Raw genomic sequence first — 72,089 nt, forward strand, 5'->3', positions numbered from 1 at the left:
TAAATTGCGAAATGGAGCTACAAAACCTCACGACACACACTGCAGCACACCCTGCTTGACTGAAGCTTAATGTCAAGTGTGGTTTAATGCATGAAAAGATAAGACACATTTTCCTTCACAGAACAAACCATAACAGGAAACGTTTACTGGACATGCTCGAAGGCTTCCTGCTACCACAGATTGAAGAGCTGCAACCGTTCTTCATCTTCCAACAGGAGGTGAACCTCCCCCCCCCCCCCCTCCCCACACACACACACATTACAGTTTAAGTTTGTAGGATGTGGTGAATGACACATTTCGTGAGAGGTGAATGACCTGTGATGGTCCCATCGCAAGGCTACCATGCTCTCCCGATATTGCGCCATTAGACTTCTTTCTGTGTGGTTACATCAAAGATCATGTGTACATAAGACTGGTCAATGACATTGCTATTCTTTGTGCACGAATCAAAAAAGCAATCAGAACTGTTGATGCTGAAATGCTGACTAGTACATGGGCAAACCTCGAATATCACCCTGATGTTCTACATGTTGCCAATGGGGACTGACACTGAAGACAGAACAGCAAAATCTTTGAGAACTGCTACACTTTTTACAACAACGATGTTCTATCTCTAATAGCTTCCAATTTACGACTTTTTGAAATGATAGCGGTACTTTCTGGACATCCTCTATTGTGCAAGCTCACTTTACATGCATGTACCAACAGATTCTTTGATGTTAGGAACTTTCGCCAGTCTGACAATAACTTAGTGTTATCAAGCATGTAAGTCAAATCGCAGCAAATGGTATACTGTTGTCGAGGTACATGGGTCTGCCTGACATAAATTCATATATTAACGTCAGAATGGATATGTCTGACATATATGCCTAACTGACAAACTCATGAGGGAATGGTCCAATATGACATGTCTAAATCCACCCTGAAAATTTTTATGCAGGAAGAATATAACAAAAGAAATGCACTGTCAAAATCTTAGCTCCTAGGGCGCACTGAAAGAACTTTTGAAAAATTGTTGAAGTTCCTCGTTTTTGTTGCACATATCAGCGCTTATGACAGTGGACACCCCATCGTGCCAAATGAACAATCGGCCATTTCAAGAGTGCATAGCACAATGTATCGAAGTGACACAAGCACCTAAACCGTACAAAAAATGTCACCTATAATTAATGTTTTGAATAAGAGGCAGTTTACATCGACAGCTAAATTATTGCATATGTAATTCTTACAACGGTGAGTGGAAGAAAAATAAATCAAGGCTGTGTTCTACGTTAGAGTGTGTGCAGAATTATGGGCTGGTAGATGCTCAGTCAGTGGGGCAAATGTGGGGAGAGTAGAACTGGTGGGTGTTATGGGCAAATGGTCAGAATGCTGCACAGGAAATATCGAGTGCTGGAGGGGAAGTGTCAGTCAACAATGAAACCTATGCTCACATTATTTGTAAATATTAAGTGGAATCCCTCTACACTCACATTTGCATGCCATCCAAAAAGATCTCTGTCACCTATGCTTTGGTTAGTTGTTGTTGTTGTTGTTGTGGTCTTCAGTCCTGAGACTGGTTTGATGCAGCTCTCCATGCTACTCTATCCTGTGCAAGCTTCTTCACCTCCCAGTACCTACTGCAACCTACATCCTTCTGAATCTGTGTAGTGTATTCATCTCTTGGTCTCCCTCTACGATATCTACCCTCCACGCTGCCCTCCAATACTAAATTGGTGATCCCTCGATGTCTCAGAACATGTCCTACCAACCGATTCCTTCTTCTAGTCAAGTTGCACCACAAACTCCTCTTCTCTCCAATTCTATTCAATACCTCCTCATTAGTTATGTGATCTACCCATCTAATCTTCAGCATTCTTCTGTAGCATCACATTCGGAAAACTTCTATTCTCTTCTCTGGAATAACACGGTAGATAATGAAGTTTTGCATGACAACCATATGACAAAATACTCTTTGCTTGTTATAATTTGCCAGAATTTCATTTAGATATCTCAAACTGTTTATAAAATATAGGGGAAAGGTAAGGATATTTAATTCTGGCTTTATCGCTAGCGCGCACGATCGTCCATTAGTGTACTATATGTGATCAAGTTTCTCAGTATTCATGACAGATAAAGACTATTTATCGTCCATGTTTCACTTGCGTACATGGCTACACTCCATACAAATACTTTCAGAAACGACATCCTGACACTTAAACCTATACTCGATGTTAACAAATTTCTCTTCTTCAGAAACGCTTTCCTTGCCATTGCCAGTCTACATTTTATATCCTCTCTACTTCGACCATCATCAGTTATTTTGCTCCCCTTTACTTAAGTGTCTCATTTCCTAATCTAATTACCTCAGCATCACCCGACTTAATTCGACTACATTCCATTATCCTTGTTTTGCTTTTGTTGATGTTCATCTTATATCCTCCTTTCAAGACACTATCCATACCGTTCAACTGCTCTTCCAAGTCCTTTGCTGTCTCTGACAGACTTTGGTTAGTATCTAAAAATAATTCTGCTGAAAATACACAAAAAACAGCGATTTATTTTCGTCTGACTTTTCAACCATTTGTAACTTTCAGAGAAGTGTCATAAGTGGCAAATTTTGAGTAAAACCTACATTTATCTTGCTGTCGTGTTAAAATTTGCTTCTTTTGCCAAATGACAGTGGAGTTTATACAATTTGACCTCACAAACATGTTGTGCAGGCACAACTGCGAGAGAATTCTAAAACAGTGGCTTATTAATTTTACTAAGTAAGATTAATGGCTTATGAAAATGCATATCCTTGGCACAAAAATAAACGTGTAATGTCTTCACCTACATTGTTCTAAAACTCACAGCATTTCTCACTTCACCGGCTATCAATGGCCCTTAAAAATTACATTCTTCCATCGAAACGTCAGTAGTTAGTGGAATAACACGGTAGATAATGAAGTTTTGCATGACAACCATATGACAAAATACTCTTCTTTGCTTGTTATAATTTGCCAGAATTTCATTTAGATATCTCAAACTGTTTATAAAATATAGGGGAAAGGTAAGGATATTTAATTCTGGCTTTATCGCTAGCGCGCACGATCGTCCATTAGTGTACTACATGTGATCAAGTTTCTCAGTATTCATGACAGATAAAGACCCCAAAGAGATCTAAAGAAAAATTCAATATGTTCGCTAAATTTCATACACAGCAACATTTGTAATACGCACCAAACTCAGAATAATAGCGATTCCTATTTTTCATTGAAAATTTTTCGAATTTCGCGCTGTGTCTTACTTAAATCCAAACATCACAATAACTATGACCATTAGCGAAATGATATGTAATGCAAACATGATTTTTTTTTTACTGAACACTTTCTGTAAAATCGTTTGAGAAGGGTTTCAGATCGTGCGCCTCGATTCGGTCATTGTAGTGCACACCAATCGGCCAAAAGCATGTAGCAATATCGGCCTCCAGCACTTTGGACGGAATTTGGTCACTGCACACTGACCACTGTTATCCCCACCATATCCTGTGTGGACTCGGCATTACAGATCACTTCCATCAATCGTGAGTTAACTCAATGAAGTGAAATATTTCTTACATATTCATCATTTTATAACAATTCCTTGCGATAACTTTGAATAAGAAGTATTTTAGTTAGCAATGAAACAATTCCTTGTTTGTTCATCTTTATGTTTTCATGGTGCAATGACTACTTCATTGCATTTTGAGTGTGCAGTCGCATAAATTCCACTTCTTCTCCTGATATTTCGGCTGTGTGTCGTTCTGCCATCTTCCCAGTGAGCCAAGTTATTCAACTCACCTGAATATGGCTGAACGATACACAGCCAAAATATTAGGAGAAGAATTTATATGGCTGCACACCCGAAATTTAACGCAGCAGCTTCTTGTTTATTTCCTGAAGTCGTCACAATAAAGTGAAGTGTCATATGAATGATGAGAACAAATATTTTCCTTATCCTAGGTATACCTGAGGAAAGAAAAATTAATGCCATCAGGCACATCACAGTAATTACTAGTTTTATTTAAAGAATAATCGTGCTGGCCATACCCCTGGTTACTGTGCTGCATACTTAAAACGATTAATAGAACATGCCGATGCAAACTGATAACAAACAAATAACTGAAATTTAAGAATACAGAGCTATCAGAAATTGTACTGGCTGTCAATTTCCTTAAAAATGATTTCCACAGTCGAAAAAATTCTTTATTGAATGTCACACTGCTTGTTCCAGATGGAATCTGAATAGTTTCAGTAGTCTTTTCGTCATTTTCCTGAAAGAGAGAAGTCTCGTTATGTTCAGGCCAAGAGTCCAGTAAAATAATGAATTAATTTGCGCTGCTGGTTAGGGACTGTTTCGAATGAAATGTTAAAAATTATTCTTTCGTATTTCTCACGATTTTCATAGGTCGATTGCAAGATTTTTCTCACTAAACAGTCTTTTTTAAATTTTTGGTCCTAATATGCTTTGAGGTCCCTGCAGACAGATATAAAGCTGTGGACGCAGTAATCCACACATACTTATCACTGTCATTGCTGTGTGTAAATGTATCATAGCATTAATCGATTGCAGACTCTGTCTTTTTCGTCTAGAACTGATAAAATACGGTTTGCTCGCAGTCCTTTCACGAAATATGACTGATCAGCGTCAGATATAGCAGATACGGGGATAACGCCATCTCCTCTACAGTTTTACTTGAAATAAGCTTCGTTATTTTGCGACTTCGTACAGTGTATGATTTCTTCAATCTGCTTAACTAGGTGAAAAAACACTTGAAATCTGCAGCTTTCATCTCAGGTTTGATTCAGAGAGCCCAGTGACATAGATACACATCAATAATGGTGCACTGTCTCTCCTGAGCAGCTTCACATCTCAAGAAGACTCTTCTAAAGAACTGTTGCTCGTATTATTCATTCAAGTTTAGGTGTTTATGTTGGTTATTAATGTGGGGTAATGGAACTTTATGGTCTTCCCGTACAATAAATCTTTCGGATAGTTTTCTTTCATGTTTTTGCTAGTTTCATTTTGGCGCGTATTTATTACTTTGTGTAAGTCTTTTCTGCCAGTTATACAGTTGAGGGTGAGACTTTACGAAGCAAAACCGTGTTTGCAGACAGCTTAACACTAAGTGTTAAGCACAATGAATATTAATTCAGTTTCATCTATATTGTTAACACTTGTGTTACCACAAAAGTAACAGGTAATACTATGGATATTAAATGAATTGCAAATTTTAGTGAAGAGCAACTGCAGACAATTGTTCAGAGAAACTATCAATGAAAACTGAAACTGGCTTTACAAATTACGATTATTCCAATCCGTGTTGCCAGTTTACCCATGTGCCATCAAACAATGATACGTGCCTACCATGTTGAGCATGCACAGTCCGCTATAGTTCTGGTAGCCACCCGGCGAACTACGAACTGGGCAATTTTCAACATTAAAAAAAAGTACTTGCAGTGTGTCTTAGCACCTAAAATTTTGACATGGTCTTTCTTTCAGTGTATTCTTCCTGAATAAAAAATTTCAGTTCGCGTTTAGACCTGCTGAATTGGACCATTCCCCAGTCAGTTTATCTTGACGTTTGATTTGTGTTTTATCTCGACTTGTGACTTGTGTTACATGTTTGATAACACTGTTTGTTTGTCAAGCAGGTGTATGTATTTCGACATGGATGTAAGAGTTTATGTCAGACAGGCGAAAATTTCTCGACTTCAAAATAACTGTTGTGAACTGACGTAGCACTCAGAGTTAGCTAGAAATGCATAGGTGTCTCGACATTATACCTGATGGTAATGTCTCCTTTACGCACATGCACGTAAAGTGAACTTGGGTAGTTTATTCTTCTGTGTGGATGCTATTTAATTTGTTGACTGCATTGCGCAGTCAATTTCTTGGGCAGTTTCATAGAGGTCTTAAGATGTAATTACTCGATTCAATCAAAAAGAAACGAGCTGGAGGCTGTAAAACGATAATCCCAGAAGAGATCACAATGCTCTTTCCTACGGAAGACGGTGTGGTCGCTATAATAGCGCTGAGGCAGTAAAGTCACTGCTGGAGGAACACGGAGGCACACACACATTATGACAGAGTGAGCTCGAGTGCATGTGTTGATTGTCCAATGCCATCACAAATGCTGAAAGCAGAGAAATGAAGACTTCAAAAGAAGAGCGAAGGATACAGTGCCTTTCCTGACAGCAGAAGGTGTGTGAGGAATGGAAATCCAGCAAAGAATGGTACATATGTATGGAGAGCAGTGAATATCAGTTGCTACACCGACGCTCAATCTGACCACTCGGACAATGACTGCCACCATAGCTCTCCGGTCTTCAATAAAGAAGCATCGACCTCGTGGATAATGTTATTGGAAATGCGGTGTGGCGTTCCAGGCCGTGCATATCGGCCTATGACATCCGTCCTTCCTTGAATCACTTGTGCCATGTCTTGACCGTTGCAATGGACTTGCCATGTTCTCTGCACACGTCTACCATTCTTTGATCAATTTCCATTCCGCACACTCCTTCCTCCGTCAGGAAATGCGCTACACCCCTTTACTCTTTTTTTTAAACCATCACTCCTGTTTTTTCAGCACGAATCAGGACAGTGCATGGAGAACGCATGCACGTGCTCACTCTATCGTCACGTGGGTTTGCGCTTAGATCTCTCGAGCGACGAGTTTGGGACCTCAGCCCTCTTACAGGAACCAGTTACAGCCTGTGGCTGTTTTCTACCTTCTTAATTCTTTGGATGAAATAAAATATAACTCTGAAATCAATTATCACACACATTAACATAAAAAATAAAGTAGTCTGACTGTAACATTTTAAAGATGTATTATTCATGTAATATTCAAGCCAGGGACTGAAAAAAGTCTCAGAGTACATAAAGGGAGTGAATATAAGAAAAGAAATACCGCCGTCATTTAACAGTGAAGGTGTCAGTTGCATCAAAAGTGAGAGGTTAGTTGTAGCGTGAAGTACAAGTGACAGATGTGATAAATGTATTCATGAATGAAATATGATTAATGTAGCCTGTTCCTGGTATTCTGAGATAAGGATTTAATGGTCGGAAATGAATCTACATCCGTGTTTGTACTCTGTTAGCCATCTTACAGATTTTAGCTGTTGATGCTACTAGTACACTGTCATTTGTCCCCTTCAATTTTACATACAAGAATGGTTCGTCAAAAGAACGACTTTTGGTATGCTTCCTTGTGAACTTTCTCAGAATTATCTCGTGGCGTCCATTTTGTGAGACTTACACTACTGGTCATTAAAATTGCTACACCAAGAAGAAATGTAGGTGATAAACGGGTATTCATTGGACAAACATACACTACTGGCCATTAATAATGCTAAAACCACGCAGATGACGTGCTACAGACGCGAAATTTTACCGACAGGGAGAAGATGCTGTGATATGCAAACGATTAGCTTTTCAGAGCATTCACACAAAGTTGGCGCCGGTGGCCACACCTACAACGTGCTGACATGAGGAAAGTTTCCAACCGATTTCTCATACACAAACGGCAGTTGACCGGCGTTGCCTGGTGAAACGTTGTTGTGATGCCTCGTGTAAGGAGGAGAAATGCGTACCATCACGTTTCTGACTTTGATAAAGATCGAATTGTAGCCTATCGCGATTGCGGTTTATCGTATCGCGACATTGCTGCTCGCGTTGGTCGAGGTCCAATGACTGTTAGCAGAATATGGAATCGGTGGTTTAAGGAGGGTAATACAGTACGCGTGCTGGATCCCAACGGCCTCGTATCACTAGCAGTCGAGATGACAGGCATCTTATCTGCATGGCTGTAACGGATCGTGCAGCCACGTCTCGATCCCTGAGTCAACGGATGAGAACGTTTGCAGACCACAACCATCTGGGCGAACAGTTCGACGACGTTTGCAGCAGCATGGACTATCAGCTCTGAGACCATGTCTGCGGTTACCCTTGACGCTGCATCACAGACAGGAGTGCCTGCGATGGTGTACTCAACGACGAACCTGGGTGCACGAACGGCAAAACGTCATTTTTTCGGATGAATCCAGGTTCTGTTTACAGCATCATAATGGTCGCATCCATGTTTGGCGACATCACGGTGAACGCACATTGGAAGCGTGTATTCGTCATCGCCATACTGGCGTATCACCCAGCGTGATGGTACGGGGTGCCATTGGTTACACGTCTCGGTCACCTCTTGTCCGCACTGACGGCACTTTGAACAGTGGTCGTTACATTTCAGATGTGTTACGACCTGTGGCTCTACCCTTCATTCGATCCCTGCGAAACCCTACATTTCAGCAGGATAATGCACGACCGCATGTTGCAGGTCCTGTACGGGCCTTTCTGGATGCAGAAAATGTTCGACTGCTGCCCTGGCCAGCACATTCTCTAGATCTCTCACCAATTGAAAACGTCTGGTCAATGGTTGCCGAGCAACTGGCTCGTCACAATTCGCCAGTCACTAGTCTTGATGAACTATGGTATGGTGTTGAAGCTGCATGGGCAGTTGTACCTGTACACGCCATCCAAGCTCTGTTTGACTCGATGCCCAGGCGTATCAAGGCCGTTACTACGGCCAGAGGTGGTTGTTCTGGGTACTGATTTCTCAGGATCTATGCACCCAAATTGCATGAAAATGTAATCACATGTCGGTTCTAGTATAATACACTACTGGCCATTAAAACTGCTACACCAAGAAGAAATGCAGATGATAAACGCGTATTCAATGGACAAAGATATTATACTAGAACTCCTGTATGTAAACAATAGTGGTCAATCACATTGCCTTGGGGTACTCCTGAAATTACCATTATATCTCTAGATTTAGTTCCGTTGAGTTCTACCTGCAACAAAGTCCTAAATCAAGTCACAAATCTAGCCCAGTTTTCGTCAGGGTCGTATTTGGTTCACCAAACGACAGTTCAGAACGGGATCGACTACCGACGGAAGTCAAGGAAATCAATATCACCCTGGCGCCAATAACAGATGCACTCCTCCTCTCACGGATGGACAGTGCGAGCTGTGCGCCGCAAGAGAATGTTTAAGGCAGAACGAGATCTAGAATGAGAAATGTGTGTGAGGTAGTTGATTGTAATCTGCTTATATTTAGCAACAGATAACTTTCTGCCACATGAATGGTGGTGAACTGCCTTGAAAAGCAATACACTGTTGTCTGTGAGGTATGCACAGTGTTGTTTACCATTGTTTATAGATCATGACTGGTTGTCTAGAACGGAGTATTACACATCATACGAACTTGTAAGAAATGCATGTATTGCACGGTGCAGCTCGAGGTAGTAGCTGGGAAGCCGAACGAATCTATAGGGAGAAAACTCGAAGCAGGCCTGGTGGTAGAGCGTTATAAGAAACAGGGTCGTTCAGTTCCTTATCTCAAATTACTCAGTTTAAAATCCTCTACTATCTGTATAATTTTGGTCCTACAGGTTTGGGACACTGTCCATAAGACAGTACTTAAAACCTGTTGCGAGTCCAGGTTTCATGAACTTTGCCATCTCGTACAACACCTGTAAGGATACTTATAAAAAAAGCAGGGGGGAGTGTTTCATCTAGGAACTCTTGTTTAGGCTTTCGACCTGCAACAGGACTTTAATAGATTTTCTTATTCAGTTTTGAAACGATATGTGTGCTGCAAACTTTTCTGAAATTACATAAATTACCCCAGAAAACTAAGGTACTTCCAAAGGTGCAAAACAGTTCCAAAGAACCATTTGATCACGTGCCTAGGAACAAATATTGTATTGAAATTTTGAAATGTTGCAATCAAGAAAATCAGTATTGTATTTAATAGTTTCTGTCACATTCTTAACCTACTGCTCACCAGTAATCAGTTAGTGAAATCAAATTAATAAGAAGTATTGTCAAAAACTAGTTACAGGTTAAAATGATCGGCAACTAACTCAAATTTCCGTTTTGAAGACAGGGAAAATTACTAAGACATCAAAGGAACTAAGTTCATTTGCAAATATCACACGTTCCATGGCAGAAGACGTGCAAATAGCTTTGATATATTATACAGCACTTAAGTAGGTAGAACTCGTAACATTTACAAACGCTACGCAAAACACATCATCACGTCCCACAACATCAAAAACACTACAAAATACCAGAAAATGTTTATGGCAGTTTCTTTTGTGCACTCCTTCAAGTGCTTTTAAAACCAGTCACTAGACTGAAATACCAACAAGGAAATATGTGTTCCTAGGTACGCTATCACCCAGGTACATCCTCTCCTATATGTAAGATACGTAGACTACGAGACAGATATGTGATTATGGTGGTTCAATACACGTTAAGAGATAGATTAAAGCTATTCACGCTAAAATAATAAATGTAGCGTAGTTTAATGGCAACAGATGAAGCAAATAAAAATGAAGGAACGTTCTCACTCAGTGCAGACATTAACTGAGATTCATTATGACACCTGCATTGGCAACTGACGCATAAGAATCCTAGTGCGCATAGGTTTTAAATGTAGCGTTTCATTTTTATTTTTCTGTTCCCATAAATAGATATTTTCGTTTAATATTATTCATCATTAATTCTGACTTCTGTGTTGATATTTTTTACTATTACTGTTTAGCAATGAAGCAGAAGAATTGCCAACTTTGTTATAGCAGCTGTAACATAATATGCAGCAAGCATAAAATTATGTATACTCAGTGTAAAGCTTTATTACACGTGCTGCTTCAGACGCACGCGACAGCACGTTTACCGGCAGAATATAAACAACTGAAAGTCCCCAGCAAGACGAACACTGCAGTTGAGAGTTAGCACCACACACCAACAAATATCCGATAAATTCGCCTTTCTTTCATATAATGGTTTCATCTTGTTTCATTGGCATATGGACTGCGGGAAGATTGACTTTAAATGCCTTAGTGCGCGTTGTCGTCACAGTCTCTACGTGAACGATAATGGGTATAGTTAATTCCTATATTCTTCAATTACTGGTTCCTGAAACTGCGTAAATAACCTGTCACAAGATAATTGGCGACTATCTTCAAGTGTCAGTCTATTCGGATTATTCAGCATTTCTTTGACGCTCTGCCATGAGTCAAACAAACCTGTGACCTTTTGTGCTGACATTCTTCGCATATGTTCAACTCTGTTAGCCCTATTTGGCATGGGTCCATAAACGTGAGGAATATACTAAGAGTGGACACACAATTGTTTTTTAGTCGGCCTCCATAATGTATAAACTTAATTTTCCCAGTATGCCACCAAGAAATATATGTAAAGGAGAGGGAAGGAACTAGTGATATCAGACGCAACGGTATGTTATGCGGAATCAATGGCAAATCGGAGTCAACAGGATGGCAGCACACTCAAAAGCACGCCATTAATGAAATGGGATTATCACATATTATACACTACTGGCCATTTAAATTGTACACCAAGAAGAAATGCAGACGATAAACGGGTATTCATTCGACAAATATTTTATACTAGAACTGACATGTGATTACATTTTCACGCAATTTGGGTGCTTAGATCCTGAGAAATCAGTACCCAGAACAACCATCTCTGGCCGTCATAACGGCCTTGATACGCCTGGGCATGGAGTCAAACAGAGCTTGGATGGCGTGTACAGGTACAGCTGCCCATGCAGCTTCAACACGATACCACAGTACATCAAGAGTAGTAACTGGCGTATTGTGACGAGCCCGTTGCTCGGCCACCATTGACCAGACGTTTTCAATTGGTGTGAGATCTGGAGAATGTGCTGGCCAGGGCAGCAATCGAACAGTTTCTGAAATATAACGTCCACTGTTCAAAGTGTCGTCAATGCGAACAAGAGGTGACGTAGATGTGTAACCAATGGCACCCCATACCATCATGCCGGGTGATACGCAAGTATGGCTATGACCAATACACGCTTCCAATGTGCGTTCACCGCGATGTCGTCAAACACGGATGCGACCATCATGATGCTGTAACCAGAACCTGGATTCATCTGAAAAAAATGACGTTATGCCATTCGTACACCCAGGTTGGTCGTTGAGTACACCATCGCAGGCGCTCCTGTCTGTGATGCAGCGTCAAGGGTAACCGCAGCCAGGGTCTCCGAGCTGATAGTCCATGCTGGTGCAAACGCTGTCGAACTGTTCGTGCAGATGGTTGTTGTCTTGCATACGTCCCCATCTGTTGACTCAGGGATCGAGATGCCTGTCATTTCGACTGCTAGTGATACGAGGCCATTGGGACGTTCCGTATTACCCTCCTGAACCCACCGATTCCATATTCTGCTAACAGTCATTGGATCTCGACCAACGCGAGCAGCAATGTCGCGATACGATGAACCGCAATCGCGATAGGCTACAATCCGACCTTTATCAAAGTTGGAAGCGTGATGGTACGCATTTCTCCTCCTTACACGAGGCATCACAACAACGTTTCACCAGGCACCGCCGGTCAACTGCTGTTTGTGTATGAGAAATCGGTTGGAAACGTTCCTCATGTCAGCACGTTGTAGGTGTCGCCGGCGGCAACCTTGTGTGAATGCTCTGAAAAGCTAATCATTTGCATATCACAGCATCTTCTTCCTGTCGGTTAAATTTCGCGTCTGTAGCACGTCATCTTCGTGGTGTAGCAATTTTAATGGCCAGTAGCGTAATTCCACCAGTGTTGTCAATCCGGTCCATTATAACGTTGGAAATTTCCTTTGTATTGTCAGTGAGGACTGGTTTGTTCTGAGCAACGTATTGAAGTAGTTTGTTGATATTGTAGCTTTTTTCCTTTGCATTTTTTAAGCTTAGCACACTGGTAGTATCTTTTCCTGGTTCTTGCATCCCACGTTGTACTAAGGTCTGGTTGTTTATTGCTAAACATTTATCTTCTAAGTAAATGAGTGTTTCATTGACGATGTCGTCGTTAAGTACGATGATAAGTTCAGGATGAGCTTGTCGGCTTTGGTACAGTATGTCATCACTCATACTCTCTTTGAAGGAATCCGATAGGTGTTTTGGACTCGATGGGTTACATGTTGCTAGAATTAGGGCGAATAAGTCTCTCCTTTGTTCAGCTGAGACTGTGAGTGAGGCTTCTTGTAGTGTTAATTGCCAGTGGTTGTCGTTTTCCAGTAGTCGTAAGCGTTGGCATGTTTCTCTGTACATCTGGCATAGATATTCGTTAACATTCTTGAGATTTGTGAAACTTGTTGGTCCCCATATTTCGTATAGTAACTTCCGGAGACAGAAACATTTGGCGTTGTCCGGATGTACGGTGTAACTCGGCCTAGTGCGCCAGTTTTCATGTTTCCTGGATTAACTGCTACTGGAGTTCCATGTATTCGTCGTTGAAAGCTTTTCCTGTTGTGTTAAAATAGGAAGGGACGTCGACATATAGTAATGTTTTCGCGAATGGATCCGTTTGGTACAGTTGGAGAAAAGCTGTTAATATAGTGTTTGAGGTGGTTCGCTTGCAATTTTTCTGACAATGTCCTTTCTGAAGCAAACTCTCTGTCCATTCTTCAATTGTACTTCTAGCTGTTGTATACAGGGTGTTACAAAAAGGTACGGCCAAACTTTCAGGAAACATTCTTCACACACAAATAAAGAAAAGATGTTACGTGGACATGTGTCCGGAAACGCTTAATTTACATGTTAGAGCTCATTTTAGTTTCGTCAGCATGTATTGTACTTCCTCGATTCACCGCCATGATTTCATACGGGATACTCTACCTGTGTTGCTAGAACATGTGCCTTTACAAGTACGACACAACATCTGGTTCATGCACGATGGAGCCCCTGCACATTTCAGTCGAAGTGTTCGTACGCTTCTCAACAACAGATTCGGAGACCGATGGATTGGTAGAGGCGGACCAATTCCATGGCCTCCACGCTCTCCTGATCTCAACCCCCTTGACTTTCATTTATGGGGGCATTTGAAAGCTCTTGTCTACGCAACCCCGGTACCAAATGTAGAATCTCTTCGTGCTCGTATTGTGGACGGCTGTGATGCAATACGCCATTCTCCAGGGCTGCCATCAGCGCATCAGGGATTCCATGCGACGGAGGGTGGATGCATGTATCCTCGCTAACGGAGGGCATTTTGAACATTTCCTGTAACAAAGTGTTTGAAATCACGCTGGTACGTTCTGTTGCTGTGTGTTTCCATTCCATGTTTAATGTGATTTGAAGAGAAGTAATAAAATGAGCTCTAACATGGAAAGTAAGCGTTTCCGGACACATGTCCACATAACATATTTTCTTCTTTGTGTGTAAGGAATGTTTCCTGAAAGTTTGGCCGTACCTTTTTGTAAAACCCTGTAGATGGTTCGCGTTCGTGTGTAGAAAAACAAAAAATCCACCACGCTGCTTCGTTATTGTTGATTTATCTTCCCATTTGGTACACCATGTGATCAAAAGTATCCGGACACCTCAAAAACATATATTTTTCACATTAGATGCATTGTGCTGACACCTACTGCCAGGTACTCCATATCAGCTACCTCAGTAGTCGTGTGAGAGCAGAATGGGGCGCTCTGCGTAACTCACGGACTTCGAACGTGGTCAGGTGACTGGGTGTCACTTGTGTCATACGTCTGCACGCATGATTTCCACACTCCTAAACATACCTAAGTCCACTGTTTCCGATGTGATAGTGAAGTGGAAACGTGAAAGGACACGAACAGCACAAAAGCGTACAGGCCGACTGACATTTGAGGAGGATCGTAATATGTAATAGGTAGACATCTATCCAAACCATCACACAGGAATTCCAAACTGTATCAGGTTCCACTGCAAGTACTACAACCGTTAAGCGAGAGGTGAGAAAACTTGGATTTCATGGTCGAGAGGCTGCCCATAAGCCACAAATCACGCCGGTAAATGCCAAACGACGCCTCGCTTGGTGTAAGGAGCCTAAACATTGGACGATTGAACAGTGGAAAAACTTTGTGCGGAGTCGCGAATCACGGTACACAATGTGGCGATCCAATGGCAGGGTGTGTTTATGGCGAATCCCTGGTGAACGACATCTGCCACCGTGTGTGGTGCCAACAGTAAAATTCGGAGGCGGTGGTGTTATGGTATGCTTGTTGTTTTGCGTGGCACTATCACAGCACATGCCTACATTTATGTTTTAAGCACTTTCTTGCTTCCCACTGTTGAAGAGTAACTCTGGGATGGCGATTTCATCTCTCAACAACATGATCGAGCACCTGTTCATAATGTACGGCCTGTGGCGGAGAGTTTACACGACAATAACATCCCTGTAAGGGACTGGCCTGCACAGAGTCCTGATCTGAATCCTATAGAGTACCTTTGTGACGTTTTGGAACACCAACTTCGTACCAAGCCTCACCGACCGACATTGATACCTCTCCTGAGTGCAGCACTCCGTGAAGAATGGGCTGCCATTCCCCAACAAACCTTTCAGCACCTGATTGAACGTATGCCTGCGAGAGTGGAAGCTGTCATCAAGGCTAAGGTTGGGCCAACACCATACTGAATTCCAGCATTACCCATGAAGGGCGCCACGAACTTGTAAGTCATTTTCAGCCAGGCGTCCGGATACTTTTGATCACATAATGTACATGAGGATTTTGTCGTTTGTGTTTTGTTGTTCGCTATCTTTGTCTACTTGAAATACTGTCATGTCATTGACTTTGTTCACATACTTACAGATATATTTTATAGATTTCACTGAGCTGTAGTATTCTACGTTTATGCGTGTTTGGGGTATTTTGGGAAGTAGTGTGTTACATGGTATTATCCACCGATTATCTGTTTCCAGTTCGTCGCTGCGCCGTATACGCATTTTTCTTTTGAAACCACCGTTTTTGGGTGATCGTCTTCTTTATTGGGGATAGCCGTCAACTCCAGGTTGTGTGTCGTCCAAGTAAGGTTTTGGGTATTTTTTGTACATTTTCCATTACTCATACATGGCAAATTTGGGTTTAAGCCCCTACAGTTTTTCTCTGCTATGTTGTACAGTTCCGGATCTTCTTGTGGATTGGGAAATTCAGCTTTGATGCTTTTGTCGATATCCATGGGATGAATTCTCTCGTCTAGCCATATGAGATTGTGTGAGTGATACAGTCCTCGTTTTTGCCATTCGACTGTGTACATCCAGCATCTAACGGTTCCAAAGATGTGATGGCTTCAATAGCTCTCACTTGTTTTTGTCGGAAAACTCGAGCTATTACGTCATGTCGATGCATGGGGGCTTGTCTGTATCTTAGTTGTTCATTGATTTCTGGCCACTACAAGTTTCATGTGAATGTTATTATGAGGTCAGATCGTTCATATTTTCTTATGTAGGTCATGGCACCGCACTTCCTGTGTATGATGAGGGTAAGATTATCACTGCTCCAATGTCGTCAATGTTTCCGTCATTTACGATTCATATTTCGAAGGTAGATGTATTCGTATGTGCGTAGTTTCTTCTAATCAGTCTTATGTAAAGTATGCGTTCTGCTTTTATTTTTGCATACATATCTACCAAGAATTGTTGGAATAAACGGCGAGTGTTGAGAAATTGATTGCATGTTTCATTTCTCTGATAATTAAGCGGTAAGCGAAGAACTACTTGGGAAAGATTTTCTTGTTTGTTTCTACGCCTGTTTCTGGTTGGTTTCGTTTCACTTAATATGATATCCGTCCTCTCCGTGCAGCAAAATTAATGAATATTGGGGCGGGGGGATTATATGAACGATATGTCTCTGCAAAGAGTTGCAGTTCTTCTCTTCTTCTTTGTTCAATTATGTCACAACTTGCGTTTTCACTGTCGACAATTACGATGGCGAATTCGTCTATCCGAGGTGCATTAAATCGGCGTTCGTGTTCTCCAGATTGTTTTTTGCTGTCTCGAATTATAACTTTATAGTCATCAGAAATCATTCGGTCTAATGCTGTTATGAATATGTGAATCAGTTTTTGTATTTGTATAAGATCCTCTGTACATGAAACTTCCTGGCAGATTAAAACTGTGTGCCCGACCGAGACTCGAACTCGGGACCTTTGCCTTTCGCGGGCAAGTGCTCTACCAACTGAGCTACCGAAGCACGACTCACGCCCGGTACTCACAGTTTTACTTCTGCCAGTACATACTGTACATACTGGACTACTACTAGCCTCAATCCACCGATATTTGCGCGTCGTTGATCAATTTCTGTTTCTTAATTTCCGATGACATTCTAACATTCTGCGTGGTGTCTGTTTATTCTATATCGTGTCTCCCTACCACTTTCGCGCAACGACGCTCTGAGCGTGTTTTTTAGGGAATTGACTATTCTGAACCTGGGACCTGTTGCTGGTAAGGAGACATGTAGAGTTCAGAAGAGTTCAGTGAGACTAGCGATGATATAACCAAATACTTAATGATTTCAGCGTCAGCTCCACTGCACTCCCTGTAAAAGAATCTTAATACTAACTAAATTTAGTGGAAGGGGTTCAAGGCTTTCCTATTTTTAGTTAGCTGGTAAAATAACGTCGAAAAAGCAGTTAAGTTTACCATTGAAAATTTTGTTCTACTCACAAAACATTGTTTATAAATTGCACTATTGATAAAAGGAAATGTTTTAATACAGGATGATAAAAACGAACTGCGTTCAACAAAAATGTGAACGAATATTCCCTGAGTGAGTTTCCAAGTTCTACAATGTATCGAAGGATGACCTATGCCATATCACATCTATAATCTAGGTTTAAATTAAGTTTCACAAGAGAAAAAACTATCAAAATGGTCTACAGTGACCCTCAATTATCTTTAATTACTTATCTAACTTGTCGTAAATTACAGTGGCTGATGTGGCTTCTCAATAACTATATAACAGAAAAATCATCGCATTTCAGATTTTTACTTCAAGTGGCAAATGTGAACACCATGAGCTTTAATTGACGATCGACACTAGTATTACGCAAAAAGGGGGTGTAACAGATGAAACTTCTGCAGTTCTGAGTGAAGCTTTATGGGCTGTTATGCGGCATCGCGTGCGTTCATTACCTTGTCGGTGTTCGTCAGGGGGCGACGGGCAGCACAGCTCCGCTCACCTCGCCGTCTCGGAAGCAACTCTCTCCTAACTTCTCCTTACTACAATTTACCGAAGTTGGTTTAAAAAAACTATCTGGCTGTGTTTTCATCTGACCAATCAGGCTCTCAATGCTAACCTTAAGCTCCGCCTACAAAAATTCTGTCTATCCAATGAGAAACGTTATACTTTTCGTGGTGGGGCAATGTTTTTAAAGTTTGCAACGTAACAGAGACGAGAAAAAGTCTCGCGCTAAAACTTGCAGCTGGTGTGGTCCTTTTAATGTTATCGTAAGATCTATACTGTTCTTCTGGAGGGCTCTATCTTTTAACATGGGCTGGGGGTGGTCCTGATGTAACAGAGACATGTAAAAGTCTCACACTAAAACTTGCGGCTGGGGGGTGGCCCTTTTTGTGTTATTGTAAGATCTATACTGTTCTTCTGGAGGGCTCTAGCTTTTAACATGGGCTGGGGGGGGTGGTCCTGACGTAACAGAGACGTGAAAAAGTCTCACGCATCTGGGGTGGTCCTAGCGGTTAGCTGGCACCGTGGGTGTCCGTCCCTTATCGTAGGGCCTTCCAGCTTAACACGGTTCTGCTCTCGGCTTCTGTTCTCGTTTCTCCCCTCGGAACTGCGTCTGTCTCACGGTGGGAAGGTATGACATGCATTTAGGCATTCTTGTGTTAGTCTGTGGTATTCCATTTGCTCACTCGTTACTCGTACTACTTTGGTTAATTTAATGTCACGATTTATTCGGAGCTATGTGACATACTACTGGATTTGTTTATCATGTCAGGGTTTTCATGGAAGGTGTTGGATTTGCCTGACGCCTTACAACATATAGTTGTATTAATTTATGGCCTTCGTCAGGTAGCGCTAGCAATGATCCCATGTTGTGATAAATTTGTGCTTGGATGAAAAAAAAACAATAGATTTCATCTCTGTTAGTGCTGATCGAAGTGACACCGAAAGAAGCCATTTGGAAGCAGGCGTTGTACGCTTTCATATTTTGAAGAAACTGTTTTGATTCAGGAGTTTTCCCGGTCATGTAATGTAAAAATTTCTGCGGAGGTGCTTCCAGTGATGGTAATCGAATTTTTCTATTCATGCAACAGAATCCTGGTGTTTCTGTAGTGAATTTCTTGGCGTTGCAAAATTGACAGATATTATCCATTTTTCCGATTACGACGTGTTTGTGTTTCTCGTCCTCATTTCTCGTAGGGTGATAGTTTCATGGCTAGCTTGAGTTTGCAGCCTTTTACTGTAAGACTAAGTGGCAATTCTTGATTCTTCAATCCATTCATTTCGTTGGTCTTCGATTTCTCTGCTACACACGGTGCTCATTGTCGTTCTTTGGGAACTTGTGCTTCGGACTTTTCGTCTGTTTCGTTTTTTCGCCGTTCTATTTGTTGTCGCTATTTTGCTTCAAAACTGGCAAGATCTCTTCCTTTTACATTTGGACATTGTCGAAAATATAAAACAAATCAACTTTTTATTAACAAATACAGTAAGTACAATTTACACACCTTTCAAACTTTATTTGATTTCTCTGCACTGCAGTACTTTTTTTCATTTCCTCCTTCAGTCACTGATAAGTAACTGACGTTCAAGTCCACGACGGATCTTGTTTTATTTACTCCTACCAATGGGTAGCCCCGCCAATGGCAAATTCCAGGACATACCAGAAGGCTTTGAATGGTCCACAATGATCCAGAACATTCCACAACATACGAGAGTGTCGTGGAATGTTCCACAATGATCTGAGACGTTCCCGAAAATTCTGGAATCTACCAGAATGTTCCAGAACATCCCAGATCATTGTGAAACATTTCCGAACGTTATTTAATGTTGTGGATTGCTCACGAGTATACTCGAATGTTCTCGAATTCTCTTGAATGCTCTCGAACGTTCTAGATATTTCTAGAAGACGAAACTTCCCAGCCCTTATATCTTCAAAAGCACGCCCTTCAGGTAAAAACGGCAACCTTCTTCATGTAAGGGGGATAGATCGTAACAAGTCTCGTTTCTGAGTTTTAACGGCACGCACATTGTATATTTACTTTTATGATATACATTGGTTACTAACTGCATTGAAAAGTGTATGTTTATGAAAAAAATTGCTTGTAAGCTAGGCAGTTAGTATTAAAACTAGCTTACTCCCCTTCGTAACATTATCCCAGTTCTTAAAAATGACGTGAAAGAAACAAACACAAACTTAGACTGCAACGCTAGTTCCTTATTGTTCACCTTCAGTCAACACAAACTCGCATCACAAACAGCCATATTAACACAAATCTTATGAAAATATTCTATTCTGACTACATGCCGTGTTCACATCACATCCCTTTCTCTCTCTGTCAGACAACTCATATGACTGTCAATAATGCTTATCCGCGGAAGGCCCTCGCAGCCAAAGACAACATCAAAACTTATCGACTAGACAGATATTACAAAACGTATCAGACTTTTGATATATGATGAATATCCACATTTCATGGGTTAGTGATTAAAAAGTGAAAGGATGCTTATTTTATTAAAGTTTGTGATTAAACAATTTGATAACAATTGTTTAAAATGAAATGAAAATGAAAATTTCATTTAGCGAGAATCGAACAAGTGACCTAAATACAAGACCAGATTGCTACACCATCAACTACGGGGATCTACATCAAAAATCTCGAAAATTTTTGTTCTTAACAGCACTCGGAAACTTTCGAAGCCGACAATTTGGTGTATTTTTGAGAAGTGTATAATACTGCACTACGAAACTGATATCTGGGCACTGAACTTCAACAGATCTTATAAGTATGAAAAATATCGAAGGCTGATAGTCTATAGGACTTCTTTGTCTCTACCAACAATTAAAAATCCTAGCAAAGACCATGAGAGATGTTGCTGAATTAGTAGTTTATTATTTCAGTATCAGTGAGATAAACACCAATTATTTTGCAACAGAAATTTGAAAACTGTAATCAAGTTAATAGTCATGCTCCAATACATTTTTTAAAAAAAATATATGTTTCTAACATTAGACATTTATGTAAGTTGTTTACATTTCTACAATGAATACCCAATCCATTTATTCGTTGTAAAGTTGCGAAAGCCACCGTCAATTGTAACTGAATTATAAAGAGTAAACCGATTAAGTCGAAAAAATTGGCGCACTACATGAGGTTCATTACTACAAGCTGAAGTAATTTGAGAGGAAGAGCAACTATCAAAGAGGCCGCACAATTTATTTTGAATCAAAGTGGGGAACTCACCTCTGGTTCGTAAACGTTAAGATACAAGCAGTCTTCACTGCCTATGATTTCCTTGTCGTCTTGGTGCCAACGTATCTGCATACAAATGGGCGTCTCTTCACACTTTGTAGCGTCAATGTTACCATCGTATGTCATCCGTACCGGTTGCTGAAAACAAAGAACTTCGTGAACTGAATTGTAGAAGAAGAGCATGTTTGTAGTGAACTGCTCATCCAGTGCCGCCCAGATGACAAAAAAAAAAAAAAATGCAATTCGAGGTTGAAAAACAGTCACACACTAACATGCTGTCGGATGAGTGAGAGGGGTTTGTTAAAAAAAAAATGCAATTCGAGGTTGAAAAACAGTCACACACTAACATGCTGTCGGATGAGTGAGAGGGGTTTGTTACATCAGCTACTCAGCTGGCTGTTGGTTTGAACCATGTGCCCAAACTAACCTGTATACTGCATCCAATGCTTGTAGGGAACTACATTCAACGATGGTTCTGAAGTGATAAAAGTCACTCTGTTTAAGTATAGTTTCATTTAACATAGAGCAATTTTGTGGGGTGTGATCAGTCTCTCTCAGTCCAGCATCACTCATCTTGAACAGCCAAATCAGCCACTTTCCGTCATCTAGTTCCGTTAAGAATATATCAACATATTCATCCAAAATTGTTTACGACTTCTTCGAAGATTCAACTTTCATTCGTGATTGGCTATAAAGAAATTGGTTTCGCATGTCCTACTAACGGCTGCAATTCATGTACCACTCTGTGATCTTCAAACAGCTCATAACTCACGATGCTTCATAATTAGCTTGACAAAATTACTTCCCATGAACTTTCAGCTATTATTGCGACTCAAATATTTCTTCTTATCACTTTCAAACTATTTATTTTTCAAAATTAATCCTTTGTCCACCTGATCGCCACATTCAACCACTAATACCAGACGAACTCCAAAGTCTCGTAAGGGCGTCCAGTCTAGTGATGCCGCGTTATTATAAGAGGAGGTTTCGTTTTTATTTTTCCACTAGAGGGCAGTTGTCAGTAGTGCGAGTAAGTCAGTATTGCTGCCGCTAAATGTAACAACATTTAGCATCTATTTATTTGTTGTTTTCTTTAAGCCTGTGTTCAAGGTACTGAAACAGATAAAATGTTCTACGTAAATTTGTACGTTCGAGTATAACACATAATATATCAACATAAAATTTCAAATATATTTATATATCTCAGCACTGCGCTGTATAAGGAGGGTAAAAATGAAAAGGGAAAAAGAGAAATGGAGAAAGACTCAGCGAAAAGACAAAGAAAGTTCAATTAAATTTTCAGGAAAAGGAGAACTGCGTATTACTCCATGGTTCTGGCACGCAACAAATGCCCATACGGAATCCGGAAGGTACATGCTATTGCACTGTTCGCACTGCAAATCGTTGCTACAACAGAGATTGGTAATTCATAATCTTACACAGCTCTACACTATTCACCACCACACTAATCTTCACTACACATCACTACACTACACTACTGTTATCTCAATTGGTCAGGATTTTTAGTTCCTGGGGTGCTCACAAGATTCACAGGGGCTGTGCTGCCATGCTACCCAAGGTGTAGAAACTGGGGGAGATATGGCTGCAAGAGTCTCAGGAAATCCTCTCTAAGGATCATCTCCTCACAGCTTCCGGAAGGGCGTTGTGTACTAGAGTTGTCTGCCGTGCTGCATCTCGTTAGCATGGTGTACGCCTTCCTGTCATTCGGCCTTGTAAATCTGAAATTTATAAGCTGATATTATCCCTGTCCGCAAGTTCAGCTTGTGCCACACACCCTCATTCCGTATTATCCTAAAAGTTGATGTGTTACCTATAAAGTTCCTTTGCTGTTGTGTAGCATCTTCCTTATACGTACGCACTCAGATGATATGGTCAGTGTTTGCCTATTGGTCCACATTCACAGGTTCGTGTTGTGCGTTGGCGTATTTTCAGTATATATTTATGATATCGACCATATTCCGACAGGCAGTCTATTGCTCCCTTGCTCGACGAGCGGTAAAGTACGACGTTCTCGATTTTTCATTTATATTAGGTTCAAATGGCGCTAAGCACTATGGGACTTAACATCTGACGTCATCAGTCCCATAGATTTAGAACTACTTAAACCTAACTAACCTAAGGGCATCAGACACATCCATGCGCTAGGTAGCATTCGAACCTGCGACCGTAGCAGCAGCGCGGTTCCGGACTAAAGCGCCTAGAACCGCTCGGCCACAGCGGCCGGCTTTATGTTAGGAGAAGTTAGTAAGTTACCTTCCCCGTTTTTGTCCTGAGCCAGATTTCTTTCCATTCTCTATCAATTTGTGGCTTCATTTTTTTCTGAAATGTATCTCTTGTGCGCACCAGCACTTCCACGTTATCATTTTCGTCAGTTTTTAACCAATGTTGTACTCGCCCCCCCCCCTTTTCTATCCCACACACATACATACTCTTTTACGTCTAATGGTAGTAACGTTGGTATGACTAAAGGCAACTTTGTTAGTGTTGTTCTCCATAAAACCGCCAGTCAGAAGCAGGAGTATATTTCTCTCTGTGTGTCCAAGAGCCTGTGCTGTCTTTACCTTTCTTACTCAAAATTACGGAAAAACCGCCAGACATGCATGCCCGAACATAAATGCTGATGATAGCCAAGCTTGCAGATTGTACTGTTGTATTTGACCACGAATGGCACCTCTGCAAAGTCCTTAGCACGTTGCAAGATTCAGTTATCGTCAGAAGAGTATTCGGTGTAGTTGTGAGTGCATTGTATCCGAGATGAGTCAATTCGTTTGGTGTTTCAAGAGACAGCGTGTCAAAGATTTGTACCACATACAGGGAAACCGGTAAACATCATCTGATAAATCACACCGTGAACGAAAGTGTATGTTGAGTCATCATGACAGGCGGTCATTGAGAGGATTGTGACGAAAAAGTAAGAGAACGACAGCTGCAAAAGTCACTGCAGAACTGAATGTCGCACTCGCGAATTCTGTTAGCACCAAAACAACGCGAAAGGCGCTTCATAGGCTGGGAATTGCATGGCGAGCTGGAACTTCAAAAACCACTTATCAGTGATGCAAATGCCATTAACAGAAAAATGTGTGTCGAAGCTATAAACCTGGACTATGGAGCAATGGAAGAAGGGCATTTGGTCGAATGAGTCTTGTTTCACACTGTGTCCAACTTCTGCCCACGTTTACTTACCAAGAGTGAAACACGGCGGGGATTCGGCGATGATTAGAGCAGCCATATCCAGATATTCAATGAGACCCAACGTTATTCTTCTAGGTCAAATTCCTATCAAGGATTATGTGAGGATTTTGACAGAAAAGGTCCATGCTATGGTACAATGCCTATCCCTCAATGGTGCAGCTATGTTCCAAGACGACAAGGCCCCTGTTCTAAACGCTCGCACAACCCAGGATTGGTTGTGTGAGCACAAGGATGTCGTGGCATCCACAGCAATCAGATCTCAATATTATTGAGCCTTTGTGGTTTACTTTGGAAAAAAGGGTGCGTGATCGCTATCCATCTCTATGGTCGTTATCTGAACTGGCCACTACATTGCAAGAACAATGGTATAAGCCCAAGATCACGTAAGAAACAGACTGCCCGATCGCTTGGTCTAGCAGGCAACCCTTGTCAGGGAACGGCCACCAGGCAGCGACAGCGTCACACCCTTACTTGTGGCACCAACCACTAGATGGCACTCCGTTCAGTGAAATATGTGGCAACATCGGCAGAACGCGTGCAGCTTTCCACCGTTTGGCGTCTGTGAATACAGCTGTTTCTGACATACCGGTGGTAGTGGATCGAGTCGTCATGCCGAGTGCCTGCGAATATGTCAACTGTGGAAGGAGTAGACAGACAAATCCTGAACTAAAAATGTTGAGATTTACCGCCAAAGATAAAGAAAGGTTACGCAAGCGAATTTTAAATCCAGGTAAATCAATGAATTAGTTACGAGTAAGAATTAATAAAGAGCTCTAAGCATTCGATCCCATCTAAATTTTGTCGATCTTATATTCTGATATAACGTGGCAGCCCTTCCTTTTTTTTTCTAAGATATCGTTGTTAAGTGCGTACATGAAATTATATTCGTTTACAAATAACAGTAATCAAATGCAAAATGTTGTTATACTTAAGAACGCTTACAGAAATACTTAGAAAGGAAGCAAAATCTGTTTCTTAAACTTATTCACAGTAAATTAACTGATTATACTTCAAATATGTTGAGAAGATTTTGAAAGCTTTATAGTGTTAACCTGCACATGGAGATTTTTTTACCACCTTACTCCATATCAGAAAAGCTGTATAACAAAGAGGAAATAGACGGCATGGAAGGCGAGTGTAAAACCTATGCGACTGCAATACAGTCATCATTTCAACAGTAACTCGCGAGAAATGTTTGTGTGTTACTTTTCATTTATTTCATTTCGCATATGATTGTGAGAAGTATCCCTGCAGTAGAAATAAACTTGGTTTGTAGAATTACAGGAGCTTATCTACATTCTTCCATTGAAAACTCGGGAAAAACCACAGCCGATCATGAGCTACAGTCAGCTGTGTGACGAATGCATTTCACGCGCAGCGCTCTAGCCCAACACAAATCGGCCTAATTCATGTCACCGAAGATACAGCGTTGCCAATTCCGTGACATGGACAGGTCAGTCAGCATTGTAGCGTCGCCTGCAACATCTGTTGACCGACGGGAAAACTATTTTTACGGTTGCCTGTTCCGCCGTAAGGACGGTCAATCTGTTTGTATAAGATTCCCTAGAGAACCATATAGCATCAGTGTATTTATCCATCTCGAGACGACTGGAAGCAGTTTCGAATGCCAACGGGTTCCCTACACTGTATTAGGCACTGTAAAGTGTCGTGTTTTTGTGTTTCCATATTTTTGTATACTCCCTGTATAAGCACAGGAATTTTTCTGTTTGCCTTTATGCTGGCCCTCACCTCTCAGTGATGTGAATATATGCCAGAACCACACATGGTTCGGAGTCCACGTTGAACTGTTGGTCCCTGGAGTAGGTTAAAGTGGGGCAAGTCGACGAAGCGATGTCCAATTGAAAGAAATTGCAAAGAGGCGGCTGAACATCCCACTTGAGGGACTCAGAGCCAATTGCGGCATACATTGCTTTAGCGCATACATTCCTCCAATAGCCTAAAATTTCGATTACGATTGCGTTGTAGAACGATGCTGTTGCTCTTGGAAGCGACTGAAAGCTTCTTTGACTGAATGATGCTGTTTGCTTCAGGATTTTAATACCTCTCTGGCAAACGATTTCCACATGTGCGTGAAGGTTTTTACAGTCGTGATGTTTATAGCAAGCTATCAATATACACTATGTGAGCCGGCCAGGGTGGCCGACCGGTTCTAGGCGCTACAGTCTGAACCGCGCGACCGCTACGGTCGCAGGTTCGAATCCTGCCTCGGGCATGGATGTGTGTAACGTCTTTAGGTTAGTTACGTTTAAGTAGTTCTAAGCTCCAAGAGACTGATGACATCAGAAGTTAAGTCCCATAGTGCTCAGAGCCATTTGAACAATTTTTGAACACTATGTGATCTAAAGTCTCCGGACACCACCAAAAACATACGTTTTTTATATTAGGTGCATTGTGCTGCCACCAACTGCCAGCTACTACATATCAGCGACCTCAGTAGTCATTACACAACGTGAGAGAGCAGAAAGGGGCGCTCTGCGGAACTCACGGACTTCGAACATGCTCAGGTGATTGGGTGTCACTTGTGTCACACGGCTGTACACTCCGAAACACATCCAGCTCCACTGTTTCCGATGCGATAGTGAAGTGGAAATGTGAAGGGAGAAGTACAACACAAAAGCGTACAGGCCGACCTCGTCTGTTGACTGACAGAGAACGCCGACAGTTGAAGAGGGTCGTAATGTGTAATAGGCAGACACCTATCCAGACCATCACACACGAATTCCAAACTGTATCAGGATTCACTGCAAATATTATAACCGTTAAGCGAGAGGTGAGAAAACCTTGATTTCATGGTCGAGAGGCTGCCCATAAGCCACAAACCACGCCGGTAAATGCCAAACAACGGTTCGCTAGGTGTAAAGAGCCTAAACATTGCACGATTGGACAGTGGAAAAACGTTGTGTGGAGTGACGAATCACGGTGCACAATGTAGCGCTCAGATTGGCAGGGTGTGGGTATGGTGAATACTCGGTGAACGTTCATCTCCCAGCGTGAGTAGTGCCAACAGTAAAATTCGGAGGCGGTGGTGTTATGGTCTGGTCCTGTTTTTCATAGAGGGCGCTTGCACTCCTTGTTGTTTTGCGTGGCACCATCACAGCACATGCCTACATTGATGTTTTAACCACTTTCTTGCTTCCCACTGTTGAAGAGCAATTCGCGGCTGGCGAGTGCATCTTTCAACACGATCGAGCACCTGTTCATAATGCACGGCCTGTGCCGGAGTGGTTACACGACAATAACATCCCTGTAATGGACTGGCCTGCACAGAGACCTAATCTGAATCCTGTAGAACACCTTTGTGATGTTTAGGAACGCCGACTTCGTGCCAGGCCTTACCATCCGACATCGATACCTCTCCTCAGCGCAGCACTCCGTGAAGAATGGGCTGTCATTCCCCAGATTCCCCAAGCATCCTCCCAGCACCTAATTGAAAGTATACCTGCGAGAGCGGAAGCTGTCATCAAGGCCAAGGATGGGCCAACACCATATTGAATTCAGACTTCTTTCTCTTCACCGTTTGGTTATCTATTCTGACTGTAATATTTCTCGCCATTACGAACATATAAACTGGTTTGTTTGGTGCTATAGGTAATATGCTTTCTACGCATCAACTACTTAAAGCCTACAGAACATGCTTACTGTATTTTTCTAATTTTCCTCTTGCGTTGGTAAAACGAAAATTTATGCTTACCTTGAATCGCCGAAGTCCTATCGGTGGTTCGGCATATGGAATGCCGCAGAAGGCGCTGAAGTTCCTGCCTAGGTACGACTGCATTCGTACGCCGGTTATATCAAACTCTCTCTTTGTGACTGTCTCCACCGCTTCTGTACTAGCTGAAATAAATTCATGATAGTATGTCAACCTGGCACGTAGTACCATAGAAAGCGACAGTTCTGGAAAACACAAGTGTGTGGTGATGGAACTTATTTTAATTAAACTCGCTTACCTACTCCATACAGATCGTTGCTGAGAATAGCATTTATTATTAGCTCACACGTTCAGCAGGCGGCCTTGTTCTTCGAGGGTGGATTGATAAGTTTGCTAAAATTGTGTTATTGATACGTTTTCGATACTGTGAAAACCAAAATTTTATGTCTCACCGTAACTTTCAGTGAATTTAAAGACAGCTGCTTCAGCGAGACTTTGTAATTCAAGGAAGTTATTACTCGAAGATAATAACAGTAAAAGTAGTATAGGATCAGTCTCCAGGGAACTGTGGAGGAGAAGTGGACGAGCAGAATCACTATTTCGTAATCCAGTTCATGGAATTACGCTTTTGCAACGACCAATGTATGAACGAGAGCGTTTCCCAGGTAGGAGAGCTAATTTATGCATGCTAATTTCTTTAGCTTCAAATAAATCAAAAGTCCAGTAACAGCGTCTAATAAAACACAACAGCTATTTACCCTTTTACACCTTGTTAAATTCCAAGTACAGTCGACTCCCTTTTTCCCGCCAGATGAATGGTTTTCGCTTCTTTGCCACACTTCTACTTTTCGCCAACCCATTGTGAAGATCTTAGTTGTGACTGCCGGGTAGAATAATGAATGAACGCTTATTCAACAGTCACTTAACGATGCCAGACTGTTTCGGGTTGTGCTTCCATTTTGCAAACACTATTTTTTAATATCCTTCCTCAAATATTTTATTTTTCTGATAATAACAAACTTTGCCGTACAGTCTGAAGCATAAAATCCTGCCACCGCCCTGCTGCCGCTGAGACTAGGAAGAAAACGAAATCCGGTAGTCTCCATGCCGACTCGCTGCGCTTTCCAGAGCAGCTACAAGCGCCTACAAATGCAAACAGAGAACGGTAGTTAGCCTGCAAATCAAGATGCAGCAGTGCATTATGGATACAACATGCCCACTCTGTTAGCTCTGTAGTCTTCCTCAAACGGTATTACAGAAACTATTCCTAAAAAATCAAATAGGGGTAATGCAGGAGTAGGTTTAATAATGAACAAAAAAATAGGAGTACGGGTAAGCTACTACAAACAGCATAGTGAACGCATTATTGTGGCCAAGATAGACACGAAGCCCACGCCTACTACAGCAGTACAAGTTTATATGCCAACTAGCTCTGCAGATGATGAAGAAATTGATGAAATGTATGATGAGATAAAAGAAATAATTCAGGTAGTGAAGGGAGACGAAGATTTAATAGTCATGGGTGACTGGAATTCGAGAGTAGGAAAAGGGAGAGACGGAAACATAGTAGGTGAATATGGATTGGGGGGAAGAAATGAAAGAGGAAGCCGCCTGGTAGAATTTTGTGCAGAGCATAACTTAATAATAGCTAACACTTGGTTCAAGAATCATGAAAGAAGGTTGTATACATGGAAGAACCCTGGAGATACTAGAAGGTATCAGATTGATTATATAATGGTAAGACAGAGATTTAGGAACCAGGTTTTAAATTGTAAGACATTTCCAGGGGCAGATGTGGACTCTGACCACAATCTATTGGTTATGAACTGTAGATTAAAACTGAAGAAACTGCAAAAAGGTGGGAATTTAAGGAGATGGGACCTGGATAAACTGAAAGAACCAGAGGTTGTACACAGTTTCAAAGAGAGCATAAGGGAACAATTGACAGGAATGGGGGAAAGAAATACAGCAGAAGAGGCATGGGTAGCATTGAGAGATGAAATAGTGAAGGCAGCGGAGGATCAAATAGGTAAAAAGACGAGGGCTGGTAGAAACCCTTGGGTAACAGAAGAAATATTGAATTTAATTGATGAAAGGAGAAAATATAAAAATGCAGTAAATGAAGCAGGCAAAAAGGAATACAAACGTCTCAAAAATGAGATCGACATGAAGTGCAAAATGGCTAAGCAGGGATGGCTCGAGGACAAATGTAAGGATGTAGAGGCTTATCTCACTAGGGGTAAGATAGATACTGCCTACAGGAAAAATAAAGAGACCTTTGGAGAAAGGAGAACCACTTGCATGAATATCAAGAGCTTTGATGGAAACCCAGTTCTAAGCAAAGAAGGGAAAGCAGAAAGGTGGAAGGAGTATATAGAGGGTCTATACAAGGGCGATGTACTTGAGGACAATATTGTGGAAATGGAAGAGGATGTAGATGAAGATGAAATGGGAGATATGATACTGCGTGAAGAGTTTGACAGAGCACTGAAAGACCTGAGTCGAAACAAGGCCCCGGGAGTAGACAACATTCCATTAGAACTACTGATCGCCTTGGGAGAGCCAGTCCTGACAAGATGTACGAGACAGGCGAAATACCCTCAGACTTCAAGAAGAATATAGTAATTACAATCCCAAAGAAAGCAGGTGTTGACAGATGCGAAAATTACCGAACTATCAGTTTAATAAGTCACAGCTGCAAAATACTAACGCAAATTCTTTACAGACGAATGGAAAAACTGGTAGAAGCCAACCTTGGGGAAGATCAATTTGGATTCCGTAGAAATGTTGGAACACGTGAGGGAATACTGACCTTACGACTTATCTTAGAACAAAGATTAAGGAAAGACAAACCTACGTATCTAGCATTTGTAGACTTAGAGAAAGCTTTTGACAACGTTGATTGGAATACTCTCTTTCAAATTATGAAGGTGGCAGGGGTAAAATACAGGGAGCGAAAGGCTATTTACAATTTGTACAGAAACCAGATGGCAGTTATAAGAGTCGAGGGGTATGAAAGGCAAGCAGTCGTTGGGAAGGGAGTGAGACAGGGTTGTAGCCTATCCCCGTTGTTATTCAATCTATATATTGAGCAAGCAATAAAGGAAACAAAAGAAAAGTTCGGAGTAGGTATTAAAATCCATGGAGAAGAAATAAAAACTTTGAGGTTCGCCGATGACATTGTAATTCTGTCAGAAACAGCAAAGGACTTGGAAGAGCAGTTGAACGGAATGGACAGTGTCTTGAAAAGAGGGTATAAGATGATCATCAACAAAAGCAAAACGAGGACAATGGAATGTAATCGAATTAAGTCGGGTTATGCTGAGGGAATTAGATTAGGAAATGAGACACTTAAAGTAGTAAAGGAGTTTTGCTATTTGGGGAGCAAAATAACTGATGATGATCGAAGTAGAGAGGATATAAAATGTAGACTGGCAATGGGAAGGAAAGCGTTTCTGAAGAAGAAAAATTTGTTAACATCGAGTATAGATTTAAATGTCAGGAAGTCGTTTCTGAAAGTATTTGTATGGAATGTAGCCATGTATGGAAGTGAAACGTGGACGATAAATAGTTTAGACAAGAAGAGAATAGAAGCTTTCGAAATGTGGTGCTACAGAAGAATGCTGAAGATTAGATGTGTAGATCATATAACTAATGAGGAGGTATTGAATAGAATTGGGGAGAAGTGGAGCTTGTGGCACAACTTGACTAGAAGAAGGGATCGGTTGGTAGGACATGTTCTGAGACATCGAGGGATCACCAATTTAGTATTGGAGGGCAGCGTGGAGGGTAAAAATCGTAGAGGGAGACCAAGAGATGAATACACTAAGCAGATTCAGAAGGATGTAGGCTGCAGTAGGTACTGGGAGATGAAGAAACTTGCACAGGATAGAGTAGCATGGAGAGCTGCATCAAACCAGTCTCAGGACTGAAGACCACAACAACAACATTCCTAAAAAATTGATTTTTTACGTTATGCATAGCTTTGTATGTCAGCTTTATGGTGAAGTGCCCGCCACCTCGCTTATGGACATGCAGGGGAATCCGTGGAGAAAAGGGATGTTCTTTTCGCCGGACAGTGCTGAAAAAATTTAGAGAACCGTCATCTGAAGCCGATTGCAGAAGGATCCTACTGTCGCCAACATACAATTCGTCTAAGGACCACGAAGATACGATACGAGAAATAAGCGCTCATGCGGGGGCACATAGAAAGTCGTTTTTCCCTCGTTTGATCTTCAAGCAGAACAGAAAAGAAAATGACTATTAATGGCACAGGGTATCCTCCGCCACACACCATATGGTGGCTTTTAGAGTACGGATGTAGATGTAGATGCAGAGTTTTACCAGGCTTCCGTAAGTTCATGATGGCCCATTGGATTACAGTATCCCACTAACTGCACTGTACCACTTACCTTTGTCGAAGGACTTCTTATGCCAGTACACAAGCCTGTGGGAGGATGACTGGTCAACGACTGTCGACCACCTACAATGTTGAACGCCAACTACAAGATTTTCACCAGGCTTTTGGTAGGCCACATTAAGACGGCATTACCGGTAATCCTCGCCCTGGAAGAGATGTGGACCATATTGGATATCCCCAAGCTTAATCGACACCTTGGGGTGGCTTTTGGCAACAGCCAGCTCCCACGTCCAGGTCAACGGATAAACAGTGGGCCCTACGACAACAAAGCCCCTTTTCTACCTACCGTTATTCAGTCAAGCTTGAGCCACTCCTCAGAGGTCTCAAATGCAGGCTATCTGGCATCATCCTGGAGCTGTACGGCATACGCCAACGACCTGTTACTAACGAGTCATTCCACAGATGATGTCCATAGCGTACTAAGCTGGATCGAGCAATACCGATAGCCTGCAGGCAGTCTTCTAACAACAAAAAGTCAATGGCGTTGGATATTGGGCATGGTCTCACCACTTACTGAAGTGAGATATTTGGGAGTCACGTTTACAGAGGATGTGCGCAAAACAGCCTTGACAAACTGTCGACGATTACTGTAGAACTTACACATGACAGTCCACCAGAACCTGCTCCAGGACTTGAACCAGCTGCAATGTATGGAATACCTCAAGTTCTAAGTGATGTTGAAACTCAGTCATGCGTCACAGGTGATCCCCTTTCAGGTGGTGACAGGTCACAGACTTCAGATGCCCTCAGTTATTACCTAGTCACAGGATATGCATGTAAAGTATAGTACAACGCTTTCACCCTCCCCTGCATGATGGAGGGCTGGGAAAGGTAAACGTCTGGGCATGGGCAGCTGTCCTATATATGAGCAACATGTGGAAATGATGGGCCAGTCAACTCACCTGCCTGATGGATCGTCTACTGGAGGTTTTGATGCCAATCTCTCATGTCCTGCCAGTGTCAGTGGCGCCCATCGTGACTCAGCACTCCCATGTATCGATTTTCATTCTCAAATACAGCTATGTCATACTGGATCTCCCAGCAACCACTGAAGGCAAAAAATTTTTACACAACCCTTATTGGGCAGTTCCGCATAATGTGATAGAAACCGAATCCATGACTGTCCATTGGCCACAGGTGTTGAAAACAATACACCACCACCTCTGCCCACCACTACATGTCCAATGTGGTATCAAGTCACAAACAAAAATATTCGACGAGACACCAGGTCCATGCTATCAAGTTTATGGGCATCCTCTCCTCACCCATTTGCCCTGACTGTCGTCTCCTGAACACTAATGAACATCACTTCCATGTGCTGTTTGTCCTCCAGCGTTTGGAAACTGGCACAGAAGATCTTAACTTGTTAGCTCTGTGTCACACCGACGTGATTCAACCTCAGACGCTCCTCTGTCCAGATGACTGTTACTTTCCTACTTCAAAATTACTTTCCCCCTTCAAAATATCGTGCACTTACATTGTGAAGGAAATGAACATCGACTGTGTCTTTGGCGAAGGATAGCTTGATAACCGGTGGTATCTCCAAAACGCTCACAAAGCCCTCAAACGCACAGTAAGGTACCTTAATCCCCTCCCCCCGCCCAGTTGGGGAGTGCCAAGCTCAGTTTGATGCTCACCGAGCGACGTAGCGCAGTGGTTAGCGCACTGGACTCGCATTCGGGAGGACGACGGTTCAAATCCACGTCCAGCCATCCCGATTTAGGTTTCCTGTGGTTTCACTAATTCGCTTAAGGCAAATGCCGGGATGTTTCGTTCGGAAGGGCATGGTCACTTTCCTTCCACATCCTTTCCTAATCCGAGCTTATGCTCCCTCTCAAAATCAAATGGTTCTGAGCAATATGGGACTTAACATCTGAGGTCATCAATCCCCTAGAACTTAGAACTACTTAAACCTAACTAACCTAAGGACATCACACACATCCATGCCCGAGGCAGGATTCGACCTGCGACCGTAGCGGGCTCCATATCTGATGACCTCGATGTCGACAGGGCGTTATTAAATACTAATCTCCTCCTCCTCAGTTTGATGATTCACGCAATGTCGCATAGAAGTCATAAAGTCCCGATTTGTAAGCAGTCAGAAAGGAAATAATTGGCTGATTCGTGGAAAGCTGAATTCGGTTAGGCAATAGTAAAGCAGAATGAGTCTGTTGTTGATGTTTTTAAACAACATCGTTGGAAATAGACAATGCCAATGGCAGTGGACAAGACAAATCCAATTTCCCCATTTCTCGAAGAAACATTATTTCCGTTGAAGTTGCACAAGTAATATACAAATGTTGTTTTACGCATTTACTAATTATAATCATGTAAATAAAAACATAGAATTCTGGACCCTATCGCCATGGGAGAATTTTTCGGAATGATTACGGGTAACACCTGATAAGGGACAGTTCATTTTTTATGGTAGGTTAAAAATGATGGAGCGAAGGAGGGGTAGTTTTGATTTTTGTTTCATTTTTTAAATAAAAAAAAAGTCCATAACGCCCGCCTACGCAAAAAAAGGTAAACGTCGCGCAGTTTACATATAAAGTGGCGAGCAAGAGGCCCCTCGATGCCTTGTTGTTGTTGTTGTTGTCGTGGTCTTCAGTCCTGAGACTGGTTTGATGCAGCTCTCCATACTACTCTATCCTGTGCAAGCTGCTTCATTTCCCAGTCCGTACTACAGCCTACATACTTCTGAATCTACTTATTGTATTCATCTCTTTGTATCCCTCTACGATTTTTACCCTCCACGCTGCCCTCCAGTACTAAATTGGTGATCCCTTGATACCTCCGAACAAGTCCTACCAGCCGATCCCAGATTCTTCTAGTCAAGTTGTGCCACAAACTCCACTTCTCCCCAATTCTATTCAATACCTACTCATTAGTTACGTGATCTACGCATCTAATCTTCAGCATTCTTCTGTAGCACCACATTTCGAATGCTTCTATTCTCTTCTTGTTCAAACTATTTATCGTCCAAGTTTCACTTCCATGCATGGCTACACTCCATACAAATACTTTCAGAAATGACTTCCTGACACTTAAATCTATACTCGATGTTAACAAATTTCTCTTCTCCAGAAACGTTTTCCTTGCCATTGCCAGTCTACATTTTATATCCTCTCTACTTCGACCATCATCAGTTATTTTGTTCCCCAAATAGCAAAACTCCTTTTCTCATTTCCTAATCTAATTACCTCAGCCTCACCCGAGGTAACTCAACTACATTCCATTATCCTCGTTTTGCTTTTGTTGATGTTCATCTTATATCCTCCTTTCAAGACACTGTCCATTCCGTTCAACTGCTCTTCCAAGTCCTTTGCTGTCTCTGACAGAATTACAATGTCATCGGCAAACCTTTTAATACCTACTCCTAATTTTTCTTTTGTTTCCTTTACCGCTTGCTCAGTATACAGATTGAATAACATCGGGTGTAGGCTACAACCCTATCTCACTCCCTTCCCAACCACTGCTTCCCTTTCGTGTCCCTCAACTCTTATAACTGACATCTGGTTTCTATACAAATTGTAAATAGCGATTCGCTCCCTATATTTTATCCCTGCCACCTTTAGAATTTGAAAGAGTATTCCAGTCAACATTGTCAAAAGCTTTCTCTAAGTCTACAAATGCTAGAAACGTAGGTTTGCCTTTTCTTAATCTAGCTTCTCTGATGAGCCGTAGGGTCAGTATTGCCTTACGTGTTCCAACATTTCTATGGAATCCAAACTGATCTTCCCCGAGGTCGGCTTTTACCAGTTTTTCCATTCGTCTGTAAAGAATTCGCGTTAGTGTTTTCCAGCCGTGACTTATTAAACTTATAGTTCGGTAATTTTCACATCTGTCAACACCTGCTTTCTTTGGGATTGGAATTATTACATTCTTCTTGAAGTCTGAGGGTATTTCGCCTGTCTCATACATTTTGCTCACCAGATGGTAGAGTTTTATCAGGACTTGCTTTCCCAGTAGTTCTACTGGAATGTTGTCTAGTCCCGGGGCCTTGTTTCGACTTAGCTCTTTCAGTGCTCTCATTTTTTTTTTTTAAATCGTATTTTGGGTATCTGCTAGAGTTACGTCTGACTGGACATCAAAGATAATTCGCTTCACTGTCTAACCCACTAGTAATAGCAAAAACTTAAAGAAACAATTCCGTCAAACAGCTTGTGGCTGTGTCAAGATGAGAACAGTGCACACTCGAGTTTCCTCGCCCTACAGCGGCCACTGGCCATACGGCACCCTCCGCCTAACTCCAAGCAACGTCCGACCAGGTGAACGCAATGCGGAACTGTGAGTGTATTATCAATCTGCATTTCCTTATCTACAGTTACAGTATTTATCTTGCAGTTATACCAGGTGATCAAAAAGTCAGTGTAAATTTGAAAGCTTAATAAACCACGGAGTAATGTAGATAGAGAGGTAAAAATTGACACACATGCTTGGAATGACATGGGGCTTCATTAGAACCAAAAAAAAAAGTTCACAAAATGTCCGACAGATGGCACTGGACAGCAAAACGTCAGTGACTGCGCATGACAATCGTGTATAAAAGGAGCTGTAATGAGAGAGAGAATCAGATTGGCCACCAGTCGCAGCATGTTGACGTTACCTGAAAAGGCGCTTTTATTGAAGCTGTATTATCAGAATGGGGAATGTGCTAGTTCAGAGTTACGATCCTATCGCCATAGGAAGGGGATTCGAACGGGTAAAGGTCCGTTGACAAATGCAGCTGTGGCGACAATGATTTCGAAGTTAGAAGCCACGGGTTGTTTAGACGATAGACCCTGTAGTGGCCGACCGAGCACAAGGTGTAATGCTGCTGAGACAGTTCAGGAATAAATGGAGACTGTATCTGGTTCGTCTATGAACGGGGAAGTCAGCGGTCGTGCAGTCGCACGTCGCACCGGCATTCCATACACTACTGTTTGGTTGGCACTTAGGCGTACCCTCCGATGCTATCCGTACAAAATCCATCGGCATCATGAACTGTTACCTGGCGATTTAGTGAAGCGGAGGGCATTTGCGGTGTGGGCGTTTCAAAAGATGGCGGAGGATGACGATTGGTTGAGTATCGTGTTGTGGACCGACGAAGCTCATTTCACGCTCCGAGAGTCTGTCAATGCCCACAACTGCAGAATTTGGGCTACCGAAAATCCTAGAACTGTCGTAGAAACTCCATTGCACGACGAGAAAGTCACGGTATGGGTTGGATTTACCAATTCCACCGTTGTCAGGCCTTTTTTCTTCGAGGAAATGAGTGATTCTGGTTTTGTAACTGCTACCGTGACGGGTGAGAGCTACGCCGATATGTTACAGAATCGCATCATCCCCAGCCTGGCTGATAAACACCTGCCGGAACGTGCGATGTTTATGCAGGATGGCGCTCCACCCTATATTGCTAGACGCGTGAAAGATCTCTTGCGCGCGTCGTTTGGTGATGATCGTGTGCTCACCCCCCACTTTCGTCATGCTTGGCCTCCCAGGTCCCCAAACCTCAGTCCGTGCGATTATTGTCTTTGGGGTTACCTGAAGTCGCAAGTGTATCGTGATCGACCGACATCTAGGGATGCTGAAAGACAACATCCGACGCCAATGCCTCACCATAACTCCGGACATGCTTTACAGTGCTGTTCACAACATTATTCCTCGACTACAGCTATTGCTGAGGAATGATGGTGGACATATTGAGCGTTTCCTGTAAAGAACACCATCTTTGCTTTGTCTTACTTTGTTATGCTAATTATTGCTATTCTGATCAGATGAAGCGCCATCTGTCGGACATTTTTTGAACTTTTGTATTTTTTTGGTTCTAATAAAATCTCATGTCATCCCAAGCATGTGTGTCAATTTGTACCTCTCTATCGACATTATTCCGTGATTTATTCAGTTTTCAAATTTATACTGACTTTTTGATCACCTGTTGTATTGGATTCTACATACTTGAAACTTATGAACATTGATCAAGAGTTGCAAGATAGAGTCGCAAGTGAAAAAAATGCCTAACGTTTGAGACATATTATTCGCTATAGGTTTAATAGAAGGGTGAAGGCAACATTGGTAGTTATCATTTAAACATCGTGCAACATATGTATTCAATAGGCAATGTTCAGAAGCAGGGAGCAAAAGTACTGCATGCTCTATAAGAAAAGAGAGACGCATTTTTGCTTGAAGGTCATCAGTTCACTCACCGAGAATTCCTATGTGACATTGTTATTGACGATGAGTTATGATGGCTTTTTGTCAGTTTCGTAAGAAGAAATGACTGAACCCTAACGACAGACATATACTAGAGCAAAGGGCAGTCTGAACATAATGGTTTCCATCTTTCCGCTCAAATAGTGTGTTGTAAGCGTACCCCTCCCCAGCAGCATGCCTATTGCAGCTGGTATTCGTTGCCAACAACGAAGACCTCTTTTGGTCGCAATATAAGAAAAACAATCAACAAAGTGATGTGTTGTTGCCATAATATCATGCACTCTTGCTAATTCCACAAACAAAACTATTGTTTTAAAAACCTTACCTCACTCAATTACTCTTCTGATCTTATACCCTCAACTGCTTACCATTCTCTTTCCTAATCGGAAACCCATAAAGAAAATATCTTTCTGGGCGAAAATGCATTTCAAACCCGGTTTTACGACATCTTTAGCTCACATCCAGTAGAATTATTCAGACGTGGATAGGAAAAACTACCTAAGCATTGTCAGACTGTTTTAGATCATGTGAGGCAATAGTCTGTTGATGATTAATTTCTCTCTGGTGCGAAATAATGGAAAACACTATTAGATTATGCACTGTACTAATATAAATGAAATACTGCTTAACATGAAAACTATACACCTGAAGCTTATTGTAATAAAACATAAGGTATCTGTAAACGATCCAGCCTATACTTGCATGAATTAGCAAGGTATTACTCATACTGGACTTCCAAAACGTCTGTGTTTTCTTGACGACCCGTGTCACTCTCAAGCAGTATAGAAAAATGGCAGTCATAAATAAAATAAATAAGGATCGCTTACTGATTTTCGATTTGGCTGCCTGTGGTTCTGTCACATAACTAATAAAAATCTGGCCTTCAGAGAAACTGGAAACACAAGCCAAGGCAGCCTTCACTTCACAGACAACCATGCTACCTCAGAGCTAACAAAGAGCTGTGGTATTTGTCTCTAAGTTATTGCACCAGTGGTGGCTATGCCAGCGGTATCACAACATTAAAGAGAGATTAGCTGCAGTTTACATGCGAATGCCTTTCCTGGACTCAAAACAGTAAACTGCTAACCTTATTTCACACCTTATGCGCAAATCAATGAAAATGATATGAACAGACGAAGTGAATTTAGAGGGATAATTGTGTGTCATCCAGGAAGTAACTCGTCATTCACAGAATTGCCAAACATATCCTGCATTGTTGCCTAGATTCAGTTATATTACTAGAAGGAAAACTACCGCCTGATGTGAGTGAGCTGCAAAGTGACAACAGTTTTTGTCTCAAACACATGGCTGCTGAGGGTCGGAATACCAAAAGCATATATCACTGAGTCTTCTCTCCGCATTTCTGTAACTAGGTTCGGGGACTGGATCGTAGTTACCAATAATATTCAGATGCACCGACTGCAAACTGTGCATCACACATCAATAACAGTCACAATTATTCTGTCTTAAGCATACTCAAAATTAAGAAGATCATCACCAGATGTGTTTCGCATTTTTAGAGCATCTCCAGTCTTATACAGTCAACGTTATGAGTAGGCAGCACATCCTTTTTCTATAATTGTAGACCTAGAAACTATTTTTCTTGAGACAGCTATCATTGTCACTGTTACCAAAACAAAGGAATGGAGAGAGGACAACACAGCACTGATTCCAAAATGTGAACATCCACCGGCAGGGAGACTTCATAAGCTAAGAATAACGAAGTTCCAATCAAGAAAGGCTGCTGAACAGGAAACCACACTCAATGGCAAGAAAATGTGGGCTCAAAAAGCCACTGATAATTTATCCAGTCACAGCTAGTGAGGAATCAAGAATATGAACATTCTCTCAGTTTAGTTCAGTTATGTCATGTTCTATAGATCATTTTTACGATTATTTTATCGATATGATGTGGACCAAGTCAGATTACAAGATACAGTATATATACATACATGAATAGTGCTAATATTAATATTACTGAAATTTTTAGTTCGACAAATGTAAATACATTTAGAGATCAAATTTTTTTACCAGTTCCGAAACAGAAACTCGTCCTTGGAATAGAAGGAGTTGTCCAAAGGAAATTATTTTAAGCTAGATTTAAAACTTGATATGCTACCTGACAGACACTTTATGTTGCTGGGCAAATGATCAAAGATTTTTGTTGCTGAGCAATGTACTCCTTTTTGAGCAACTGACAGCTTCAATAACGGATAGGAAAGGTAATTTTTCCCTCTAGTGTTGTAGGTATGAACATCACTGTTCTTCGCGAATTGAGGTGAATTATTTATAACGAATTTCATTAGCGAATGTATGTACTCTGATGGTGTAGTTAAAATACCTAACTCCTTGAACAGGTGCCTACACGATGTCCTTGGGTGAACACCACTAATTATTCTCACTGCTCATTTTTGTGCAATCAGTACTTTATGTCTAAATGGTGAGTTACCCCAGAAAACTATTCCATAAGACATTACTGAAAGTACGTTAGTAGGCTGATCTGTTTATTACCAAGACTAGCAGTTATACGAGGAGTGATAGAAGCTGAACTCAGTTGTTTGAGAAGCTCAGTAATATGCTTCTTCCAGTTCAACTTGTCATAAATGTGAACACCCAAAAATTTGGAGAAATCTACCCTGTTAACTGAGCTCTGTTCATATGCTACATCAATAGTCGGTATGACTATTCGGTGTACAGAACTGGATATAAGAGTTTTTTCAAAATTAAGGGAGAGTCCATTTTCTGAGAACCACTTAACAATTTTTTGAAAGACATGCTTAACAGTATCTTCAGCTGCTTTTTCTGGAATTGGATTTATTATAACACTTGTGTCATCTGCAGAAAGTACTAGTTCTGCTTGCTGGACGTTAAGTGAGAGGTCATTCACATGAATAAAGAACGGCAGAGGAACCATAATTAAACCCTGTGCGACTCCCTTTGTGATAACTCCCCATTAACTAGAATTTACCACGCTCTCAACATTAAATGTGTTATTCAGCACAGCCTTTTGCTTTCTGTTCGTTAAGTAAGCTGTATGTATGGCCTTCAATTCCATAAAACCTGAGTTTTTCTAAGAGTGTGACGTGACCCATACAGTCAATTGCCTTGGAAAGATCACGAAAAATACCAGCTGGTGATAATCTGTTACTTAGGCTTGTACTATTTGATGGGTAAATGTGTAGATAGCATTCTCAGTGGAGTAACCCTTCCAGGATCCGAACTGTGACATGCTGAGTAAATTATTTTCACTTAAATGTGAGACTACTCTTGAATATACACCTTTTTCGAATATTTTAGAAAATGAAGTCAGCAGTGAGATTGGTCTATTTATTTAAGTCACTTTTGACCCCTTTCTTATGAAAGGGTTTGACAATTGCGTATTTCAGTTTGTCTGGGAAAATTCCCTGTGCCAGCGAAACATTATATATATATATATATATATATATATATATATATATATATATATATATCACTAAGGACTCCACTTATTAAATTAGAACAACACTTCAAAATTCTGTTAGAGGCTCCATCAACACCACATGAGCTCTTGTTTTTCAGTTTATTTATAATTTCCTTATTTTCTAAAGACCTAAAGTCCTGGGGAATGACATTTTTAACATATTTTTTTGCTTCTTCAACTGAACCCTTTAACCCTATTTTTGCTGATACATTCAGAAAGTGACTGTTAAAAATACTTGCAACTTGTCAATTATCAGTCACATCATCATCATTTTGCTTTATTGCTATGGTATGCTGTGCACTTTCAGGCTGCCCCACCTCCATTTTGACAATATTCCATATAGTTTGAATCTTATTTACCTGCATTATTAATTTCTGTGAGATCACATAAGCTTCTCGACTTCTTAATGACTTTCCTTAAAATATTACAGTATGTTTTGTAGTAAGCAAGTAACGTCGGATCCTGACTTATTCTGGCCTGTCCATAGACTTCTCTCTTCCTCTTACATGATATCTTAATTCCCTTAGTAATCCATGGCTTACTTGACTTTGTAATGGCTTTTTTGGATAACGTTTCAGGAAAGCAACTCTCAAATATTGAGACAAATTTACGGTGGAATAAATTGCATTTGGCATCAGCATCATTTTCTATGTATACTTCATTTCATTCTACCTCTTCTAGGCTGCTCTTAAAACTCTGTACCTTGTCCACTTCAGTAAGCCTCCCCGCCTTGTATGAACTTGCCTGAAGGCTGTAAGGTGCTGTATGTGTTATTTACATTAACTGTGCTTCATGATCAGATAGCCCATTAACAACTGTCTGAGCACTGTCTATGAAAATGTTATCGATAAGTGACCTACTATCCTGCTGCACACGAGTTAGAAAATTTACAGCAGATACTAGACCGATACAACCAAACAAAGATTCTAGCTCATTTTTCCTATCCATATCTTTTAAGAAATCTACATTAAAATAACCACAAACCACTAACTGCTTCTTTTTGTCTGACAGGTAGCTCAATAATACCTCTACATTTTTCATGAATAGCTGAAAGTTACCTTGAGGGGATGTGTAGATTGTTACAATTACTATAGAAGTATATTGCAGTAGCAACTCACAAACACATGTTTCAAGGTCTGAGCTACACAAAAACTATTTGTTTCAATATTTTTGACTTTGTGTTCAGTTTTTATATAAGTAGCAACTCCTCCTTTTTCCATGTTGACTCCATATGAATCAAGATGCTAATCTGTAATCCCTTAAATTTAACTTCTCCTTCCCTGTGGTTACACGGTTTTCAGAGAGACACAAACCATCTATACCTTCAGAATTTACCCCATTTTCTAAGCATACAAGAAGCTCATCTATCTTATATTTCAATCCTCTAATGTTCTGATGAAATACACAAATTTTATTTCTTTGGATAAAACTGCTACAGACATTATGGCACTGTTCTGTTTTAATCTCTTTCAATACTCTCTGTCTGTAACCTGACTCTAACCTAAAACATGTGTCCCTCAGTGCTATAGTGGAAGCAAAGGCTGAAAGAAGAAGACTTTTGACAACATAAATGACAAGAAACGTTGTAATTTACTCGTAAAATAACCTACCTGTAGTCGAAAGCACAATTTTCCGACTCATTGTCATTTAGGGTTGGCATTTTATATATAATTGTTTTTTGAGACAAAATTAGTGATTTGCGAACATTTGTGTTGCTACCTGTGTAATAAGACTAATAACATTCTTTCCTTAGTCATCGTTTTGCGATGCCGTTAATTCATGTCAAATACATGTGAATTAGTGTGTAGCGTCCACATATTCAACTAAATAATGGTCAGAATGTTTCAGAACATTTGAAGCAAAATGTAAGCGAACTTACTGTTAACTAACTGTACCATATAAAACATGTGTAGTGACTGTCATTTCAGCTGCATAGCAGATGGTAAAATCTGTTAAGGAATTATCTGCAGAATTAATGTAATTACCACAAGAATGAACTGTCTGCCTTCTTGATACTAATGAGACAGGTGCTTCGTATATTAGATTGAGCAGATTGACGCAGTGTTTCCCCTCAATTATTAGAAGTTTTTAGTTCCATTCTCTGCTTGTTCTTCAGGGAAACGTCAGACGATGTCGGCAGGGCAGGTGTTCCTAGTCGCACATCAGTGTATAGCGTATGCTTACTCGTCGAGCATGGTTAATTAATAGAGCTTAATCGGAGTTGAAGCGACGAGGCTCTCACGCTATCTTTAGTTAGGTAGTTAGCGCTAGAGCTGTCAGCACTGTCATTCAAACCAGGTGGACAACGTAACACCAGCAGATTCATTGAGCACCCATTCCGTTTTGATCATACAGTTGTTACTGCGATCTACGAGCAATGATTACAATGTGATTTCTAATAATGCTTTGCCAAGAAAATCTCAGAGCACCTGATGAATGGCAATGTCTATTTGCAGTAAGCCTAAGACAGACTCCAGAACAGCAGTAACAGAGTAACAGAGCGGAGCGAAAGGCAGAATCTCTGTGTATTTCTCAAGTTCTTGCAGTTTGATATTTGTCAATTTCTAATAGCTGCACATTAACGGGTCCTTTCGGCTATCAAAATTTTCATATGGGAATTATCGAAGTGCAATCGTTAGAACACTGCTGTAGTAGTCCATTTTATCTTGAATATGACTTGGGAAGCGACGTTAATTTGATTTTCAGTTCATCACCTAACGACGTACTGAATGGGGTCTGAAGTGCTCTGAAGTTGTGTTGCCTGTCGTGTGAATTCTGTAAAGTGTTGTGTCAGCTGGCACTCAGTGCTAAATGCAGACTTGCACAAAGATCTTCACTGCTTAGGGGATACACTCCCTTGGTGGATTTTCCCCATATAGTAATTAGTAAAATAACCTGATGCCCATTCTCCTGAAAAATTCTATGTCCACAAGATCTTAAATAAGAATCTTCGAGCGGTAGTAATGCATGAAAGTGAATAGCCTGGGACGTGGGAATGTACTGTCATAACACTGTGCACACTCAACCTGATACTACCCATCCGAAGATGGTGCGAGATGCTGCATACCGTAAAGGCTGGGGGGGGGGGGGGGGGCAATGTCGACACAGGCCATATCGATCGGAAAAGTGGTAGTAGGGAACTCTGTGTGTCCAGTGAGAGAGACGACCAATCTTTGTTCGACAACATAGAGCCAACCCATTTCTCAGTTCAAATGAGATACATCTCTTACTTCCCTGGAAGTGCATGAACTGTGAGAAGGAAACTGAACAAACAAAAAATGCTTCAAATGGCTCTGAGCACTATGGGACTCAACATCTGAGTCATCCCCTAGAAAATAGAACTATTTAAACCTAACTAACCTAAGGACACCACACACATCAATGCCCGAGGCAGGGTTCGAACCTGCGACCGTAGCGGTAGCGCGGTTCCAGACTGATCCGCTCGGCCACACCGGCCGGCTGAAATTAAACAATAATGGACTTCTATGGCGAAGACCTGCTATAAAGCAACAATTGACTCTTTATCAGAGGATCGATTGCATTGTTTTTACAGAATGGCATACTGACTTTGACTGAAGCAGAGTCATATTTTCTGACTAGAAAATCTTTTCTGCCGTTACCAATGCCGCAGTTCAGATGAAATATCAATAAACCGATTGTATATAGTATCGAAAGAACAGATGTTCTGGGTAAAACTGTCTTTACGTTAGTGTAATGCAGAACACTCGCAATAAATTCAGTTTTCCTTGTTTTATAGATACACCTCTTTCATCTTGCATTTGCCAAATAAACTAATTTATGTGTGGTTTTCTTAACAGGAAAACGGTTTTGAAATTACTAGGTGTGCTGGTCATGGGGAGAGCGCTTCAATCTGAAGTAACTCGCAGAAAAGGAGAGGAGTTAACTTCGGGTTACACCTCAGCTCTGGAAAACTGACGACCTCAACGAAGAGACCTATGTTAATATTCAAGAATATATATTGAAACCAAGAGCTGCGCTGTTATCTTCAAGGGGGCATCTATTTTCTATACATATGAACAGCAAATAGCATTAAAGACTTTTATGGTATTCAAATACTCACCCACTCATTTCCTAAAGGCTACAACTTGTCGAAGCAACTATCCTACTTTGTCGTTTGGTATTCTCCTGATGTTCCCAAAATTGTTGTTGCATTTTGGTTTGGTCTTCATGTCCTGAAAGTAGTTTCCTCTGCCATCCTCATAACTCCTAGATTCATACGTTGGCCTGAAGTACACTGATGTGGAGGGTGTATCAAATGAATTTTACACATTCATAAATGTGAAAACTTCAATACAGAAAAATTAACATAAGTTTTCTAAAATATATTCACGGTGTAGAATGTCGCCTTAAAACTGTTTGTATCGAATGAACTGCTTCTTCGTTTTTACTTTTTTACTTTTTCCCATTTCCTCCTTTGTTGTTTGTAGTGCTTTCAGAAATTTGTTTCCATCTAGATTGTTCTGTTCTTTGTCCTCTAGATGAAAATTACTGTTGTTTCCAATAGCAATTCTGCTTGATTCCAAGCTACAGTATGTGATAAAAAGTATCTGGACACCCTCCATCGGCAACGCTGGAATTTAATACGGTGTTGGCCCACCCTTAGCCGTGATGACAGCTTCCACTCTCACAGGCATACGTTCAATTAGGTGCTGGAAGGTTTCTTGGGGAATGGCAGCCCATTCCTCACGGAGTGCTGCACTGAGGAGAGGTATCGACGTCGGTCGGTGTGGCCTGGTGCGAAGTCGGTTTTCCAAAACATCCCAGAGGTGTTCTATAGGATTCAGGTCAGGACTCTGTAGAGGACAGTCCATTACAGGGATGTTATTGTCGCGTAACCACTCCGCCACAGGCCGTGTATTATGGACAGGTGCTCGATCGCGTTGAAAGATGCACTCGCCATCCCCGAATTGCTCTTCAACAGTGGGAACCAAGAAAGTGCTTAAAACATCACTGTAGGCCTATGCTGTGATAGTGCCACGCAAAACAACGAGGGGTGGGAGCCAGCCTCCATGAAAAACACGACCACACCATAACACCACCGCCTCCGAATTTTACTGTTGGCACTACACACGTTGGCACATGTCGCTTACCGGGCATTTGCCATACCTACACCCTGCCATCGGATCGCCACATTGTGTACCGTGATTCATCAATCCACACAACGTTTCTCCCCTGTTCAATCATACAATGTTCACGCTCCTTACACCGAGCGAGGTGTCGTTTGGCATTTACAGGCGTGATTTGTGGTTTATGAGCAGCCGCTCGGCCATGAAATCCAAGTTTTCTCACCTCCCGCCTATCTGTCATAGTACTTGGAGTGGATCCTGATCTCTGTCAGTCAGCAGACGAGGTCGGCCTGTACGATTTTGTGCTGTACGTGTCCCTTCACGTTTCCACTTCACTATCATATCGGAAACAGTGGATCTTGGGATGTTTAGGTGTGTGGAAATCTTGCGTACAGACGTATGACACAAGTGACACCCAATCACCTGACCACGTTCGAAGACCGTGAGTTCCGTAGCGCGCCCCATCCTGCTCTCTCACGATGTGTAATGTCTACTGAGGTCGCTGATATGGAGTAGCTGACAGTAGGTGGCAGCACAATGCACCTAACATGGAAAACGTATGTTTTTGGGGTTGCCCGTATACTTTTGATCACATATTGTATGTATTTTCTCTGTTATATTAAATTGTTGGAAGGTCTTAGCTATAAACGCTTGTTTCATTATTACTATTCTTCTATTCACGTATGTTAAGTATCTGTTTTAAATATAGGACTACATCCAAGATTGTCGAACAGCTTGATTTGATTAATATCATTACCCAACGTTTTTGCATCCATGTTGATCTCTTTAGCTTTTTTCATCACTCGCATAATTTAATGTTCGGTTATTTTGAAGTTACTTTGAATTTCCTTTTTCGTAACGCATGGATAGCACCTGCGTTGTCATGATTCTTTTCTGAATTCGGAACTACTACTACGTCATATTCCTCAAACTTTTTTGTATAAAGGCTGCTTGTTACTCCATCAAGAGAATCTATTTGCGTAGTGCTGTTGCAACGCACAAACTAAAACTGTCTAATGCTTTGTGTGTCTCAGTTCGACACCACGCAGTTCGACACCACATCATTCGTATCTGATTCAGCAGATTGGTCTTGATGTGGGTCTCAGCAGGTTACGTGTCTCGTCATACGGTGGAGTTGGTAAATTACGTTCCCAACGGAGTGGTTAATCTAGGTCTCTCATCTACGACAAGATCTGTATTCTGAAATGCTGCATAAAATATTAATATCGTGTACTAGTTACAAATACGTATTTTAAATGCAAAGAGATGAAATAACTAGAAAACAAATTATGACAGTTTATTTACAGGACCACAGACCACAGACCCATCCATCGAAGCGGATGTTGCTTAAGATTGGTTTCAGGACCAATCCAATAGAGACTCATATGTGGGTAGAGGTATCGAGTTCATTGCCATGCATACCCAGAAACGAAAGTGACCTTTGGATGAATGAAGAAAACGCGTGGTCGCAGATAAACCATCAGGTTACACTATCGACGTACTTAGTTGAATCAGTACCACGACGCCTTCAAGAAATCCTACTCAGTGATGGTGGATGGGGTCGTTATTAGAAGTATGCTCTTCCGCAAAAGCCATGCTTTCTCTTTCTCACAGTTCTTTCAGTGGCAAGAAACTAAGAAATCCGTCCAAGTTCGCCGCAAGTAAAGAACGGTTTGGTGCGTAATTTGTCGAACAGACATTTATATTTGTGAAATGCCACGGCAAGTTGCAAAGTTAATTTTTGCTCAACCTGTGTCCTGCGTATTACATTAATTAAATTCTTGTGGGATGTAAAGTCTATAATATATTTAGCGGGACATGAACCCTCTTGAGGTTTGACGAACTACAGTGCAACGATAAACATTGCCCAACGTGTTTGTGTTGTCTGATACAAGGACCCTGCAATAGACAATAAGATATATACAGAAAGACATTATCTTGGCTCTGAATGCAGTGTGCACGCTCTTCCAGTAGCCAGCCTGAAACTCTGTTCACAAATCCGATGGAGCAAGTGGAAACAATACCATGTCACGAGTCCCCGAAATACACTACTCGCCATTAAAATTGCTACACCAAGAAGAAATGCAGATGATAAACGGGTATTCATTAGACAAATATATTATACTAGAACTTACATGTGATTACATTTTGCCGGCCACGGTGGCCAAACGTTCTAGGCACTTCAGTCCGGAACCGTGTGACTGCTACGGTCGCAGGTTCGAATCCTGCCTCGGGCATGGTTGTGTGTGATGTCCTTAGGTTAGTTAGGTTTAAGTAGTTCTAAGTTCTAGGGGACTTATGACCTCAAATGTTAAGTCCCATAGTGCTCAGAGCCATTTGAACCATTCGATTACATTTTCACGCAATTTTGTTGCATAGATCCTGACAAATCAGTACCCGGAACAACCACCTCTAGCCGAAATAACGCCCGTGATACGCCTGGGCATTGAGTCAAACAGGGCTTGGATGGCGTGTATAAGTACATCTGCCCATGCAGCTTCAACACGATTCCACAGTTCATCAAGAGTAGTGACTGGCGTATTGTGACGAGCCCGTTGCTCGGCTACCATTCACCACACGTTTTCAATTGGTGAGGGATCTGGAGAATGTGCTGGCCAGGGCAGCAGTCGAACATTTTCTGTATCCAGAAAGGCCCGTACAAGACCTGCAGTATGCGGTCGTGCATTATCCTGCTGAAATGTAGGGTTACGCAGGGATCGAATGAAGGGTAGAACCACGGGTCGTAATACATCTGAAATGTAACGTCCACTGTTCAAAGTGCCGTCAATGCGAACAAGAGGTGACCGAGACGTGTAACCAATGGCACCCCATGCCATCACGCCGGGTGATACGCCAGTATGGCGATGACGAATACACGCTTCCAATGTGCGTACACCGCGATGTCGCCAAACACGGATGCGACCATCACGATGCTGTAAACAGAACCTGGATTCATCCGAAAAAATGACGTTTTGCCATTCGTGCACCCAGGTTCGTCGTTTAGTACACCATCGCCTGTTGAAACGTTGTTGTGATGCCTCGTGTAAGGAGGAGAAATGCGTACCATCACGTTTCCGACTTTGATAAAGGTCGGATTGTAGCCTATCGCGATTGCGGTTTATGTATCGCGACATTGCTGCTCGCGTTACAAGCATGCGGATAAGATGCCTGTCATCTCGACTGCTAGTGATACGAGGCCGTTGGGATCCAGCACGGCGTTCCGTATTACCCTCCTGAACCCACCGATTCCATATTCTGCTAATAGTCATTGGATCTCGATCAACGCGAGCAGCAATGTCGCGATACGATAAACCGGAATCGCGATAGGCTACAATCCGACCTTTACCAAAGTCGGAAACGTGATGGTACGCATTTCTCCTCCTTACACGAGGCATCACAACAACGTTTCAACAGGCAACGCCGCCAACTGCTTTTTGTGTATGAGAAATCGGTTGGAATCTTTCCTCATGTAAGCACGTCGTAGGTGTCGCCACCCGCGCCAACTTTGTGTGAATGCTCTGAAAAGCTAATCATTTGCATATGACAGCATCTTCTTCCTGTCGGTTAAATTTCGCGTCTGTAGCACGTCATCTTCGTGGTGTAGCAATTTTAATGGCCAGTAGTGTATTAACGAGTGATATACTGCCCACTCTCTTTTGATCCCAAGAAAAAAAAGAAACTTCTCCCAAAGTTAGTTGAGGTGAAACCAAAATTTACCCAATACACAAAAAAGAACTGAGGAGCTTATCTGCACTCGGTAGCTCTACACAAGTAAGTACATTTTCTGAGAAGCATATTATTGATTTCCTCCTTTTATATTACAGCACTTGCTTCAGTATGAAGTGACAAAATACAACACCTTAGTTTTCTAAAGCATATTATGACAAAAGAGTCTTCTCCTAGCTCCGATCAGAATCGTTTCAAAATGCAGAGCGTTCTCCATTCCTGCGTTCATCCATCTGTTTCCTTTCATGTATTGTATCGTTCGCAGATTCTTGTTCAAGGAATTGTGAACATCCATTTTCCATCAGAATAAGCGTTATGTTATTTTACTAATTACGGTGTGGGGGACATGAAGCAAAGGAGAGTATCCCCTACAGCAGTGAAGATCTTTAGCAAGTCTGCATTCAGTACTGAGTGCCAGCTGACACAATACGGTACAGAATTCATGCGACAGGCAACACAACCGTTAAGAGCATTTCAGTCCTCATTCAGTAAGTCGTAAGGTGAGAAACCGAAAGTCAAATTAACGCCGCTTCCCGACGAAATGGAGTACTACAGCAGTGGTCTACCAATTGCAGTTAGATAATTGCCATACGAATATTGTGACAGCAGAAAGGAACCGCTTCTCTGCAGCTAACAGAAATTAACAAAGATCAAACTGGAACAACCAGAGAAACATGTAAAGATTCTGCCTTTCGCTCCGTTCTGTTAAACTGAGTTTGCTTTTCTGTAGCCTGTCTTAGGCTAACTGCAAATTCAGGTGCTTTTCGATTTTCTTGGCAAAGTGTCATCAGCAGTCATATTGTAATCATTGTTAGTTCATGATAGTAACAAGTGTACGATCAGAATAGTGTCGGTACTCGATGAATATGGTGGTGTTACGCTGTTCACCTGGTTTGAATGACGTTACTGGTAGCGCACCCATCTAGCGGTGACTACCTACACCAGGGGCGGGCAGGAATCCTGCACGTGTGCGCTGCACTTGCACGCGTGCAGTTAACAGGTGTTCTGCGTGCACACAGAGGCAAGCTGGCCACCCGCTTACCTCCCCTCCCCACCATACCTTCTGTCCACTCCTTCCTCTGTAATACGTTTTGTTTTTCTAGATTGCTATATTGAATGATGGAATAAGGTTAGCAGGAGTGCTTGAAATAAATCGTGGTTTGAAAGAGGACCTATTAACTACAATACGTTTTATTTAATTATCGCAGGTGGAGTTTACAATACGTTTAATATCTGGAACAAAATTTCTGCATACAGACAAACGCAAACAGTTACGTAAATTTTCATCACTTATGTTTGCTCTTAACCGAGGCTTATTAATTCAGCAAATGGTTTTCCAGCTCTCACTATATTAAGCGCAATTTTATAGCTTGCACGTACCGCTGGGCTATTATTGTTGTCGTCCTGAAAAATTGAAAACAGTGCTCCATAAAATGTTAAATCAGTTAGATGAGAGACATGACGGGAGAAAGTCGCAGATCTTTCGTGACAACGGCAACTAGGACAAATGCATCTAATATCGTCAGGTCGCTCTTCTTAAGCTCAGTCAATTTCCCCATCCGCTCAGTATCCGACAATAAATTGTACTCGTCCTTGTGAAATTTATTATAATGGCCTTCAATTCTAAACTTCCGCTGACCAGCGAGAATACTGCCACATATTACACATTTCGAATTTTCACGTCTTTGCACAGAGAAAAAATGATTCTCCCATTACTTTTTAAAAGATAGCAAATCTCCACGTCTCCGTTTCCTTGATTCACTCTGCATTTTCCGTTTCTTGAAATACAACGTTCACTACGTAGTGGTCGCTTCGCACCAACGTCCGCAGCTTAGCCTTGTACTACACTGCCGCAACCTGCCGGCTGTCGCCACTGCCCCAGTCGACGATTGCACGCGAGCAGCACACGTGCAGCGCTGTGCGCTCACGAGAGGCGTGCAACGTTTGCCCGCCCCTGACCTACACTAATCAGCCAGAACATATGACCACCTACCTAACGGCCGGTATGTCCACCACTGGCATGAATAAAAGCACGATGCATCGTGGCATGGAAACAATGAGATTTTGGTTGTCGCTGGAGGGAGTTGGCACCACGTCTGCTCTCACAAGTCACCTGATTCCGGTAAATTCCTGAGAGAGATTCGATGAGCTCTGACGCCACGATCAATTACATCCCAGATCTTTCGGTCGGGTTCAGATCTGCCGAGATAGGGGGCCACCACATCAGCTAGAACTCGCCCCTATGTTCCTCGCACCAGTCCATCATACTCCTGGCCTTGTGACAGAACGCATTATCTTGCTGAAAAATGCTACTGCCGTCGGGAAACAGGATCGTCATGAAGCGGTGTATGTGGTGTACCACTTGTGTATAACACTCCTTGGGCATCATTGTGCCTTCCACGTGCTCCACTTGAACCATGGATGCCCACGTGAATGTTCCCCAGGCGTAATGGAGCCGCTGCCAGTTTGTCTCCATCCTGCTGTACAGGTGTCAAGGAGCTGTTTCCGTGGAAGGTGAAAGATTCGCGACCTCCCATCGGCATGATGAAGAAGGTATCGGGACTCAACAGACAATGCAATGGTCTGCCACTGCCAACCTCCAGTGCTGTAGGTAACATGCCCATTTGAGTCGTAGTTGCCGATGTCATGGCATTAACATTGGTACATACCTAGATCACCAATGCGGAGGCCCACCATTCGGATTGTTCAGTGGACTTTGTGTTCAGACACTCTTGTACTACACCCATTATTAAAGTCTGATGTTAGTTCCCTTCTTTTAGTTAGATCCCTTCATTTAGTCAGATTGTGCCACAAATTTCTCTTCTCCCCGGTTCTATTCGGTGCCTCGTCATTAGTTACGTGATCTACCCATCCTTCAGCATTCTTCTATTTTCTTATTGTCTAAACTGTTTATCGTCCATGTTTCGCTTCCATACATGGCTACTCTCCAGACAAATACTTTCAGAAAAGACTTCCTAACACTTAAATCTACATTCGATGTTAATAAATTTTTCTTCTACAACTATACTTGTCCTGATAATGCCAATCTACATTTTATGTCCTCTCTGCTTTGGACTTCTTCAGTTATTTTACTGCCCAAATAACAAAACCCATCAACTACTTTAAATGTCTCGTTTCCTAATCCAACTCTCTCACTCACACTTCATTTAATCCGACTACAATACTGGCCATTAAAATTGCTACACCACGAAAATGACGTGCTACAGACGCGAAATTTAACCGACAGGAAGAAGATGCTGTGTTATGCAAATTCAGAGCATTCACACAATGTTGGCGCCGGTAGCGACACCTACAACGTGCTAACATGAGGAAGGATTCCAACCGATTTCTCAGACACAAACAGCAGTTGACCGGCGTTGCCTGATGAAACATTGTTGTGATGCCTCGTGTAAGGAGGAGAAGTGCGTACCATCACGTTTCTGACTATAGCGATTGCGGTTTATCGTATCGCGACATTGCTGCTCACATTGGTCGAGAGCTAATCACTGTTAGCAGAATATGGAATCGGTGAGTTCAGGACGGTAATACGGAACGCCGTGCTGGATCCCAACGGCCTCGTATCACTAGCAGTCGAGATGACAGGCATCTTATCCACATGGCTGTAAAGGATCGTGCAGCCACGTCTCGATCCCTGAGTCAACAGATGGGGACGTTTGCAAGACAACAACCATCTGCACGAACAGTTCGACGACGTTTGCAGCAGCATGGACTATCAGCTCGGAGACCATGGCTTGGTTACCCTTGATGCTGCATCACAGACAGGAGTGACTGCGATGGTGTACTCAACGACGAACCTGGGTGCACGAATGGCAAAACGTCATTTTTTCGGATGAATCCAGGTTCTGTTTACAGCATCATGATGGTCGCATCCGTGTTTGGCGACATCGCGGTGAATGCACATTGGAAGCGTGTAATCGTCATCGCCATACTGGACTATCACCCAGCATGATAGTATGGGGTGCCTTTGGTTACACGTCTCGGTCACCTCTTGTTCGCACTGACGACACTTTGAACAGTGTACGTTACATTTCAGATGTGTTACGACCCGTGACTCTACTCTTCATTCGACCCTACATTTCAGCAGGACAATACACGACTGCATGTTGCATGTTATTGTTTAATGATCACAAATGCCATATCTTTGTGAGATGTTCCCTGGATGAATGGATAACTAATTTGCTTTGTTATATGTAGATTATCTACTTTAACCAAATTTATTTTTACAAAGTAAAATGAATTAAGTCACATAACTGCCATTCATTTACATTAACTATATATTTATTGTATTGGTTTCTAAACACTCGCATTTTGAGTAAATTATGTATTTGAATATTATGTATTTAGAGACATTACAATGATTATTCAAACTGACTATCAGATGTTTGAATTATGGTGATATCACAATTTTACTGATATATGTGTAAGATTGAGGGATTACTGTAATTAAAGTGAACATGGAGTCACACTTGTTTCAATGTAGAGCACAAACCACTACGTAATTTTTTTTAACTTGTCGCTAGCAGGTCATTTCTATTAAATATAAGTGTCGGTGGAAAGGATATGGAGGGGCATACCGTCGCACACCGCTCTCCCTGTCATTGTCAGTTTGCGTGGCCAGAGCCGCTACTTTTCAGTGAAGTAGCTCTTCAATTGGTCTCACAAGGGCTGAATGCACCATGCTTTCCATCAGCACTCAGCAGACCAAGCAATAGCCAAGCCTGACAGCACTTAACTTCGGTGATCTGATGGGAACCACTGTAGCAAATCTGTTAGCACACAGTACCTATTCTGCCAGTTATAAACGGCAAAATCCTGGAAGAGGTTGGCAGCAGGTAGAAATCTCTGAAGTCCATTTGCCTTTAACGCTAGCAGATATTCCCTGTGGTTGATAATTAAGTTATTGATTGTATTTTAGGAATCTACTTTCTGCTCAGTAGCGACACTAGAACTGATCTCTCCTCAGGAAAGTGTTGTAGGAATTATAGTAAAAGGATGCAAGTCATAGTAAATTTTGTTATAGCATTCAGGTGGAGATAATTACCAATGAGTAATGACAGTCACCACATTCTGCAGCATCAGTTGAGTTCGATTCAATGTGTGGTGGACCAAGTGATTAACAATATGAGTTTTTAAATTCTAGGCAGTAATCTGAACAGATACACACTCTGCTAAAGTACACAAATGTATTTGAAGGGAAACCTGGAATAATTTATTGTTATGACTGTCAGCTTCATGTATTTCTCCACACATCATATTGTCATGCCTTGTACTCCATACATTGGGCTAAGAGATCTACCATCACTGAAGAAATATGCACAATGTTACAGTGGGACATTATAGAGGCATCTAAAAGTCCATACTGTAGTTCACGTCTGGACGTATCACAACCTGGAGCATATGTATGCTTAGTACTGAATGCCAGAGTAATTAATAAGATTATAGTGCTGTTAGAATACACCCTGAAAATAATGCAGAGTAGGTTCAACGGTTTTGTGGTGTGAAATACTTAACGAGCATAGATCTGTATACCTCCTACTGCCAAATTCCTTGACAACACAATCCAAAAAATACACATCTTCATCTACACTGTCAAAAGGCATCAATTCAAGGTGCCATCATTCAGTCTGAATGTAAGCTCTCAAACATTTATTGCAATGTTAGACACTGTACTTTGGCCTGAGTTGTTATGTATGGTAACTTTGTCAGTGACCTTCTCATTGCATCGTGAATATAAGGTCACCATTTAGATTTGGTTGGGAGGGATCTAAATAAATTTCAGGAAGCTGGGGGTGATGGAAGGAAGGAAGATTAGGGTTTAACGTCCATCAACATCAAGGTTATTAGAGTTGGATCCCAGGCTCAGACTGTGTTAAGGATGGTGAAGGAAATCAGCTGAGCCCTTTCAAAGGAACCATCCCGAGATTATCCTGGAGCAGTTTAAGGAAGTCATGGATAATCCAAATCTGTATGGCTGGATGCAGATTTGAATTGTTGTCCTCCCAATTATGAGTTCAGTGTGCTACCACTGCAGAGCCTTGCCTGGTTCCAGAGGCTGGGGTTACTGCTATTCTTCAAAAGTCTAAATTTGGATATAAGAAGATAAAAATTTTGGGCCATTTAATGCCATCAGACTGTATCTGAACTGACCAATGTAAAATCAGAGCAGTAGCTAACTTTCCTACCGCCAGGACATTCAAACAGTTAAAAGCAATGTCATTGTTTCTCTAATCAATTACTGACCAATGAAGCATTGATAAATTTGCTTAAGAAACACTCCCAGTGGTACTGATGAAAAGATTATCAGGCAGTATTTGATAGCATAAACAGGTTCTCACTGTAAACAATTCTACTTCAGTTAATGAGATTTCAAGCCGATTGTGCCTGACGCCAATGCAAACGAGCTTGTTGGTGTACTGAGGTGTCTGGAGTCGTTGTGGACAGTGGTGGGATACCTCGATGTTGCCTGACATATGGGTCATCAACCAGAGGGGGATGGTCTAGGGTGCCATTTCTTTTCATAGCAAGATCCCTTTGATTGTCACCTGCGGCACCCTCACAGCATAGTGGTACCCAACACACTGTTTTGTTGCCCTTCATGGCAAGTCATCCTGGTCTTATGTTTTAGCAGGATAATACCAGCCCACACATGGTGAGAGTGTCTTCTGGTTGTCTTCGTGCTTGCCAAATCCTACACTGGACAGCAAGATCGCCATTTCTCTCCCCAATTAAGAACATTTGGAGTATTATGGCCAGGGCCCTCCAATCAGATCCGGATTGTGATGATCTAACGTGCAAGTTGTAGAGAATTTGCATGATCCCCTGAAGAGAACACCCAACAACTGTATCAAATCAATGCCAAGACGAATAACTGCTTGCATAAGGGCCAGAGATGGACAAACACATTATTTATTTACTCAATTTGTGAAGTTATTTCTCTTGAATAAATCATCCAATTTTGTTTGAAATAGCGATCATTTGTTTCCTCATGTACTTCACATCTACCATTTCCCGTCCCATTCAGATAATTCCTTCGACGTGCGTCGTTTTTCTTCTTAAAGTGTACATCACTCTGGTGCATATTTACTATGCTATCCTAGGTCTGATTAAGTGAAAGGTTTATACCCTCATTAGTACCTAAAATTTTTCAGCGGCTATTTTCTTAGCATCGTGTCCCAGAAGGAATGGCCAATATTTCGGAGTAAGACAGCAACAATCATTCTAAGCAAACAGGTCTAGCAAACTTGGGCTCTAGAGTGCATACCTTAAGCGCTAGAGCACTTCTTCATCTTCTATATACATCTCCTCTACTGCAAGCTGTTTGCATTCCGTATTTTGGGAGGAGATAGCATTGACCAAAACAAGAAAAAATAGTCTAGTAAACATGGGCTCTAAAATGCACACCTTAAGAAATAAAAGTACTTGTTCAGTGTCTCACTGTAGCGAAGATGAAGAAGTGTTCTTAGCTCTTCGGGTATTCACTTTAGAGCCCACGTTCATTGCACGCTTTTTCCTCGTTTTGGTCCTTATTACCACCTTTAGCAATATGAAAAGCAAAGAGCTTGCAGTGGAAGAAATTTGTTTCGCAGTATGCATTTTAGATTCATCTTTACTAGAACTTTTTACTTCGAACGATCGGTCCTGTCATGTTGTTGTTGTGGTCTTCAGTCCTGAGACTGGTTTGATGCAGCTCTCCATGCTAATCTATCCTGTGCAAGCTTCATCATCTCCCAGTACCTACTGCAACCTACATCCTTCTGAATCTGCTTAGTGTATTCATCTCTTGGTCTCCCCCTATGATTTTTACCCTCCACGCTGCCCTCCAATACTAAATTGGTGGTCCCTTGATGCCTCAGAACATGTCCTACCAACCAATCCCTTCTTCTGGTCAAGTTGTGCCACAAACTTCTCTTCTCCCCAATCCTATTCAATACTTCCTCATTAGTTATGTGATCTACCCATCTAATCTTCAGCATTCTTCTGTAGCACCGCATTTCGAAAGCTTCTATTCTCTTCTTGTCCAAACTATTTACCGTCCATGTTTCCCTTCCATACATGGCTACACTCCATACAAATACTTTCAGTTCAGTAATGACTTCCTGACACTTAAATCTATACTCGATGTTAACAAATTTTTCTTCTTCAGAAACGCTTTCCTTGCCATTGCCAGTTTACATTTTATATCCTCTCTACTTCGACCATCATCAGTTATTTTGCTCCCCAAATAGCAAAACTCCTTTACTAATTTAAGTGTCTCATTTCCTAATCTAATTCCCTCAGCATCACCCGACTTAATTCGTCTACATTCCATTATCCTTGTTTTGCTTTTGTTGATGTTCATCTTATATCCTCCTTTCAAGACACTGTCCATTCCATTCAACTGCTCTTCCAAGTCCTTTGCTGTCTCTGACAGAATTACAATGTCATCGGCGAACCTCAAAGTTTTTATTTCTTCTCCATGGATTTTAATACCTACTCCGAATTTTTATTTTGTTTCCTTTACTGCTTGCTCAATATACAGATTGAATAAAATCGGGGAGACACTACAACCCTGTCTTACTCCCTTCCCAACCACTGCTTCCCTTTCATGTCCCTCGACTCTTATAACTGCCATCTGGTTTCTGTACAAACTGTAAATAGCCTTTCGCTCCCTGTATTTTACCCCTGCCACCTTTAGAATTTGAAAGAGAGTATTCCAGTCAACATTGTCAAAAGCTTTCTCGAAGTCTACAAATGCTAGAAACGTAGGTTTGTCTTTTCTTAATCTTTCTTCTAAGATAAGTCGTAAGGGCAGTATTGCCTCACGTGTTCCAGTATTTCTACGGAATCCAAACTGATCTTCCCCGAGGTCGACTTCTAGTAGTTTTTCCATTCGTATGTGAAGAATTCATGTTAGTATTTTGCAACTGTGGCTTATTAAACTGATTGTTCGGTAATTCCTGTCATATCCCTGAATATTGACCATTCCCCCCGTGACACCCTAATGTAAATAGACATTCCAGAATGAAATTTTCACTCTGCAGTGGAGTGTGTGCTGATATGAAACTTCCTAGCAGACTAAGACTGTGTGCCAGTCCCAGACTCGAAATCGGGACTTTTGCCTTTCGTGGCCAAGTGTTCTGTGGACTGATCTACCGAAGCACGGCTCACAAGCCGTCCTTACAGCTTTTCTTCCTCCAGTACCTCGTCACCTACCTTCCAAACTTCAGAAGCTCTCCTGCAAATCTAGCAAAAATGTCCTCTTGGAAACACTCCCCAGGCAAACTCCTTTCTTCCAGGAGTGCTAGTTTTGCAAGGGTCGCAGGAGAGCTTCTGTGAAGTTTGGAAGATAAGAGACGAGGTACTGACGGAAGTAAATCTGTGAGGAGAAGTTTTGAGTCCTGTTTGGGTAGCTCAGTCGGTAGAGCACTTGCCCGCGAAAGGCAAAGTTCCCGAGTTCGAGTCTCGGTGCGGCATACAGTTTTAATATGTCAGGACGTATCGTATATGAACATTATTACTGCTAAGGTGTGTCAAGGAGCACACCAAGTTTGTGAATTGTGAATGTATAATCTAACAGTGATTGCTTTCTAGAACGGAACTGTTTGTTAGTATTAAATCGGAATATTGAAAAACTCCACATGCCCGTTTTTTCACAAAACTGAGCCACCTATGATTTAGTACTTCAAACATCCAGGCCAATCACGGAATAGATAAACCCCATATGTTCTGGTATGTTCTGTGTTGTTATGCAGCCATTGTGTCACCTAAACCAAAGAGAGGCCCCCACACGTAAAAAAAGATATGGGCTTCTTTTTAGAATTTTATGTTCTCAGCAATATTTCAAACATAGAGACTAATCGACATGTGCCTATAAATTACAATAAAATGTTTGACGTAAGGTGATTCCTACCATTCCTCCCAATAGAAGAAATAGTGTAGAACTTCTACACTGATATATATATATGTAATTGGCCAAAAAGTGTCAAAGAATGAACCATGAGTGGAGTATAATTCGAAAGAGGACGGAAAATAGACACAATTTGTTTGTTTTTGGTGCATATTAGCAATAAAGTATGACCTACGTAATGCTTTATCCTTATTTATAATAAAATATTGAGAAAGCCCACGGTTTCACTAAATACATTTATAAACTTTACCTTAACGTCAAGAAAACCTATCACGATTGTCTACAGCCCATTGGCATGATACCCTCTGCATTCATTTAAGGGGGGAAGGACGTCAAACGGACCGACTTGGAGCAGGAGAGGCACCGCAGGACATTTTAATTTCCACTGTCTATACTTTTACAAGTAATTTCATAAGACTTTCTCAGCATGACCAGGAAGGATTCAGGATTCACACTCATAGCAGTGGAAGTGCAAAAACATAACAAAATAAATTTTTTTAGATATGAAATTTCATCATTTTTACACTTAGGTACATTTTTCTTCACAAGTAAGAGAAATTCTTTGATGAATTTTGCACAGCGTACTTACAGGTATACGAAACCCTAGAATTTTCCAAATCTATTGAAACCTGTGGTAAAAATTGAGATAATTAACTACAAAATTTGATTTTTTTCTAAACATAAAGTTTAAAACGTAATAGCTCATTCCTTTTTTCATAAATTAAATAGATTCTAGAGTTTCGGACTCCTGTAAGCATGGTTTGTATGCTGTGCAAAATTCATCGAATCGTCTCTCTTACTTATGAAAAAAAGTGTACCTATAGCAACAAATGCAGCTAATAGTAAGTGAAAAAATGATGAAATTTCACATGTAAAAAATATTATTTTGTTATGGTTCAAATGGTTCAAATGACTCTGAACACTATGGGACTTAACATCTGTGGTCATCAGTCCCCTAGAACTTAGAACTACTTAAACCTAACTAACCTAAGGACATCACACACATCCATGCCCGAGGTAGGATTCGAACCTGCGACCGTAGCAGTTGCGCGGCTCCGGACTGAGCGCCTAGAACCGCGAGACCACCGCGGCAGGCATTTTGTAATGTTTTTCTTCCGCTGCTACGAGTGTGAATCCTGAATCCTTCCTGGTCGTACTGACTTAGTTTTATGAATTTACTTGTAAAAGTATAGAGAGTGGAAATTAAAATGTCCTGCGGTGCCTCTCCTGCTCCAAGTCGGCCCGTTTGACATCCTACTCCCCTTAACGAGTAATGAGAAGATAATCGGAATTTCAATATTATTTTAAGACCTGGAGTATTTTATGTGTCTCCTAAAAATTTAGTTTTTTGGACATGTGGGGTTTCTCAATATTCCGATTCATTTATTTTGCGTTACAATATGAAAGTGCAATATATTTACAGAATGTTGCCCCAGAGAGTAGTCAGGCGCGCTTTCCCTGGTGTTTTTGAAAGATATTTGCAATTTTGTTTCTGCATTGTGCAGCTGGAGTCAACCCAGACAAATAATGCTTACCGTCCCTTTCATGTGAGGCCGAGCGTCGGCGTCACGTGTCGGTTTGTTTCCTTACAAACAAAATAATTTTTATAGAGGAATTTTGCATCCCCATTCCATAGAGCAGTCCAAAATTAGTCTAGTGCGATATTCGGTTAATTGATGTGTGTTAACAGGAATATTAAAACGTGATGAATAAGCAGTACTCCAGTAGTGACTGAGCAGTGTGGGCAAGGGCAGCAGGCGAGTTGCCGCTGGAGTATTGGTTATTCGTCATGTTTTAATTGTCTTGGTTAATACATATTGATAGAACGTTTATCGCAATAGACTAATATGTGAACGTTCTATTAGGTGAGGACGCAAAATTCCATTTAAAACTTATTTTGTTGATAACAGGGAACAAACGTACGTTTTCGCCGACCCTTGGCGTCGCATGAAAGACATGATGAGCAGTATTTGTTTGGGCTGACTCCAGACACACATTTCCAGAAAGAAACTACAAATATCTGCCAAAACACCAGAGAAAATGCACGTGACGACTCTTAGGAAGGACAACTGGAATAGGACAACAAGAAAGAATCTTTCCAATAAAAGTGAAACATTGATTGTAATTGAGTGCATGAAAATGTACGTGCTTGTGTATCCATAAGGAACAATATTTTACGGACATAATGCTAGTGCATAGTAAAAATTATTCATGAACTGTAGAGCAGTTTCAGAGGTGCTAACCTACACTATTGGCCATTAAAATTGCTACACCACGAAGATGACGTGCTACACACGCGAAATTTAACCGACTGGAAGAAGATGCTGTGATATGCAAATATTTAGCTTTTCAGGGCATTCACACAAGGTTGGCGCCGGTGGCATGAGGAAAGTTTCCAACCGATGTCTCAGCAGTTGACCGGCGTTGCCTGGTGAAACGTCGTTGTGATGCCTCGTGTAAGGAGGAGAAATGCGTACCATCACGTTTCCGACTTTGACAAAGGTCGGACTGTAGCCTATTGCTATTGCGGTTTATCGTATCGCGACATTGCTGCTCGCGTTGGTCGACATCCAATGACTGTTAGCAAAATATGGAATCGGTGGGTTCAGGAGGGTAATAAGGAACGCCGTGCTCGATCCCAACGGCTTCGTATCACTAGCAGTCGAGATGACAGGCATCTTATTCGCATGGCTGTAACGGATCGTGCAGCCACGTCTCGATTCCTGAGTCAACAGATGGGAACGTTTGCAAGACAACAACCATCCGCACGAACAGTTCGACGACAGTTGCAGCAGCATGGACTATCAGCTCGGAGACCATGGTTGCGGTTACCCTTGACGCTGCTTCAGAGACAGGAGCACCTGCGATGGTGTATTCAACGACGAACCTGGGTGCACGAAAGGCAAATCGTCATTTTTTCGGATGAATCCAAGTTCTGTTTACAGCATCATGATGGTCGCATCCGTGTTTGGCGACATCGCGCTGAACGCACATTGGAAGCGTGTATTCGCCATCGCCATACTGGCGTATAACCCTGCGTGATGGTATGCTGTGCCATTGGTTACACGTCTCGGTTACCTCTTGTTCTCACTGACGGCACTTTGAACAGTGGACGTTACATTTCAGATGTAGTACGACCCGTGGCTCTACCCTTCATTCGATCCCTAAGGAACCCTACATTTCAGCAGGATAATGCACGACCGCATGTTGCAGGTCCTGTACAGGCCTTTCTGGATACAGAAAATGTTCGATGCTGCCCTGGCCAGCACATTCTCCACATCTGTCACCAATTGAAAACTTCTGGTCAACGGTGGCCGAGCAACTGGTTCGTCACAATACACCAGTCACTACTCTTGATGAACTGTTGTAACCTGTTGAAGTTGCATGGGCAGCTGTACCTGTACACGCCATTCAAGCTCTGTTTGACTCAATGCCCAGGCGTATCAAGGCCGTTATTACGGCCAGACGTTGTTGTTCTGGGTACTGATTTCTCAGCATCTATGCACCCAAATTGCGTGAAAATGTAATCACCTGTCAGTTCTAGTATAATATATTTGTCCAATGAATACCCGTTTATCATCTGCATTTCTTCTTGGTGTAGCAATTTTAATGATCAGTAGTGTATGTAAATGTACAGGTTGCCCATGATTAAAGTTTCAGTTTCTAAATGCTGTAGAAAGAGAACTACCCCTCAGAATAACGTTAGATTTGAACAGAATATTATTGACGCAATGAGAAAAGTTAGGGAAAAAGACTTAACTAAAATTTTACCAAGAGATGGTGCTGTAGGCGTCAGAATATGCACACCAACGGCCGCGCGACACACGACAGAGTCACAGTTTGCGTCCGAGACCCTCAACATGTCTGTCTCCATAAATGACAGCTCGCTGTTGCTAAAGCTCTTTTACAAGATCGGCGACTGTGCGCCAGTATCCCTGCAGAAATTCCGGACACTCAAGGGTATGAATAAAATAGGCATTGGTCCAATGTCTGCTAAGGGTCTGTAGTAAATGATTACAAAATTCGAGATGACACCTTCCTTTGAAGTGCAACGTGGCAGAGGGAGGAAAGCAGGTGATCCGATGTCGGTCGAAGATGTCGCCGCAACACTGCAAGAGGGGTCGAGTGGTGATGTGAAAATATGCAGAGCACGAATAATTACCCCAAGGTTGGACATGCCTGTGAGCACGGTACATAAACTCCTACATTGCTATCCAAACAAAATTACCCTTGTTCAGGAGCTGCTTCCTGCTGACACACCAGCGAGACAAACGTTCGCTCTCGAATCTCTTGCTCGCATGGAAGTGGACAATGGATGGTCACTGAACATTCTGTGGACAGACGAAGCCCACTTCCATCTCCAAGGACACGTCGATACTGAGAACTGCAGAATATGGGCAACGGAAAATTCGCACACACTTTAACCGGTACCACTTTATTCTGCGAAGGTTCCTGTGTGGTGCGAAGTTGACGGCGCAGCTTATCGTAGGGCCGTTATATTTTCAAGATGAGTCCTGCGGGTCCTGTAGCCTCTACGCTATGACAATTGGCACACTAACGCCATTCCAACCATTCAACAGTATGAATGTGTGGGTAGGATCATTTTTATGCAAGATGGTACTCCTCCGCAATTGTACAGCCAGTGAACCAGCTGTTGGAGAGGCATATCGGAAATGGTAGAATTATGAGCCATCGTTTCTTTACAGCCTGGCCGTCCGAATCACCTGATCTTAATCCGTGTGACTGTAGGGTTATATGAAAGATGCTGTGTTCAGTGATACAATTACAAACGTAGCTGAATTGAAAGCTCGCACTGCGCAACGCATTCTGAACGTGGCCCCTGAGGCACTCCGATCTGTTTTGCAAAATCCTGTCTCTCGATTTCACACCGTGGCAGAAAGCAGTGGACTACATATTGAACATGTCTTCCGCCAGTCTCATGACAGCTACAAAACCAACGTCATTTGCTTTGCGGTCTTTGCAGTTTTTGTCCTCAGGACAATTAGAAACCGATGTTTCGCATCTGATGTGGTATGACCTTGCCGCGGTGGATGGGCTTACCTAACTAACAGTTCCACAACTGTTTTGACTGCCGAACTAATGCACTCCCGCATACTGAACTATACGGATATGTAATGTGAAACTCAAACCATAGCCGTCGTATCGAGATTCGCTTGCCATTTGTAGCTGACCCCATTTTCGACAAGACGCATAAAATTTTTCTTGTTCCATGAAGTTTCCCCTGTGTCACTAATACGCTGTTCAAATTTGACGTCATTCTGAGCAGTAGTTCTCTCTCTACACCGTTTTGAAACTGTATCTTTAATTATGTATTATGTAAAAATTTTATTGATAACATAGTATGATTTGCACTTTTCTCAATTTTCTGTGTAATCAATGATAGTATTTTAGCAAATAGCTTCATTCTTATGTTGCTCACATTCATAAAAAATTATATGCCAAAAGTACTGAAATCGATCCATCAGAAACAAATGAGCGCATTTTGAACGCTGCCATTTGTGCTCGTTAACTTGTGTTTAGGTAGTGTGTTTCAATTAGTTGAGATCTATGACAAGATGGCAGAATTGGAGAACTCTGGTGTACGTTACTTACGCGACTTACTGGGAACAAATACCGGAATGAAAATGCAAACTGTGAAAGTTAAATAACTGCAACCCTTTCATGGAATCGCCAAGCAAGGATGTGGAAGAGATAAAATTCTGACGAAGTTGAGGTGCTGTTTGCTAAAGTGGCCGTCACGAGACTAGACAGTTACGTACTTCTTAGAGTATTGCCTATTAGGATAATTTCAGTTTTTAATATAAATTGCTATTTTTAGTCTGGAAAATGATGGGTTATTTTCCAAAAGAAAATTCTTGTTAGTCGTTACAAAAAAAATAAAAATAAAAAGTGTCATTACAAGAATTTTTCAAGAAACAGTTTTTTTACAGCAACATGTCGAAAGAAAGAAACACTAAAATATTTGGACTGAACAAATATGTGAACAGTTTCAAAGTTTAGGGATATGAATGCGTGTGACTCATATTATTATCACGTGAAAACGTAAAAGCAGTCCGATATTAATAAAGGAATAAAATACCGCAAGATGTTGAAAAAACGTCATTACTGATGAATTTACATTCTGTGATGTTTAAAGCTTTCCCAGCGTACTGATTGTTCCATAAAAACACGGGAGAACTGCCGGATGTCAGAACGTCCTGCCACGATATTTCGGCGCAGAGTCTTCTGGCCATTTCAAGTGAGTACCACTGTAGTAGTACTGGGCGAGTACGCGCTGAGCTCTGCTATTTAAAAGATGAAAATCGACCTGATATCGATACGCCAAACTTTCACCGTGGAGGGCGCGAGGCGAAGCGCACGGAGTTGTTATGAACGCGCACGCAGAGCAGCGCATGCGCAATGTTACCTCAGTATGGTTTTAAATAGCAGAGCTCAGTGCGTACTCGCGTCCACACCTACAAATCCCTCATCCGTCCTATCTTCTGTTATGCCAGCATTGCCTGGATCTCCGCCCCCACCCGCTTTTACACGGCCCTCCAAATCCTTGAACGCCATGCGCTCCGCCTTGCCTTCCGTATCCGCCTTCCTTCCCCCACACGGCTCCTGTATGAACTGATCCCCTTCCCCCAACTCCTCCTGTTCCTCCAACATCTCCGCATCCTTTACATTGTCCGCAGGCTTGATCCCCCCCACCCTCTGGTTTCCTCCTTCCTCTCCACCCCACGCCCGTTGCCACGCCTCTATCGCTGTATCCCTCCCTCTCTCCACCTCCACACCCTCCATCTCCTTCATCAGGGCAATTTCCAATGCCTCCCCCTCCCGGATGACGAACTTCGCCGTGACATCTACCCCTCCTTCCAACTATAACCTGGCCTTTCCCCCCCCCCCCTCCCCAGGGCTCCCTTTTTTCCTCTTCCCTCCTTCTCCCAGAGCGGATTTTCCTCTTTCCCCCCCCCCTCCCCCTGAGACCCTGCACCCCATACTTGCCTCTTTCCTTCCCACGTCCCTCCCTACCTGGCCCTCTTCAGCACACCCCCCGCTCATCTCCCCCATCTCTTCCCCTCCCCCCTTCTTCCAGTTTCCCTCCTCTCCTTGCACCTGGCAGATCCTCTGTCTTGATCATCATCAGTGTGCCACATCAGTGTTGTGTTTAGTGCTGTTTCTCCTGTGCGTCAAGAGGTGTGATTTTAATTGTGTACTGCCTTGAGGTTCGCCATCAGTGTTTGTTATGTACTACACCATCCGCCGATACCTTTCATGCTCCAGTCATACTGTGCCTTGTGTTCTTTTAATTGTCGCAGTGTGTGGCTTTTTGTGTGTGCTACTTTTAAACAGTTTTAACAGTTTTTTATCTCCATTTTACTGTCACCCCGTTTTTTGTCTATTGCCTTCCATGATGATCCCCCTTTTTTATATCTATGTTCACCATATTCTCTCCTTTGTTCTTTTTAAATGTCTTCTACTGTTTGTTCTATGTCTTTCGGCTGAAGAGCAGTGCATATGCTGCTGCCAGCCCGCCCCGATGGGGAATTGAAATACAATAAAGAAAAAAAAAAAAAGCGTACTCGCGGCAGGTCCCCAGACTCGCACACGCTACGTGGACATTCGTGCGCCGGAGATCATCGCCACCAGTTTCTCGTGTGTGTGCCATCGTGTTTGTATTTAGTGTTCGCCGTCACGCTCCTCCGTTCACCTGTGCCGTCGGAGTCGTCAGTGTTTGTGCGTCGTGCCGACAGTTTTTAGTGTGGTTTTTCGTCGAGTGTGAACGGCTTCGTGTTTTTTGTATTCTGTGTCTACTGTTTTTGCCCACCATTTTGTTCAGTCTATGTGTCTTCTTAATATTTTTCGTTGTCAATCCTGAGGCTGAAGAGCAGCGTAGGATGCTGCTGCCAGCCCGCCTGATGTACAGGTGTTTAAAATAACAATAAAGGAAAAAAAAAAGCTCGCCAGTACTACTACAGTGGTGCTCACTTGAAATGGCCAGAAGACTCTGCGCCGAAATATCGTAGCAGGACGTTACTGACATCAGGCAGTTCTCCCTTGTTTTTATGGAACAATTTACATTCTGTTGGACCTCGTAGAAACTTCCGGCGAGAAAATTGTTAAGAAAACTATAAAATTAATTTTGTTAATGTCTAAGACATCATTATTGTATGGTGTCGTAATTTCTTCACGAGTAACTCTGTGAACGACATCGCGCTGTATTTATAAGTCGTCGCCATTATTTTTGTTGAGGCGAGTCGCCTTAATAGGGCCGAGAACATTCCCTACCACCAAAAAAATTTTCATCACAGCACCTATAACTAAAAACGTCGATATATGCTATACAAAAGTAACTGTAGGTACTTTCAGGCCGCTATTTCCGTTGAAGTCGAGAAAAATATTCAGAACTTTTTCGTATGGATTTCCGAAACCTACATCTTACTGAAGTGTACAAGACTATTTTCTTCAACACGCAATAAGTGAATTGTACAGAAAAACTTAGTTCTTGCTGCTGCAGTGTCTCTGCGTGCCATTACAGACTTTCGTCCATAATTAAAATTTCTAAATCGAAATCCAAGTGAGCGGAGAAGAAGAAGCACGGAGATCTCTGAGCTAGAATAATTAATTTTTTTCACGGAGATTACCCTGTATTTTTCTAGCCGTAGGATACTCTTCTCTGTCGTAGTAACCAAGTACGGCTACACGCTCTTTTTGTTGAGATCGTCAGTGTCTGTAATTTTCGTTTTCGTTCATATCCCTTTCTTGTGGAATCAAAACACATTCTCACATCTGGAGATTCTCGCCGATGTTACTGCACAGTTAATATAGTATACAGCTGATTCGGAAATGCCACACGGTTTTCATGTCAGTTTATGAAGTTCCGTAAAATTTATATTATTTCTGACTTCTTCGTTCTTGTCCAGATCAGTAAAAAACATTACAAAAAAATTACACTTATTATAAAACACAAGTCAGCGCATCTTTCTACGGATGACTGAAACAACATGTGAACAATAGGGTGGCCCTTATTTTCAAAATTTCTAAAATTTTAGCTCTCATCCCCTAATTTGTTCCAGTCAATAAAAGGATGATATGTGCAATATTTTAGCTCAGTTACACATCTACAAGACGACTATGATCGACCATGATATTTCGAATTTCTGCTGTGTGAATTTTGTTACGCGGTTTCTCATTATTATTATTATTATTGTTATTGTTATTACTATTATATGTCTTGATTATAGTGTTGGTGCTAGCCCTGCGCCCGGCGAGACGCGCGAGTTTTGTGTTCTCGCACAGGTAATCGATTTAGACTACAATAAAACTTAGTTTAATACCAATAACTAATTCAATACGTGTAGTAGTGTGTTTTACAAGTTTACCATTAAAGGTTTCACTTTTTTCCGTATTATTCCAGAAAATACGGAATGATCATAAAGTAGGATTACAGTCGTATTTTTGTCTACTTTTTGGCGCAGTAACTTAAAGAATCTTATTTAATTGTTTCTTTTTTCTTTCTAGCAAGCTAAGTACAGTGTATCCCTTCATTGTTTTAATTATCATTTGCAAAATAATCTACTGGATCTAGAAACTTTGCACATACTAACTTTGTTTGCATACAGTTGGGAGGGTAGGCCTAATTTTCGTAAACATGTTTTCTTGTTTTTGGTAATTTGATTGATCTGTGGTCAATAAAATATTATTTTACCCACGAGTGAAAAGTGTTTGACTTGCCATAGAACTTTTAGACCCGGCGTTTGGTGTGATGGATGCAGTAGCTTTTCCACTGTGGTGACTGTAGTGGAGTGAAAATTGGGGATGTGAATCAGACTCATCAGTGGTTCAGTAGGATATGTAGTAGAGATAGAAACATAGTGGAACAGGAGGGGAAAACTGCTGCACATCAGGCTGAGTTAGGTCAGGCTTGATAAGATCTGGACGGGTTAGGGTGGCAGAAGGATAAAGAGAGGTGGGAAGTGGCAACACGTAACAGAAGGAACATGCTTAGCACTTCATGAGACACCTTTGTAGTGAATGTAAAAAATAAGTTTGGCATGTTGCTTCAGTTAGAAACTGATGAGGCTCAGACGGAGGTAGGGGTTGACAGTGCACAGAAAACCTTAAGTAGTAAATTAAGTAAGAATGTAGGTAAGTCAGCAAGGAGAAATGAAGTTTTATTATTAAGTACTTCTGATGTCAAAGGTGTAGGCCAATTTCTGCAGCATGAATCAGGATCAGAATACCAGCTTACCAATTTTTTTTAAATCTAGTGCTAGTCTGGGTCAGGTGACAGAGGATTTAGGCTCATTCTGTAAAGACTTTACCAAGAAAGACGTCATGGTTATTGTGGGTGGGATGGGCGACGGTATTGACAGAAATCCTTGATACAATATCGAGTGTGATCTGATAAAGATTGCATTGGCACCAAAGCATGCCAATGTGGAGTTTGTGACTGTTCTGAGACGCCACGACCTAATTTGAACTCTTCTTTCTGGAGAGTTAATTTGCAGTCGGAACGCGGGCTTGGGTGGGTGTGGGGTTGCATATTGGCGTGGTTCCTGTTGATTCTCTCAGTAGATGGGATTATACTAGGTATGGCCTGCATCTCAACAGAAAAAGAAAGGTAAACTGACTGGGCTAATAGTAAGAAATTAAAGGAGTGTGCTTAGAGTGGTAAAATACTGATGGTAAAATAGGCATTGGAGCAGCACCTTTTTTTAGGATACAGAGGACATAAAGAAGTCAAGTTCTAAGAGACAGCAGAATTGAAACGAACCTTCAGTTTGAGAAAGAAATTAAACAGCATAATTCTGGCATACTGGATCAGCAAACATAGCTGCTGGTTAAAAATTTTTACCAATCAGCAGAAATTTTAATTCCATCCAGTTTTATCTCATCTAATGTGAAATGCCAACTATCTTTACTGCATCAAAATATTAGAAAGCTAAGAAGTGAAATTAATGAACTACTTATCTGCATTAGTGAGTTAGTCATACAACCTAGTTGACATAATCTACCTCTCTGAACATCGTATGACCACTGGTATAGATGTGTTAAATGCTGCATGATTTAGGTTAGCTTCTCACTTTCGTAGGCCAGGAATGGAAGAGGGAGGAGTTGCCATATTCATCAGGAAC

Source organism: Schistocerca cancellata, chromosome 9, assembly GCF_023864275.1.
Source record: "Schistocerca cancellata isolate TAMUIC-IGC-003103 chromosome 9, iqSchCanc2.1, whole genome shotgun sequence".
Taxonomy (NCBI): Eukaryota; Metazoa; Arthropoda; class Insecta; order Orthoptera; family Acrididae; genus Schistocerca; species Schistocerca cancellata.